The 56,434-nt window shown below is 48.3% G+C and overlaps 2 protein-coding genes across 2 annotated transcripts; both read left to right on the top strand.

The window, feature by feature from the left end:
* The first annotated feature begins 9,888 nt into the window (after positions 1-9,888).
* E2f8 (E2F transcription factor 8) lies at positions 9,889-24,813 on the top strand. Its single transcript, XM_051174276.1, has 13 exons — positions 9,889-10,054; positions 10,339-10,467; positions 12,053-12,319; positions 12,661-12,817; positions 14,971-15,285; positions 15,584-15,745; positions 17,191-17,328; positions 18,254-18,457; positions 18,587-18,674; positions 19,289-19,820; positions 23,004-23,136; positions 23,240-23,646; positions 24,036-24,813. Exons 2-13 carry the CDS (start codon positions 10,453-10,455, stop codon positions 24,216-24,218), a joined length of 2,601 nt encoding a protein of 866 aa, XP_051030233.1. The 5' UTR covers positions 9,889-10,054; positions 10,339-10,452; the 3' UTR covers positions 24,219-24,813.
* A 20,177-nt stretch (positions 24,814-44,990) lies between these two features.
* Positions 44,991-52,939, top strand: Csrp3 (cysteine and glycine rich protein 3). Its single transcript, XM_051174138.1, has 5 exons — positions 44,991-45,141; positions 49,459-49,627; positions 50,922-51,054; positions 52,166-52,259; positions 52,847-52,939. The coding sequence occupies exons 1-5, from the start codon at positions 45,030-45,032 to the stop codon at positions 52,921-52,923; spliced, it is 585 nt and encodes a 194-aa protein (XP_051030095.1). The 5' UTR covers positions 44,991-45,029; the 3' UTR covers positions 52,924-52,939.
* Positions 52,940-56,434: the final 3,495 nt, after the last annotated feature.

Here is a 56,434-nt window from a genome sequence, read left to right on the forward strand (position 1 = left end):
CTGAGGCCCCCTTGGGGAAGGAAGGCGGGAAAGCGAGTAAGTATCCATCCTCTCTGCTCTAACTGTGCTCATGTCCTGCTGCCGTGCCTACCTCAGGCTGCTCCCCCAAACTGTGAGCCAGAACAATGCCTTCCTCCCTTAAGTTAGTTTTGTATAGCCTGGCACTTTGTTGCAGTGATGAGAAAATTTAATAGAGGCGCTGTGGCAGGTCCCGGGGCTAAGCTGCGGTGGGACCCAAGGCGCTGGAGGCTTGAATCCCGAGACCATCACTAGTGGTTTGACAAGGTTGATTCCTGTTTCTGCCACTGAGACACAGGGCCACCCCCTGTCAAGGCTGTGGCAAGCAAGGCTTCCAGGAGTGATGCCTCCTACTAGGGCTAAGGAAACTGTCAGTCACCGTAAACACTCGCGGTATTGTGACTTCCCCGGGACTGTGTTTCCTCCAGTCATTACTTCAACAACTTCCACCATGATTACTGCACTATGCCAGCGATCACACACACACACACACACACACACACACACACACACACACACACACACGCGCGCGCACGCGCACACGCACTCACAGGCACATGCGCATGCAGAGACTCACAAATAGGACACACACATTCGGAGACACACACACAGCCTGGGACACGCACCTCCTGCTCACTTTGAGATGAAGTAAACTCTGGCTTACAAACAATGACACTGTAGCCAGCATGTGAGATGCGCTGCTCAAATGTCACCGAATGTGGGAGGAAGACGTCCCAGCAAGGCAGCTCCAGGAAGCTTCTCTACAGCAGTGGTTCCCAAACTTCCTAACGCTGCGACCCTATGATACAGTTCATCATGTGGTGGTGACCCCCCCCAACCACAAAATTATTTTCATTGCTACTTCAGAACCATAATTTCACTACTGTTATGAACTGTAATGTAAATATGCAGGGTATCTGATTATGCAAACCCTGTGAAAGGGTCATCCAACCCCAATAGGGTCACGCCCCACAGGTTGAGAACCCTTTTCTCTAAAGCCTGGCTGGGAGATTCTAAACAGAGAAGGGCTGTAGGGTAGGAGGGTTTGCAACACTTTAGGAAAGCAAAGATTCCAAAGTTAAAACAAATCAATGGAACAAACAAACAAAAAAAACCCAGCAAGACCCACATAGCTTTAAATTAGCACAGAGAGGGATGAGCAAGCCCGGACAAGAGCTCAGAGGGTGGGAAGGGAGACCCATGTCAAGGCTTCACCCTATGTGGCGAGCCTGGCCCATTCACCCAGGGTTACAGGGAGGTGGGCCTGGGCAGGGGGAGCAGACAGGATGGAGAGCCAGGTGATAAAGGAAGCAGACAGGCTGCTCCTGGTCCAAAAGTGTGCTAGTGAGGGTAAAGAATGAAGACAGGATACAGGGACACTAAGACAAACGGATGTGACTCAGTAACCAGATGGCTGGCTGTCCAGAGCAAGAAAGATAGCCCGAGCCAGCGTGGTGGCTCATACGAGTATTCCGGGATCCGAGGAAGGAGGCTTGCTGTGAGTTTGAGGCCTGTGTGAGCTACACAGAAATAAACCACTGGGCTATAAGAAACTCTATGGCCACTCCCTGGTGGGGGGGGGGACGCTTCAGCAAGACCCTGTGTGTGTGTGGGGGGGGGGAGAAGCAGGAGGAGGAGAAGAAAAGAGATGACTGCATGGTTTTGAACTTAGCTCTCTACTTCCTAGAGGAGGAAGCTCGCGGCCCCTCCCTAGGTTCTAACCCAGTGCTTCTGTTACCTCTGCACAAATGCACCAGCCAGCTGGGGCTGATGCAAATGGCCTGCCGCATGGGGGACAGCTCAGGGAACATGAGAAACCCTGAAAGTGTAGAATACCAAAACGTCTAACAGTAGAAGTCCCCCTGCTCTTGTCTGTTCGTGTTTTGATGAGTCATAAGTTCCCCCCCCCCCCCCGCTCCTGCCGCCCACCTGCCGCCCATCAGCACTGAAGCAGCCCCCCCTCCCCGTTTGAGCCTCATAGAAGCGCTTCCCCGGGTCACAATGAAATAAACCAGCTCACCGTGTGTGTGTGTGTGTGTGTGTGTGTGTGTGTGTGTGTGTGTGTGTGTGTGTGGACCCGCAGGCAGAGTTGGCAGAGCCCCCGTGGAAGGAAGGAAGGAATCTGCAAGCCTGGGTAGGGTCCTCCCCCCCCCCCTTCTGGCTAAGCTTCCTCCCACAGGCCTCCTGTGATTTCTTGTAACCGAGTCTGGTGACAGTCCTGAGGGCTGCTGCCCAGTCATCCGGGGTATGTGGACTTCAAAGGCCTGTTGACACAGCTGCACACCCAAGTCTGGAGCCAGAACGGCCTGAAGGGTGGCTTCTGCCACTCCCCACGCCCTGAAAGCCCACCCACAGGGACCGACCAGTGCCTTACCCCATCCCTCAAAGCGCTACGGTTTAGTCACCAGGGATCCCATGCAAGGGACCTACTCACAGGACACTGGAATGTGGATACTATTGACAAGAATCTTGACCAGATCTTTTTTTTTTTTTTTTTTTTTCTTTCTCTTTGTCACTAGGGATGTCTGCTCCCAGCTGCAGGCAATTACCCACTCGAGCCAAACAGCTGCTAGTTTAAAAAAAAAAAAATGTCATGACACCAATGGACATGGCAAACTGCATGGGGGCAATGCCCACGAGGCCTCCACCCTACTCAAAGAAGTACAGGCAGCTGAGTAAAGTTGGGAGACAGAGGGTGGCCCTCCTCAGGGAAGGGCGTAGCGATTGGTTGGTTGTCCAACAGAGGGTCAGCCGTGAAACACGCATACAAGTAATATTAGATGGGCTCCCAGGTTATTTCGGAAATGTATATACAAATACAAATATTCATGTGGTAACAATTGATAGAAAGAGAAAGCATGCATTTGATTTGAAGGAAGAGTAGGGAGCAGTTATATGGGAAGGCTTGGCAGGAAGACATCAAGTTATAATCTCAAAAACAAACAAACGAGAAATGTCATGAACGCACCGGGGAAGTCCTCTAAGGGCCAGAAACCTGCAAAGAAGGGGGTGGTGCCTGGGCATCATGCTTAAGGGAGCCTGGCACGGGCAGGGGACTGAATAGGGTCCAGGGATTTAAGTCATCTGCCCCCCCCCCCATCACAGGCAGACAACCGCAGCAATCTATGACCACAGGAACACTACCTTCTTCTGTCACACTGATGAGCTAGGAGGGAACTTGAGCAGATTGCCAAGGTTATTTCCTTACCACCAAACGGCAACTAAGACCTTTCAAGCAGTGATTTCCCACCTGTATGCCTGGCTACCACGCTGCCGATGAAGCCCCTTGCACAGAGAGAGATACTGGGGCGCCGAGTGATCGGCTCTCCTAAGGCCATTGGCCTGGCAGGGACTGCAGTAAGGGCGAGCACGGGGGGGGGGGGGAATCTCTGCGTTCTAAGCCATTTGATGAGTAGTTACCAGACTTCATCTCCGGCCAGACTTGTACCTGCAGCATGTGTCTGTGTTCTGGGAGCAAAACTCAGGAGAGGACGACACTGACCAACACACAGATGAGCCACTCACTACCTCTAGTAAGAATACATTATCTTCAAGTGTTCTTCAGGGTATCTTCCTCTGGCATCTCCAGATGTTAAGTCCTTAAGACACCCATATAAGGCCTCTGGTTGTAAGGCTTTGAGACACGGGACACCCCTCCCACTGAACTCGGGGTACTGCAGCAAACGGAACAGGGGGGTGGGAAGGGACAGAGGATGCAGAGGCAGCAGATCAGAAGAAACCATTCCCTGGCCAAAGCCCCATGGACATCATCTGTCTGGCTACCAGGAATCTCACTGTGGTGATTAGAAAGTGAAAAAATAAAAACAAATCCAGATATGCCTGTGTGTGGATTGTTTGGGACTAGATTACATATGGCAAGTACACAATAGTGTTCTTTGAGTACTTAGTATATGGTAAATACTGTACTGGTTTCCATGTATGAACTCATCTATTCTTCATGAGGCCCCTCCAGGGGTATATTTTAATCCCCTCTTCAGTGTATGTGGGGGGGGGCTCCTGAGGAAGTGTTCGCTTAAGTCTACAAAGTTGCAGTAATAATACGGGGCTTTAAAAGCAAAGTTTGTTTTATTCCAAATCCTGTTTTGTTTCTTAATTGTGTGTGTGTGTGTGTGTGTGTGTGTGTGTGTGTGTGTGTGTGTGTGTACATGCTACTGCAAATGCCCTTGGAAGCAGAAGCATTTGGTCCCTGGGAGCTGGAGTTGTTGGGAATTGCACCCAGCACTCCAGACACACATCCTAACTTCGAGCATCAGCAATCCTATCTCAGAGAGGACTGACTAGAAGATGCTTGCTTTCCAAATGTAAGTCCCTCCTAACGCAGCCATTCACAATCTGACTTGGTATAGCTAGCACAATGACAGTAAGCCAGCCCAGCGAATATCTTTATCAATAAAACTATTATTACTTTGGTGCTGGTGTCTGAACCCACATACAGCCTCATGCAGGCTAGGCAAACATCTGGTTCTGAGCTCCATCCTAGCCCAGTAATGTTGCTGCATAGACCCTGACTAACATTAAAACGGTGACAGTTTATTCCACAGACGGACTTTGTAATAAAGTGTGGCCTACTTCAAAAGCACACGGGCAAACCCAGATGCAGCTCATCCCTAACTGTGGTCATGAGACCATCAGTTTCCTGCCACCGGTTTCCACGTTGACGGACGCTTTGAGCTTTCACTGGACACCTTGGGTGTTCCGTGTACAGAAGTAAGGTAGATATATCCTGTTCTGTTTACCATGTGGCAATGAAGAGTAAAACTCTACCACAACAGGCCTGGGCATTTGGAGGCTGGTAGTCAAATCAGACCTTGAAGTTCATACCCAGAAGGGCTTGGGAATGAGCAATGTCTGCTCAGGGTTTAGGAGCGGGTTGTTATAGCTCTTGGTGACTGCTGAGAACCTCATTTGGGAAGGGCCATGATCATTAGAGCCCCATCTCCCTCTGCAGCTCCAAGGCCGGAGGGCACGTGCCCTGGTCCCACAGTCCAGTTTATGCCAATGTCAGCAAGCACTTCAGGAGGAGCAGGAGCAGAGCCACCTCCGATGACTCAGAAGCCACCGTTTCTCAAATAAGCAGCAGATTTGTACAAAGCGGGTTCACAACCCTGGAAAGGAAGAGAGAAGGAGAAAGTAAGCGGAACTGGCTTTAGTGCTGGGATCCGAGGAGAGCCAGTTCATCCTGAAGCTGATGTTGAGCACAGGCCCCGGCGGCTTCAGAGCAAGAGGCAGACATCATTCAGGTATGTTTTAGTGAATGAGTAAGAAGCGTCGAGCTGGGTGCACATTCCCCATGGAGGGATGCTCGCTTAACCTACAGGCAGGAAGGAGGGCCTAGTCCCTACTGCAAATGACTTGGCAGGTTTTGTTGACCCCTCCTGGAAGGCCTCGCCCTCCTTGTGGAGAGAGTGGGAAATGGGATGGGGGGGTGTGGGGGGCACAGGAGGGAAAGGGAACTGGGATCGATATGTAAAATAAGAAAAAAATAATAATAATAAAACTTAAAAGAAGAAGCATCAAGCTAAGGTGTGCGCTAGCACGTGTGACCTCGGTCATTATGAAAGCCACTTTTCTTATTCTATAGAGACTCGGTGTATGTTCACAATTGCACTTGGCACTGCAGGTAATGAGATGAAAAGAAGAAAAAAAAAAGGCTCCCTCCCTACTTGGTGGGAAAACATTCTAAGGTAGAACCTTAGCCAACCAACATTCACCAAGCCCCTTTCCTGGGCCTGGCTCCTGGCTAGATGCTGGGGAGACCCCGTGAGGGCAGAGTCCTCGTCCTTACTCCCTGGGAGGGGTCCACACTAGAAAGGCAAGTACAGGGTTAGGGATTTCCACTAACAGGATGTGAGGCATCTGCCTGCAGGGGATCCACACAAATGCTCCTCCCCACCAGGCTTTGAGGAAGAGCAGCGATGGCTCATCAGGGAGGCTACAGGGTTCTGCCCCGATGAGATGAGGACTTTCTGTGTCCCTGCCCCTACTCCCCACAGCCTGTGCGCATGCTTCTGCAGTGTCCTGGAACCGGGGAAACTCTGTCCTTCCAACCTCCTGCTAAGCACAAGAGGGCCTGACCTCAGCTCTGTAACAGCTTGAGAGTCTACACAGACTTGCCCAGTGACAGAATTCAGACTCCAGTTCTGTTTTATGTTGTTTCCCCGAGGTCCTTTTACAATGTAGGGACAGTTACTGCTCTATGAAGAGCAGCAATGGCAGCTGCTGTGGCTGGGCCCCTGCGTGCCCAGGCCTCAGGAGGAGCTGCCCATAGCAAGTGTAACAGGCAGGGTTTCATCCCTAGCCAGGACAAGCTCTGGCCAAGCCCTGACCCACACCCAGCCAGGACAGGACCAGCGCCAGCTCTCCCTTCTGCTAGGTTCCCTGTCCCTCCCTGTTCTTTCTCCCAAACACTTTCTGTTTGGGTCCTGACACCACCCAGTTAACCACCATGTTCAAGGGTACAGAGGAGGGCTGAAACCCGGCTGTGAACAGCTGTGGTGATTAGTTTAGTGTCCCCAACAGCTGGTTTTGGGTGGATATGCCGATACATACGGCAAAGCCTAAATCCCAGTCTCCTCACGGAGTCCGCTAGCCACAACAGCCCCTGGGAGGTGGGGGCTGTGAAAGACAGAAAAGTCTCAGAACCCATCCATAGAAAAAAGCTTTCCCTCAGCCCCCTGATCCTATCCCTGTCATGGGGAAGGGCCTGCCTCTCCCCCCCCCCACCCATCGGTGACAGATGATCGGATCTATCCGATGGGACGTGGTCTGGAAATGCCAAAGGGTTACCTTTGAATGCAGGGACCTCGGACGACACCTACCATCCCCCCCAACCTTTGATATCCTTTTTCATAATACCTTACTTATTGTCGAATATGTTATACAACCCTCCCAGCTGTGCAATCCAGAAGGGTGACTGACAGCAGAGTGAAAAAACTGGCCTAGCTCAGCGAGATATGGGCTATTATGCAACACAGATGACCAGACGCAAAAGCTTCAAGTTCTTCTCGGGTTATGTAATCAATAACCAGAAAGCATATCTGAAGGGAAAGTAAGAAGAAGAAGAAAAAAAAAATGACTTCAAGCTTGTCCTCTGGCCCTTCGTGTTCGAGCAGTCGTCAGCGTGGAGGTCTTCTGTAGCCATCTTTCCTCTGTAATCATGCCGAACTTCAAGGTGACACGCCACGCTTGTGCACATGATGCTCAAGGTGGACCCTGGGGCCTTTCTCGTGTTCAGTCGTCGTCACTCTGCCGTGAGCTAAATCCCCAGGGTCTCGATTCCTTTCCCGAGTCTCATGACTGGCAGGGTCATCAAGACTCCAAACCTCTCTTCTTCCTGCTGCATCAGTTTGACCAAGACTGACACAACAGCAGCCACCATTAAACAAAAATTACATTATCTTGCCTTTCTTCCAGCATCGAGGTTGGCCATGAATGGCTGTGACCTGGCCTACAAGTCACTGACTTCTCTGCCCCGAGAGATGTCTAAGGCAGTGCACTGGGGTAAATGAGGTGGCAAGGGGGAGACCTGAGTTTTGATTCCGTCTCTGGGTATAAACTGGGCATTACTTAACTCTTTGGGGCTCTAAGCACTGAAGGGCAGAGGTTTGAGAGGTGACCTCTCCGACAGTGGCTCGGGCGGAAACACAACGCACTGCTTCTTGGGATGTTTAAACTTTGTCTCTGCTCAGTAAGATTTATCTGCATTGTGAGCATCCTGCCCTGCCTAGCAATGGGGCTCTACTTCATCCACACCCGAGGCTACAGGTCCTGAGCATTGGGGTCCCATCCTGGTTTGGGGGTTACTTGGGTGATAGCTACTTGAATTGAACAGAGAAACAGGGATGTAACACTAACTTGGAGGCCACCCTGTGTTTACCTTGCTCAGGAAGACCACCCTGGCTTGCTACCCAGACCTTAGCCCAATGTGCATTGCCTGAGCACCTGGCTCCCACAGCGGAGTTAATTCATCCCCGCTCTTCCTAACCCAGTATTTCGCTTGGAGTCAGCAATGGATGCTTTTCACTGATGGCCGACCTCACTGATGAAACTTAAGAGTGGTCCTGAGCCCTTCTGGAGCCTGAAGAGTCAAAATAAAAAAGCAGAAAGAGCCCAAACCACAGTCTTAGATGGAAGCGGGTAAGGCAACATGCGGTCCAGGCGGCCCCAGGAGTGATCAGAAAAGGGGAAACGTTGTAAGGTAAAGGCGGGTGCAAAAAAGAAAAAAACAAAAACTCGGGCACGGAAAAAAAAAAAAAAAAAGGCTGCGCTAGGGCTTCGGTTTCCACTTCTGCAAAATGGGGATTTTGAACGAAAGGATCGTCTAACTTTGACGTTCCCAAGACCCGTACGATACACCAGGCCGACGCCGTTGGCTCGAAAAGGGAAAGCGGGAAAAGCGATGGAAGAGCGAAGAGAAGGAAAAAGAAGAGGCGCTGGGCACAGGCTTGGCGGGTTTTCGGCTACTACGCCTCGTCCCACACACACCTGTGTGTTCGGAGATCCGCCAACGCCCCGCGCCCGCCCGTCAGCTTCGGACCCCGAAGCGCCTTCCTCCTCGCACGTTCTGGAAACCGTGGGGGCAGACGCTGAGCAGTCCCGAAGAGGGTGGCAGTGGGAAGGGTCCCGCTGGGGACCGGAGGGCAGGTGAGCAGATCCCGGGGCTGCACAGCGGCCGGTGGACACGGCCCCAAGCTGAGGCTGGCCGGGAGCCCGCGTGCCCTTGCCAGCCAGGACAAGCCAAACTTCATCCCCCACACCCCCCAACGTCGATCTCGGATAAAGGGTGGCGTTTGCAAAAAAAAAAAAAAAAGAAAGAAAGAAAGAAAAAGGAAAAGAAAAAAAAAAAATAGGAAAAGTTTTTGAGGACTTTTCCCCGAGTCTGGCTGCAGGCGGGGTCGGGAGGGCGGTGCCTGCACCCTGATTCGCCGCGGCGGCGGTGCAGAGGCGCCGATTGGCGCGCGGGCCCGGGGCCGGGAGAGCGGGCGTGGGGGGGAGGGGAGGCTCCGCGCCCGCGGGAGCGGCTCGCGCCGGGAGCGGGTTAATTTCAAATCGGGGGCTGGCCTGCTCCGGGACGGCCACGCTCCCACGACCCGCCCGCCGCCTCCTCCCCAGCCCGGGCGCCCCCACCCCGCGCCGGTGCCGCCCCCGGGCACCCACCTCTGCGCGGCGGGGCTGAGCCGGGCCCCCCCCCGGGACGCGCGGGCTCCAGGGACCGGCGGGGCCGCCCCGAGCCGCCCAGCCCCGGAGGACGATTGACAGGTGAGCGGGGAGCTGCGGGGCACGGCGGGGCTGCGGGATCCCGGGCCGGGTAGGGTGAGGGCGGCCGTTTCCCGCCTCCCGCCCAGCCGGGGCCCGTGGGGAGGAGCCGAGCTCCCGCGCAGAGGGCGGGGGAGGGGCTCGTCCGCGCTCGGGCCCCGCGCACTCGGGGGCGGTGCCAGCCACGGTCCTGCTTTCCGCGCCAAATTTTTAAATCGAAGGCGGAAGGTCCGGCCCCGCCCCGGGGGCCTCTAGCCAATCGCAGGCCGGCAGTGGGCTCTCTGATTGGCCGGGAGCCGTCGCCCTGGAAACCGTGAGATGCTGTCTGGCGGCCCCCGGGGGCGGTGTACTTTTGGGGAGGAGGAGCCAGTGCTTGCGCCAGGGCGGGAAGCGGGCGACTTCTGGGGACTACCTGGCTGGGAGCGCAGCCTTCCGTGCCCCTCTGCATCGCGGTGATCCGGGCACCCAGGGAGACCCCCCCGCTCACCTGCGGTGCCGCGCTCATTGAAAGAACCCTGAAAGAGAGAGGGGTGGAGGCTCCAAATCCCAAAGCGCTCCGTAAATGCCCCATCGTGCCTCCGGAGCGCAAAGGCTGAGCTGGAGACTTGTTCTCGGGCCATCTCCCAAGTCTTTCCTTCTGAGCCCGGGCACGTGTGTGTCAGGCGGAAAAACTTCAGCATCTGCCCCGATGCAGGCTCCGGGTGTGCTCAGTCGGTACCCGGGTTCGTACGCTCCATCCGCGGCCCGGATTAGTGTACAGGTGGGTGCTTGCTACAGCTATCTTTGAACGTGAGGGCTGTCAGTGCAGATTCTGTGTTTGCTTGAAGTCTCGTGACAGGAGATGGGTTTGATGGAGGAATTTACTGCTGTCTGTTGGCGCGGTCTGCCTGGAGGCGCAGTCTTTCCTCGAGCGGGCAAATATAAACCTGGTTTGTCATTTTTCGTTTCTTTGTTTCCGGGGTCTCTTGTGTCCGTGAATGCATTTTTTTTTTTTTTTTTTTTTTTTTAGCAGATCTTAAGTCTCTCTCTCTTTTTTCCTTTAAGGATATTAAAAAACTTTAATAGGATCGACTGGACTACCTGAACCACTGGAATTTGGGGAGGAACTTCAGATTTTTCGTTTTTAAAGGCACACTAAATGTATGAGAAATTGACAAAATGGAGAACCAAAAGGTATTTTTAAAGTTCAGTCTACACTGTATCATCCTTTTCCTTTGATAGTGCCATGGGTGGTGTTCCCTTTTTGGTTGACTGTTACAGAAATCCAGAAGGAAATTTTAATTTTTGAAGGAATAGGGCTGTCCAGGGTTAAAGTAATCTTTCTGCTTCAATAGTTTAGTATAGGTTTCACATACACAGCGGGAAGTATTTTTTTAATACTTTAAAAAAATAACGTTTATATGTTGTATCACAACCTTTACTTGAACCACTGGAATGTCAAGAGGACATACTTTAATAATGGCTTTCTTAGTAAGATCATGTTCTAAATTGTCAACCTTTTGAATTGCTGGGCCTCAGAATGCTGTTTATGACAAGTATTTTGTAAAATTACTGAAGATTCTGACAGTGGGGTTGTGTGGATTGGTGTGAATCTGTATATAAATTTCCCTGAAGATTTTAGATGTTAGTTAAATCCTGTTCCTAGTAGTTTTCCCTGAAGCCCCGATCCTTGGGGTCAGCACCTCCTGAGGGCACCATACTGAACGGAGAAAATGCAGGTGTTAGCCCTGTACGACCTCTTCTGAGTAGCAACAGCAAACTCAGCAGAAATACACACTGGAAAGTGCTTGATAAGCCCTTAGTTTCATGGTCATGCAATATGGGATTCCTGAAGTTCTTGAAGTTACCAAGGGGGCAGTGGGTATCTGTGTTCCCTGAGTTGTTGCCTTCCAAGTACATTCTTTTCTAAGAATGGTGCAGTCCCCAAAGTGAAAGGCCCAGTCTTGACTAGCTCTATAAACCGCTATTAACTTAACCACAGTGTCTCCTAAGCAGGAACTAGCTCTGAGGCCTTAAGAAGCTAATTTTGTATATCTGTGCCTCAAGAGTCAATGTTGAAAGCAGATTTTTTTTTTTTTTTTTTTTTCTGGTCAAAAGTCTTGCTGGTAGGCATGAGGCCCTTCCCTGATAAGTGCAGCATGAGAGCACCCTCTGCTTCGCTGCTCGGTTCTGTCCCTGATCAGCGGTGTGTTTGTGAGCACCCACTGCATACAGCCTCTCCACCGGGTGGAGAATGGTTTTGAGGCCTGAAGGCCTTTACTTGGCATGAGTAGAGACTGCTTCTTGGAATTTAGGTCACTTAGAGAGGTCAGGTCTAGTAAGGAAAGGGCGCAAGCTCTACGCTATCTTTACAACTCTCCTAATTCAAAATAAAATGTAAAACCAAAGCCTGTAGTTAAAGTTATTTATTTAAATTCTCAGATCACAAGGTGAAGACATTTAGAGAGAGGGTCTCTGCCAAATTAAAAGTGGGAAGCTTAACTATTAAAATGGACAGTAATGCAAGGGATAGTGGTGCGTGCCTTAATCACAGCACTCTAGAGGCTGAGGATTGTAAATTCAAGGTCAGTTTATTGGTATGTAGTAAGTTCCAGACTGGTTGGGCCTAAGACCTCGTCTCAAATGAAAAAGGAAATTGCTGTCAAATGATCCCTGGAATATACTTAATTTAACCTATTTGTGTCAATTTTAAAGTCAGAAAGCTCTCTGATGGGTTCTCTTTTACAATGAACTCAGCTGTTGCTTCCTTCCAAACTAGGAAAACCTCTTTTCTGAGCCATATAAAAGGGGACTAATGAAAAGCCCCCTGCAAGAGTCCTCGAAGGCCAACATAGTATTGGCTGAGATCCAGCCTGACTTGGGCCCTTTAACCACACCAACCAAGCCCAAGGAAGTTTGCCAAGGAGAGCCATGGACACCCACAGCCAACCTGAAAATGCTTATCAGTGCGGTGAGCCCAGAGATCCGAAGTCGAGATCAGAAAAGGGGGCTGTCAGGATTACCTGAAGCTAGAGACTGTTTGCACGTAGGTTTACAGGGAGTTGGGTGTGAGCTGGGGGCTTGTTGGGGGAGGGGGGTAAATATGGGAGGGTGTCAAGCCATCAGGACCCAGTGGAAGGCTGCTGTTGACCTGCTGGGTCGACATGGAAAGAGTTTCTACAACACTGGGAACTCTGGACCTAGTGGGTGATCTTCATCCCAGGCTTTTCTTTAAGGCCATCCTTATTCCATCCCCAACCTTGCAGCGGTCCAAACTGTGTGTGGGGGGATGGAGTAAGAGGCCTTAGTCATCTAGCCCAGATGTCCCCATTTAAATCCATCAAACTTTGTTTGGGAATGACACATTAATTACCTTTTCCTCTGTAGGAACACTTATCTGGAGACGAATTTGAGAAATCCCAGCCGAGTCGAAAAGAGAAAAGCTTGGGGTTGCTGTGCCACAAATTCCTAGCACGGTACCCTAAGTACCCCAACCCTGCTGTGAATAACGACATCTGCCTGGACGAGGTGGCCGAAGAGCTCAGTAAGTATTGCCAGGATGGCTAATAATTACAGCAGCTCCCTGGACTTAACTCTTGAAACTGATCTCTCATAGTCACATTATCACAGATTCAAATAAGGACATGTGGAAATTAGAAGTCTTAGTGGTTAATTTAAGAATAAATCAGTCTTAGAAGCAAACAAATGGTGATGGAGCGTAGTTCCGGGTCCATGTCTCCGAAGCTGCACAGGGAGGAAGCAGTGTTTTATGACTTGTTTCAGTGACTCTGACCTTCACCTTGGCCCTGTCCTTGAGGAGCCAGTATGTCCATAGTGGCACCGAGGGATGGCTCTGTGACTCTGCCTCTCAGGCATTTGAGACTGAGGACAGTGGTTTGGGGTCATTTTGTCTTTGGCAATTGTGGGTGGTCTCCCTCTTTGCTGCCCTGTAGACCTGATTCTGGAGCTAAAAAGGAGTCTGGCAAATTTAGGGCATCTCTGAAGTCATTAAAATATCTTTGTGTGTGCACATGTGTGAGTGTGGGTGTACATGTGTGCTCTTGTGTGCATAGGGTCAGAGGTGAATGTCGGGTGTCTTAGGAGCAATCCACCTTGATTTCTGAGAATGGGTCTCACTGGGACCTGAGGCTCAGCACTTCAGCGGGGTTGGTTTTCGATTGGGCACTGGGGTGGGGTGGGGGGGGGGGTCAAACTCAGGCTATCACTTTCCCAATGGGGCCATCTCCTCATCCTGAAAGCATCGTAATCTAAAACTTGAAGGAATGCGTTCAGGATAGTGTTTTCATGTGTTAACTATCACCTCATAAGGAAAGGATTACCTTTCTAAGCAGGAACGTTAATTCATAATCTAAGACTATGCCGTCTGGATCCATCTGCTCTTCACATACCTTGTCTGGTGTGTGTGTGTGTGTGTGTGTGCGCGCGTGTGCGCGCACACTGACTCAGCAATAGGAGCCTGTACAGGTCCATGAACAAAAAGGACAAAATTCCCTTTCTAGCGGAACCTGTCTTTAGTGGATCAATGGTTACAGAGCAAAGGACATGGTAGGAACTGAGCGTGTGTCAGGCAATACATGCTGCAGGAAAGAAGCCGGGAGATCTAGAACTTCGTGAATGGACCGGGTGTATAGGAGCTGTGCTTTCTTACCATAAACTGAGGTTTCAGGTCAGGCCTTGCTGGGAAGCTGACATCCAGGGCTTGAGAGAAGAGAGGCAGAAGCCTGTGAGGACACCAGGGAGAAGGGCTCCTGGGAGAAGGGAACGGCCCAGAGTAGAGCCCTTTATGCTGGTTCTCACCTGACCGTCGCCAGGAACAGCAACCGGCCACTAGGGGGTGCTCTACCCAGAAAGGAGAGACCCTGTCCAGTGTTGAAGTTGAAGCCAACAGTGAAGGCAAATTTGTGAAACAGAGAGACTGCAGAACACTGAAAACCCCGTGGTATTATGAGAGCCGCAGAACTCTGTGTGTGTGAGTGTGTGTGTGAGAGTGTGTATATGTGTGTGGTGTGTGTGCGCGTGCACACGCACCTGTATCGTATGTCTGTGTGTGTATGTGTCTGTGTGGTGTGTGTGTGTGAGCGCACGCTTGCACACTTGTTCTTGGAAACCAGAAAAGAACGCTGAATCCCTTGCAGCTGGGGTTGCAGGCGGCTGTGAGCGACCCAATGTGGGCGCTGGGAACTGAACTCTGCTTCTCTGGTAGAACAGCAAGCACTCTTAACCACTGAGCTGTCTCTGGCCTCAAATCCTAGCACTTCATGCCTGCCGTAGGATTATGGCAGGCAGGTGTGGGCACCAAGAGGGGAATAAAGGCGTAGGTTCAGAATGGTGGCAGGCAGACGGTCAGAGGCTTGGCCTGGCCACTCCCTCACGATCACTCCCTCGCAATCACTGAGGCAAGTCTAAACTTCTGTGCCCTCACCAGTAAAGTGCTGGTGACAGTGGCCACACCACACCACACAGTAGGATGTAATCGTCCTGAACGAGGCACTCTACCCTCCTGTCATTTAAACAAGCTCCTTTCTCCCCGCGAGGGCGCCGTGCGAGCTGGCTGTGTGTGTTGCCTGACCGTGTTGTTCAGACGCACCTGCGGGCAAACGGGGGAAAAGCGCTGCTCCACTGCGGACACACAGGGGAGCCCGACCCTGGTGACACGCCATCATGCATTCTTTGCAGACGTTGAACGCCGACGGATTTATGACATTGTGAACGTGCTGGAGAGCTTGCACATGGTGAGCCGCCTGGCCAAAAACAGGTACACTTGGCATGGCCGACACAATCTCACCAAAACTCTCGGGACCCTGAAGAGCGTCGGGGAAGAGAACAAGTATGCCGAGCAGATCATGATGATCAAAAGGAAAGAATGCGAACAAGAGTTTGACTTCATTAAGAGCTGTGGCATAGAGGACCACGTGATCAAGTCAGCCCCTGGCCAGAATGGGCACTCAGACATGTGTTTTGTCGAACTCCCTGGAGTGGAATTCCGGGCAGGTGAGAGATGACGTCAGGAGACTGCGCCTCTGCAGCCACTCTGACTTGTTTTGGGCTCGGGTGGGGTTAGGCTTATTGAGGCGAGGTCTCCGTAGCAAGTCTGGCCTTGCATTCCTAATGCTTCTCTGGTCCCCACTTCCCTGCTGCTGAGGTTTTGGGCATGCACCACGGTGCCCGGCCACCTCTGCGGATTTAACGCTGGGAACGCCACAGCTGTCTTGGTCCGGTGGGGCTATTTTTAAGGCTCGTTGCTTCCCCTTGTTGACTGTTAATTCTCTAATCCCGTCGTTCTCTGAAGCCTCTGTAAACAGCCGCAAAGACAAGTCCTTACGAGTGATGAGCCAGAAGTTTGTGACGCTGTTCTTGGTGTCGACGCCTCAGATAGTAAGCCTAGAAATTGCTGCCAAGATTTTAATTGGGGAGGACCATGTGGAAGATGTGGATAAAAGCAAGTTTAAAAGTAAGTGTCACAACTGCCCGGGAGGCCTGGGACCCGCTCATGAGCAACAAAGTTTCACCCACCCACCGCTTGCTTGATCAGGCACCGAGCAGACCTCTGGGTCCGAGTCTATGTTCACCCTCCCCACAGTGGTGAAGCTGCCACTTAGCCTTCCTAACTGGCCCCACACTATGGCATCATCGGGTACTGTAAGTCTCTCCCCATTTTACACAGTAGACACTCCCGGGACTTAAATGAGCAATCGTTTGTAAAGTAGGTCCAGCTCCCGGGTCTCATCTCTCCACTAATACCGAGAGTCCTGGCATAAATAATCCCCGCTAAATTGTCCCCCGATGGCCCTGCGAGGCAGATGCCTTGCTACTTTGAAACAGTTTCAGCCAGATGGCTGCTGTGAATTCAGCTGGTTCCTAACCAGCTCTGTTCCCATGGTTATGCCAGACACGGTAGGGAACCTTCACAGGACAAGGTGTTGGGGGGGGGGGAAGCCGAGCAGACAAGAGTGGCCTTCCACAGGCTTACCTCCCCTGGAGGATAAACCAGATGTGGGCTACTCGGGGAACCAGCTGTGTGTAGGGCACAGCTGCCCTGAGATGCCTTATTCTGTGAAGCTGTCCTGGTGTGTATGAGTTAAGCCCAGGCATCCCTGGGTTGATAGTGCATATCTACAAGACAGCGTTAAGGAAAGAGCAAGGCAGCAATTCTGCCAGTGCCCGGGAAAAGTGCAGTTTGTGACAACACGTCCTGATACCGCCGATGGGTCGGTGCTTTTCCGAGTCACCGGTGCTTTTTCGGCTCGACCCTGCCATTGGTCAGTCACAGCCTTGGAAGCTATTCCAGGAGTTGTGGGAATGTGTCATTTGTGGAATCCTTGGGGGCTGTGAGGCAGGAGAATTGGTTTGTAACTCTATACCGTGAACACTGACATAAAGGCAGCCCTGTTACTGCAAAGCTTTTCAAGATAAGCGAGGTGTGTGGAGTGAATAGATCTGTTCTTCACATATTTTGGAAGGATGGCATATGTTTGTGGTGATACAGAACCTAGTAAGTTTGTGATACTATGTGAATCTCGTTATAAACGGTCATGGATAGGTAGAAAAGCCATGCGTTCCCCAATGCCGCCCTGTTTCTGTTTCTTCCTATTCTGAGTCACTAGAAGACACCTAGGAATGTGGCTTTTTATAAACAGCATAGCGTCACTTCCAACTATAACCTATACCACCGTCCTTTCAAAATTCAGGAACTGCAGTAACTCATGAAATATTTAAAACTCAGTTTTTTGTTTTAATTCGAGTGGTGGTGTTAGAATAACTTGAAAGGGGTTGGGAGGGAGGCCCTGCCGGATGCTGGCAGATAGCTCTTGAACACGCCTGACTTTCTTAGGCAGAATCCTTGTGATCTTTCATTATTTTATTTAACGCCAATCATTCCTTTTTTCCCCCCTCCAGCAAAAATCAGGAGGTTGTATGATATTGCTAATGTTCTGAGTAGCCTGGATCTCATCAAAAAAGTTCATGTTACAGAAGAAAGAGGCCGGAAGCCAGCTTTTAAATGGACGGGCCCAGACATCAGCCCAAATACTGATGGTGTGTATGCAGGGTTTTCTGTCTGTTTGTTTGTTTGGTGGTTGGTTCGATTTTTTTTTTTTCCCCTTTCGTTTGTTATTTCTCTTTTTAATGGAGAGGGATACACTCCCCTCCTTCCTACTTAGCCCCGCCCATGGGAAGACCATGGTTCTCTCATGAAGGAACTTGGCTGCTCTGACTTTGGCAACTCTCAGGGAGAGGTCTTTTGGTGCAGGAATTTGCAGTGGAGGCTCTGGAGTCATAGCGACAGCTGCATAACCCAGGCCCACAATATTTATGAGTATATCCTTAGCCAGCGTCTTCTGTGACACCGTCCTCAAATCTATCATGGGTTGCATTTCTCGAGAGAAACTACCCCAGTGGAGCATTTCCAGGGGTCACCACCTTCCACTAGCCCTAACACTGTCCTGATGAGAAAATAGACAGGATTTTATACGTCCCCAAAAGAGGGAACCCCATAGTGAACGCACACTGGCATTTCTCTGGTTATGATACACAGCCCACTCTCCGCACCCATGGGTTTCATATTGAGGGGGTCCAATGGTTTTTTTTTTTTTTTCTTTTTTGTTGTTGTTGTTGTTGTGTATCAGACATGTACAGATGTTTTCTGGTCACTGTCCCCTAAATAACATCATGTGACAGCCTTTGTAAACCATGAGCGTTATATTAGGTATTTCAGGGAACCCAGGAGATGATTTAGCATAGATGTGTTTTGCTTCTGCGCATGTATGTGCCGTGATGTCAGCTACTGCCTGTAAGGGGGATTCTGGGACGAGTCCTGCCCCGATGTGGAGGGCCCAGCTGTGCGCTGAATGCGCTTCCAGATGTGGTGCCCTGGCTGTGCTGTTACCCTTCACAGAGCTGCGGTGTGGAAGGGAGCTGCGTCCCCTGGGCTTTAACACGCTGCTGACCTTTTCCGTTTCAGGCTCCAGCCCAGCCGTGCCTCTTGCTACCCCCTTCTCAGAGGTGGAGCCGTCTGCGAGAGGGAACTGTGCCAAAACCCTGTTTTCTACACGGGGGAAACCCAACTTCACTCGACACCCATCCCTTATCAAATTGGTAAAAAGCATAGAAAGTGACCGGAGGAAGATCAGTTCTGCTCCCAGCAGCCCCATTAAGAGCAGCAAAGGTACGTTTTCCTGGTGAGGCAGGCCTGATGGATGGATGCTCTCTGTTCTTTTGGCTCATGCTTTCTTCCATTCGAATACTCAGAGGCTATGGCTCTGACCATCTTCCCTCTGCTTTCTATTTTTGCCAGCTGAGAGTTCTCAGAGTTCGCCACCCTTCCCAAACAAGATGGCTCAGCTCGCTGCTATTTGCAAGATGCAATTGGAAGAGCAGTCAAGGTAGGCTGGCCAGCATTGCAGATAGAAACAGGACGGATTGCTGTCATTAGAGCTGACTGCTTCGTGCAAGGAAACTGGAGAGATAGGCTTTAAAAATATCCGTCCTCGGTATTTAAAACACAAAACAAAAGTGCCGCTATTTTCAACAAAGTGTGTCTTTAACCCAGTACCAAAAGTGGTCGACCGCGGGGGTTGGGAGATGGTTTGGTGACAGGTGCCTACTGCTCAAACGTGAGGGACCTGAGTTTAGGTCCCGAATACCCACATAAAAGGCCAGGTACGGCAGCACCCATTTTTAATCCCAAGTAAAGGTGTGACTGCTGGAGGCTCCTCCTGGGGGCTCAATGGCCGCCTCAGCTAAATTGATAGTGGTACCCATCTTCAATCCCTGTTTTGGCCACTGAATGACCCCTAGAGCGCATCAGCCGGCCCGCCCGGCTAAATTGATGAACTCCAGGCTCCCTGAAAAGGTGAAAATCACCGAGGAAGAAGACATCTCATGTCAGTCTCCGGCCTCCACATGTATGCTGCTGCGTGTTTACACACGTGCAGACAGAATGCTTAGGAGCCATGCTCTGTTCTTTCTGTGACTTTCCCTAACTCTTTTCTTCCAGTGAACCCAGGAAGAGAGTGAAAGTAAAGCTAGCGAGATCTGGGCATTACAAACCACTGGCCCCTCTGGACCCTGCAGGGAACACTGAGCTGGAGCCGCCTGCACCCTCCCTCATCCAGCCCCTGGGGGTGGTACCCCTCATCCCTAGCCCATTGTCATCCGCTGTGCCTGTGATCCTACCTCAGGCCCCCTCGGGCCAACCCTATGCCATCTACCTGCAACCCGCCCACGCCCAAATGCTGACACCATCCCGTGGCCTGAGCCCGACAGCCTGCCCCACCCACTCCTCTAATGCCCCTGGGTCCAAAGACCCTACAGATGCCCCCTCTGAGAGGACCGCCACGGATGCTGCAAAGTCCAGGGCCTCCTGCAGACCTGGAAGCCTGCGGCCAGCGCCAGAAAGGCAAGGTGCAAAGAACGGGAGCAAGGAGACCACCGGAGAGCGAGGTACAAAGAGGACAGGCGCCTCGGAGGACAGCGACTCTGTAAAGAGGCCTAAGGAGGACCTCAAAGGGCTTGAGAATGTCCCCGCGGTGAGTACCGCCCCGCATGGCGCTCTCTCTCTCTCTCTCTCTCTCTCTCCCTACCCCCCCCCCCCCGCGGTGAGTACCGTGTGTGTGTGTGTGTGTGTGTGTGTGTGTGTGTGTGTGTGTGTGTGTGTGTGTCTCTCTCTCGCTCGCTCTCGCGTGCGCGGCTTAGCAATCCCACGGCTGACCCCACAAGGATTGGTGGCTTGTGACGTTTGCCAAAGCAAAGAGCCGCCGTCTCTCAGAAGACAGGAACGGTCCCTTATCGTCCCACACCCAAATGAGGCCCCAGTCAGTCAGTCCGTCCTCACACAGGGATGAGAACAGGGACATTTTTAAACCTACAGAGGAGGGGCTGACTTGGTCACAGGTGCCCGTCCCATACTGGAGCACAAACACCTGTCATGAGAGTCACAAATAGTTTATAAGCAGTTGTCACTGGAAGGATACTCTGAGTCATCGCTTGATGTCATGTACCTGGCATCTGTTGCCTAGAAGAGAATTTGCCGACCCCCACCTCACCCCCCCCCCACTCTGTCTCAGACCTACCACAGTCTTTTGTGTAACTGGAAAAGTCAAGTTGATCTTGTCAGCGTGGAAGTACAGTGCACACGTTGGCTTGTAAAGATGTTGGCTTCTCTAGCGCCCCCTCCCCCTCCCCCTCAGGTAAGATCAGATCAGGAAAGAATGAATGTTTATTGGACACCTGCCCCCCCCCCCCACACACACACATCAGGTATCATGGACTCAGGGTCTTAGCCACGAAAGTCTCCTTCATTTGTGGGACAGTGGTGCATGAAACGTAGTATCATCAACAGATACAACTAAAGGCAGAAGCAGAAGTTAATCTCTCCATTGCCCCTGCTGTTAAGTTACTCTGTCCCTCCGTATCTTTATCTGCCGTTAATTTATTCCTCCGTACCCACCCCACGCCAGCCCACCCCCATCCTCCACCTACCAGGTTAGAAAAAAAATTTGACCAACATCCAATCTAACCCAACACCCACCTTTGACGGCAATGGCTTCTGTGTGTTCGTCCCATGGCCATATTACAGTTTTTGTGAGTTTACATGAGGATGTACAGAAAGGGCTTTGTGACCCCTTTGCCACACCGTATCTGCAGATACCGCCGCTGCCTGGGGCTGCGCTTTTTAAGGCAGCTTGAATCTGTGGAATCAGGGTTTCCTGAGGATGGCCTCATGGAACCATTCGTACCATTCATTGTCCCGTTTGGTATTCTTCTGCACTTAATGTGCATGCTGGGAGGAAATCGCAAGGCCCATCATGACTCAGGCCATGTCTCTGGGCCAGTGCATGTTAATTTGCAATGGTTTGCTGGCATTCCTTGGTTACCCCAGATTAGAGGTTTTAGGGTTCCCGTGTCCCCTAGTCCTCATCTCTGTTGAGTTCATTTTGACTCTTTTTTGGCTTGGACTGAACAGTATAAAGATAATGATTCATGTGCTAAATTCATTCAGTTAGTGTGTTCTGAGAACCCAGTCATGTGGGGGTGGAGGGAAGGCGTTGTTCAAATAGTTACTGGTCACAAGGGCAGAGGAAACAGGATAAATGATCAGAAGGCAGGGGGCTAGGAGAGGTTACATTCAAGGAGAGACGTCAAATCCATTCACTTTGCTAACTTCAAAAAGTGGAATTGTAGGCTAAAAGAATTGTAGTAAATGTAGTTTGTTGACATTGAGGTTTAATTGTTTCAGGGGTTATACAGGCTTTACTAAAGACTTGAATGAGTCAAGCCAGTAATCACTGTATCCTGTTCTGCCAGAGAGGATGGCTATCCACATTAGCAGGCCTGTGCAAAACATCCAAACCCAGCAGTTAAGAGTTCTCTATCCACGCAGCTTTCCGGGCACCGACTCCCAACAGCTTTGAACAGTACCAGGCACCTGAGAAACCATTTAGATCTTTTGGCCCTGTGGGTCCTGAGTTCTCTGGTTCCCCAGGAAAGGACCCATCAAGAGCTAGGGATCAAAGTGTGGGCTGTTGTTTTGACAACGGAGAGAAGAAACATCTGAAGGAGGATGAAAGGAGACTGTGCTTCTAAGAGCTGCTTTTAGACCTCCCCCCCCCCAGCCCCAACATGCGGAGGGGAAAGCAGACTTCGGGGAGCACCCCAGCCACCCACATACTCTTTGTGACCCAATAGGGTGGGAGCTACGTCAGCCCCACCGCAGCAGACGCTTGTGCCCTTGGCGTCTGGGTCTCTTCTTTTGGCGATTGATGTTCTTTTCTTCCTGTGAGTTTGGGCTCTGGTGCAATCTGCCTCTGCATGTGAGCAGACTGCTGGGTCTGGTCAGAACAAAAAGTACAAGGAAACGGTGTTTGTGCAGTTCCTTAGGCCAGCTAGCAAACGTGTGTGGTTCCCTGGGCCGTAAGTTCTCTGTTGCACCCACTCAACTCTGTCCCTGTCGAGGTACAAAAGGTCCCCTATACAAGGGCGGGACACATTCCAGTGAAACCTTTGCAAAAGAAAGAGCAAAAGAAGAAGGTTGGGCATGGTCTAGGGCCGAAGTTCAACCACTCCCTTTACTAATAAATCAGCAGTGCTTGAAACTTTTTCTTTGCGTATTAGTCCTCCTTAATGGCCCACTAAAATCGTGGTTGCCAAATGGACTGGAAAGGCTCCATGACATGCAGTGTCCCCGTCGGGCTACTAACAGGATCCATCATTTAACTTTCATTTTGTGTAAATTTTTCCAAAGCCTATTTGGCTGTGACTCAAATAGTGCCTGTTCACATCCCCAGGAGTCAGGGTCCCTCAGAATACTCTTGGGGGAGTAACAGCCTTCGGAACTAAAGAGCAATCCAGTAACGGCCCAGCAGGCTCATGTGCGGTGTTTATCATGTTAGGCTTTGTTCCGGTCGGTGGCTCTCTGTCCTGTCAGGAAATCTGATTGCAGGAGTTGGGGTATCAGTGTGAAGACGACCTGCTGGCTGAGCCTCAAGAAGTGTGTTCTGAGTTGAAAAGGATGGTACACACTCAGGTCCTCTCAGCACTAGCAGGAAGGCTCAGAGTTGAAAGCCGGCCTGGGCCAGCTGGGTGGCTGGACTGCCTATGGCCGAAACAGCTGTAGAAAAATAACCCAGAGGTGGTACCTGATCTGGCTCTTCTTTCAGTGTGTGTGTAAAATAAATGTGGTTTCTCCCCCCCCCCCCCCCCTTATTTTGTAGACTCTGTTCCCATCAGGGTACCTAATCCCTCTCACCCAGTGCTCATCCCTGGGGGCAGAATCCATGCTGTCTAGCACAGAAAACTCAGGTACACTCTCCCCAAACCACAGGATCTACGGCTCCCCAATTGCAGGTGAGTACACAGCAGGCGCCACTCAGGACGTGATCTGGCCTGTGATCTGGCCCACGGCTCACTTGTCAGCTTCCAAGGCTTAGCCCCGCCCCCTTTCTTCCAGGCGTTATCCCCGTGGCGCCATCTGAACTCGCGGCGGTGAATTTCCCCTCTTTTCACGTGACACCTTTGAAACTTATGGTCTCCCCAACATCTGTGGCCGCCGCCGCCGTACCCGTTGGGAACAGCCCGGCTCTCAGCTCAAGCCACCCGGTCCCTGCCCAGAACCCAAGCTCGGCCATTGTAAACTTTACCCTACAGCACTTGGGACTCATCTCCCCCAGTGTGCAGATGTCCGCCAGCCCCGGGCATGGAGCCGGCGCGGTCTCAGTGTCCCCACGTGTTGAAGCAGCTGGTGGCACACCAGATAACTTAAGCTCGAGGCAAGGGAGGGCCACCAGCCATGACTCACCAGTCCTGGGCCAGAGCCAGCTAAATGGACAATCAGTTGCTGGGACAGGACCACAGCAGGTAAGAATATTTGAATTTATAACGGGCCTAAATCTTGAAGATGACCTTGACATTTTGACCCTCCTGCCTGCCTCCCAAGAGCTGGCATTGACATTTAATTTAATTAGCCGATCAACTATCATAGGAGGCTCCTGTTTCCTTCTTGGGAGAGGGGAGTGAATGGCTGAGGGCAACCCTTCCTTCCAGGCTCAAGAAGAACTCCTGAGGGATCCATATTACTGGGCTGTCATGAGGTTTTGTCTCCTTAGCAACCATAATCGAGAGTTCAAAGGAACTTGAGGTTCACCTTGCCGGTCCCAGGATATAATTAGTCCCCAGCATGTCGGTCATGAGGAGCATGGGTCACCGTTGGCCTAACCTTCTCTCCTTTGCTCCCTCCCTCCAATCAGCCTGTCCCCGTGACACCCAAAGGCTCCCAGTTGGTGGCTGAAAGTTTCTTCCGTACCCCGGGTGGACCAACCAAGCCTGGCAGCTCACCCTACATGGATTTCGATGGTGCTCACAAAACCTCCTTTGGAACCCTCTTTGTTCCACAGCGTAAACTGGAAGTTTCGACTGAGGATGTCCACTGATTAGCCGAAGATGGTGGTTTAATTTAATTTCCTAAAGAGCTATTTAATGAGATGATGCATACATACAGATTGAGAGAACACCACCTTTGAAAATACTGTAAATACTTTGGGGTTTTACTCAATATCACAGCAGATATTTTGTCGTGCACACACACACAACACACACACACACACACACACACACGTTTGTACAAGGCTAAATTCAGCCTTCAGTACTATAAATTAAAATGTTGAACTAAGGTACATTAACTTCTAGGGGGGAGATTCGTTTTTTTTTTCACCTGTACCGTATTATTATGCAAAGTAACTTTATTAAAGTTTACTTCCCTTTCAGTAAATGTTTGACTTACCTAACACAGCACCTGCTCCAACTTTTTTTGCACAAAGGAAATGCTGTGTGATGTATAATGTATTTTTACATAGGGAGGCGATAGCTCTTTTTTTTTTTTTTTTTGTAATTTCTTTACTACTTTGCCGTTGCAGTCTGTCTTTTTGTAGAGTTTACAACCCTCCTCAATCAAGTCTATGGAAAAAAAATTATTTATAAAATGTATTTTTAATCATAAGTTGTTGAAATTAAAACTCTTCTCAAATGCAGTTAACATTTTCATTGGGCCGCTTAGGGTGTCGCTGTCGGTTGGGAATGACAATTTACCTAATCTCAGGGGCAGTTTCTTGGGAAGGGCTTTCTTGGATACTTGGGCTCATAGGAAGTTTCCTCATCTGCCAGCTCTTTGCCTACCTTGGTCCTAAGCATTGCTAGAACAGTGAACTACATGATAACGAGAGGTTGAGAAAACAGATGGAAGGCAGGAGGAGCTGGGCAACCCTGGCTCTGTCCAGCACCCATCCCAGGCCTGCTCTGCAGAGAGGAGCAGCAGCCGTTATCTTACACCTTCTCAATGGTCCAGCTCTGGGGAAGGAACTAGTCCGGGAACTATCACACACTACATCCCCAGTGAGCTCCAGGAGAAACTATAAGATGTGGTATGTTCAGTGTGCGTCTTCTTGAGCCACTAGGGGACAAGCTGCATGTTGAGAAGTTTAAGAGCCTCCTGTGGCTGGGGTCTTTCAAGAACATCATATCTCCTTCATATGTGCTGATGTCAGGAACCACAGAACACTTGCATTGCATGCTAGGAGCCGGGACCACAAGGCCACAGACAGAATGTACGACATCAAGTCTGCAGCCACTGCTAGGACTCAACCTTCCCATCCAACAATGGGTGAGACCGGCCAGCTGTGGGAGGTTCTGAACTCTTCTGAGCATTCATACGATCACCCTCTATAAGAATGCATTCTGTTTGTGTGGCTTAGCACAGGCAAGATGTCAGGTTTTCCAGTTGACCTAGAGAGCCTTCTTCCTTAGCACTAGAGAACCAGTGTAAAGAATTCCCTCCGAAAAACTCCACCTTTGTTTTTCTATCTGCAGAGCTTACACATGGTCCTGCAAAAACCAACCAAAACAAAACAAACAAACAAACCAACGGCCCCTGCTTTACAGCACTTGAGAGCATACCTGAGAAAGATATAAATCCATAAAGCATTTCCATGCACTAGACTTCCTGCTGACAGATAGAGAGGGAATAATTGACCAGAAGCCACTAGACTTAGCTGCATGTGCAGCACAGGTAACAACCCAGACAGGCACAAGCTCTTAGGAGGTGGGGCTCCTTAAATTGCCTTTGGCAGCCCATGTGCACAGGGTAGAAAGCAATGCTCTGTTCTGTACTTGGTATCAGTCCTCCATGTGAAGAACCGCCCTGTGAAAATCATGCCCGGAAAGGAAAAAAAGGTATGTCAGATGTTGTCAATTCAGCTCTGGGAACTGAAGATCTCAGTTATGTTCTAGAATTATAGAGCTACCCCCTCGGTCACCACCTCCTGGTATTTATACCCTTTTCCTTGAGTATGAGTAGGCCCTGAGCCTTGCTTCCAATTGATCAGACACTGTAACAGAACGGGCTATGTGTAATCTTGTGCATGTTTATAAGATTATATCAGACTCGTTCACATCTAGAATCTCTTCCGCTTGCTGATTCTGAGGACTTAAACTACAAGAGTCCAACATTGCAAGGAAGTACTGGCAGCCTCTTGGAGCTAAAGGTAGTCAGTCGGCAGCTATCACGCCAGAAAGAAACAACTCTAGTTCTACCTGTGAACCACAAAGAACTGAATTCTGCCAACAACCTGACCGGGGGTCAGAGTATGAAGGGTCCCCAAAGGCTCTTGTGTCCAATGAAGGTTTGGCCCCCGCTGCAGCAGGGTTCAGAGGCAGGGACCTCTCACAAGCAGGCTAGAGCGTGAATGATGGACCAGTTCAAAATTTGAAATGCGAGGGACCTCAGGAAGTGGGGCCTAGTTAGAGAAGGTAGTTCACAGGGGAGGAAGGCCGTCCTTCAAAGGCACGTCTGGCCCTGGCCCCTTGACAATCCTTGCTTCAGGGCTGCTATTGCAGTGGGCAGCTTTGCATTAGACAGCCCACAAAACAGTCAAACAGCCATGTATGGAGCCCCTGAAGCTGCTGGACACAATGGCTTCCGATTTTTTTTTTTTTTCTGAGATATTTTGCCATAGCAATAGAAAGCTGGCGAGCTTATTCCATGTTGGGGGCCTCAAATGGATCACAGCCCCGGGTATCACCTTGAACGCCAAGCAGAGGATCCTGGGCCATGTCAGGTGCCTGCGCCTGGTACACTGAAGTAGACAGCACGTGGGTGCTGTTTTAAGATGCTAAATTTGTGATTATTCTGTTGAACAGCAGTAGGTACATGCAGCTACATAGCCCAGCAGTGTTCATAAATATTCTCTTCTTGCCTCTCATATTATGGTCCATCGTTTGATGGCATTTACAGAAGAGAATGTAACTCACAGAGTTTTCTAGAACAAACTTCATTTCCTCAGCTGGGAACCACTTTGAAGATGCTAGGCACTACAGCAGTGAACACTTAACTGGACAACTATTTCTCTTCCCAGACTGCCCTCCAATCTATCTCCCGACCTATTCCCCTTCTTTGAGACAGGGTTTAATGTAGCCTATGCCAGCTTCACATTCACTATGTAGAGGAAGATGACCTTGAACTTCGATCCTCCTATTTCCAGCTCCCGAGTGTTGCGATTACAGACCTGTGTCTGCACTCCTGGTTTATGTACTGCTGGGGATGAAACCATTGCCTCGTGGCTGCTAAACCAGCAGTCTACCCACTGAACTATGTCCTCAGCTCATTTCTTCTTAGGCATTTTATTCCAGTAGGAATGGAGCTCAGTGGGCCATAACTGGAAGCCACATCCTGCCTACCAAGAGCGGATCAGACATCCAGCCTTACCTGAACTCCTGGAGTAGGATGCTGTACCCCATTCTGCCAGTCACCCGGCCATTCTGACTCCTTTCTGCAGCTTAGCTCTCATTTCTCAGCCTCTGAGTAGGCACCCACTTGTGTGCAAATCTGAGCCGCAGCCATCTGCTGACTCCCTGAGCTTTTGTTATTTCCCCAGTAAATTTCTCGTGCTCAGAGCAGCCAGTCGTTCCCGTGGCTGGGAAACCAAAAGTCACCAGATCACAGAGAGAAACCACAGCCAAGACCTGCAGAATGTCTGTCTTACCAGAAAATGTAAGCAGCTCACTCGGGTACAAAAGCCAATTCAGAGACGTGAACAGGACAGTTGAAATATGAGACATGAGATAGAGGACACCAGAGCAATGCATTTTCTGCAAGAAAACAAACAATACCAACAACAGAAAACACCCACTTACAGCCAGCCATGAAGACAATTTTTTCCAATGATTGGCATTCCCAAGATGAAGGAGAGAGAGACTTAGAACTTACAGCAAAGCTTACATGTTAACCGCATGACAGTGTGTGCTGACTGTAGATGCTCGTGCTTCACCACGTATGGACATGTAGTTCTCAAAGGAAACACCTTAGGTTAAAAATGCATCAATCCTTAATCCACTTATAGAGGCAGTTTTACAACTCCATGTTCTACTTTGGTAAGCTACAATGAATCGTTGACAGGACCAGGCACTGAATGAGGTCTCATCACCATGGTTAACTAGTAGACAAGCAGATAGGAAATACTATCATCACCTTCCAGCCAAGCCCTCTGCAACATGCTTAGTACAGCAGACAGCCCCTGGTTTATGTGTCGCTTTACAACTATGGGGCAGTATCATCATAATAAAGTGATATGCATTCATCAGAAACGTGGCTTTGGACTTGAATTTTGATCACGTCCTGGGCTAGTGATAGGCATTGCAAGAGTCTCGCTGCACCTCTCAGGCTCATGGGATTGCGAGGGAAACCAGATGTTTTTCCCATAGAGCATTGCACAGCTGATCTATGATGCTGTTGGGAGATTAAGCACATTGTTTCTTTTCATCTTCGGATAGGATGATCCAGCAGGATGTAACCTCATCCCAAGCAGAGGCATATGTGTGTGCTTAATGTATGCATTCAACTTTACACGTAGACAATTTGGTTTGTTGCACAAAACGTTGTCTTTTGTCCTGTGTTTCATACAATATTCTCTGTGTGAAGATCTCAAATTTTATCCTGAATGAAAATGTTTTTAGGGCTGGAGATGTACCTAAGTAGTATGCTTACCTGGTATGCACAACGTTCTGGGTTCGAGTCTCAGTCCTGCTTTGAAAACAACCTGGTGGTACCTGCCTGTAACCCTAACACTTGAGAAGTAGAGGCAGGAGGACCAGAAGTTCAAGGCTACACGGTGACCTGAGACCACTGTCAGCTAGTGGGAAAGAAAAGAAAACACATTTGTTTTGTTTTAGATACACTACATTAGGACCTTCCTAAAATGATAGTGTGGTTCCTGGGCTCCTAAACAGGACTCTACCACAGTTTAAGCTCCTCTTCATGGCTACCAGGATTACATTGTCATTAGAATAACTAACTCTTAGGAACCAAACAAACTGCCCTACCAAGGGCTGGTAGGTGTGCCCACAGCTGGATCACTCTCCACTTACACAGTGCTGGTGGGGATGTCCACAGCTGGATCACTGTCCACTCACACAGTGCTGGTGGAGATGACCACAGCTGGATCACTGTCCACTCACACAGTGCTGGTGGGGATGCCCACAGCTGGATCACTCTCCACTCACACAGTGCTGGTGGGGATGCCCACAGCTGGATCACTCACACAGTACTAATAAAGCCACTGGAAAGTATCTTGGCTGTTTCTTGTGAAGCTCAGCACTGGTTTACCCAAATACTCAGAATATCTACTCGGACATTACCTTTAAACACAAAGCATTTGAAAAAGACATTTCATAAGACCCTGTAGTCATAGTACATTTATTCACAACTGTCTCCAACAAAAAAAACAAATCACAATAAGGTTGTGAAAATATTTTGCTTTCATTATTTGTTTTTTTTATTTATTTTTATTTATTTAATTTATTTTATATAACAAAGTCCATTTAAATGAAAACAAACATTTATAGACAATATTTGGGAATTTGGGTGTTGTTCTTTCCAAACTACTTCCTGCTGGTAAGGGGCACTGTCATGGGGGATTCGAAGAAGATGCAGAAATCCTGGCTGTAGTCTATAAGGCTGCTTTGTCCAGCTGTTTTGAATGTAGGATCACCTGGTACTCTGTTTCAGGTGGTCTGGCTTGATCAAACCACATTAGTCTGGAAGGTGATTCCTTCCTTATATATGATGGTTTATCAAATATTTGAAGATTTCCTGTAAGCCTCATATCCCCATCATCTCAAGGTCTTCTCTAAGTATATGTCTGGTTCTTTGGGCTTTTTCTCACATGACAAGTATCTAAGATTATAATTCCCCAGAGTATGACCTTCATTTTTAATATTTCTTCTCAATCACAATAATAGAATATGATACTTAATTTCCAATTAGCTTAGATTCTACAAAGGTAGGTTTTGTTATTGGAATGGTCCCCGAAGTTTCTGATTTCGCAATCAAGCAAAGAATGCATAATGCAATCTTTCCTCGCAGACGGTCAACATCGCCATTGTCCTTTGTGGTTAGCTTGCTCTGGATCCATAGCCTCTGGGAGCTCTTGAACTGCTTGGAAAGTCTAGGATTTGGAGACAACACACAATCCAAAGAAATTCATAGACCCAAAGCATTGCCAAGCAAATCAACGAAAGCTATCACCCGACTCCTATCACTGTATCTCAGCAGCTATAAAAGAATCCACACCACGCTCAGCCTCTTCCCAGTACTGCTGATCCTATGATCTCCAGGACCACTTCCTCTCAAGGACTCTCAAATGAGAGGCAACGTCCTCTCATCTTCCAGGAATCAGGATGTCCTCATGTCTCAGCTAATCTCAGAACAGTATTCCTCACTCACATAGCTTCTCACTGTCTTGGAATTAACACTGCAACTGATAGACACTATAGAGTCTCACTAAGAAATTCATTTTTCCTTGTTGGTTTATGGATCATCATCTGAAATCCTTTGGTCTGTGACATCATATACAGCAAAACATTTCAGAAACAGGTTTGAAGTCTGACATCCTCAAAATATCTGATCCTCATCAAACTTCTGAGACATTATAAATCATGATTAAATTTGATCAAAAGGGACTTATTTTATGTCTTCTAATCCTTAAGTCAAGGAAATACAAATAAAACACAGCCATTTTTTACCAGGAGTGGTGGTTCACATCAGTAATCCCAGCATCCAGCATCCAGGAGGCCAAAGTAGGAGGATTACAATCGAGTCATGACCTCCCTGTTTGAAGCAAGCCTGAGCTACAGAGAAACACTCTGTCTCTAAAATAAAGCAAAACAAGAGCTAGAGACATGGTTCAGTTGGAAGAGTACTTAAACTAGCATGCATGAAGTCTTGGGTTTGATCCCTTGCATAAAACCAGGAATGGCAGCATGCTTGTTATCCCAGGATTTTTATATTGGCCACTCAAGGTCATCCTCAGTAATATAGCAAGTTCCAGGATAGCCTGGGTTACATGAGAACATGTCTCCAAAGCAAAACCAACAAAACAAAAGAAAAGAAGACCTATTTCTATAGGCTATGAAGACATTTCCTTGTGAGATTTCTGCTAGCGTGATACAAAAGCTGAGAGTGGATAGCTTTGTTTGTAGTGCTCTTTAAAAGACACTCAAGAGAATGAGAAGATGACCAAAGTCTAAGAGAAAATAATTTTAAAGCATACCTGTGATAAATCCAAAATGCCCTCCCAAAGCTCAGCAGGAAGAAAATGGGCAGCCCAGATAAGGGAGAGCAAACGACAGGCCCGAACAGGCTCTTCACCAGAGACATGAGATCTCAGCAGATGAAGAGAGGCCCAGCACCTCAGGTCCTGAGGGAAGTTCAAAGGGAACAACCTGAGATTAACTGCACAGCTGTTAGAATGGGAGAGGGCTAACATGATGGCAACACCAAGGATATGGGCAGCATTTTTTATTGATGGTGGTAATGCTCTGGCACTACACGAAACTCCTGTTTGTTGGGAGCTCTTGCTTTTTACTTCCTTCTGTGTCAAGAAACGTCCACTCTGTAAGCTATCCTGAGCCTTTCCTAATATCACATCTTATTAACAGGACCGTCAAAGACAAACAATCCAAACAAAAACTTCTGAACACACGCTAGGGATCAAAACCAAGAACTCACAGACTACCAAGACTCTCCTAGCCCCTAACAAGCTCAAGAGCTAATGAGTTAAAAGCTCCCCCCTAATGAAAATTGTAGACTATTCTGGGGCCCCAGGACCCAGAGAGGCTCAAGAATGGCATCCTGCCTGGAAAGGGGAGGTGTGAAGGCTCCAGCGGAGAGGCATCATATGTGCTGCTTTCTGAGGGATGAGGATGATTCCACCGCGGAGGACGTGAAGGTGGAGGACATTCCAGGCAGAGCACAGGACATGAGCAATCAGAGAGGCATGAAAGCCCTGGCTATTTTTGGAGAACGGTGATTAGACTGGAGAGGCTGAAAGATAGGATAAAGGAAGGACTGAGGAGAAGTTGGAAAGTGGGTTTGGAGTAAGATGAGGAAACTCAAATGCCATGTTAAATTTTTGGACATGATCTCATGGCAGTGGGACACTAGCAGAGGCCTTCCAGTTCAAGGCTGCCATGGTCAGACCTGCTTCAAATGACTCTGGCGGATGTGCTCGATGGGAGAGGGGTGGGGAAGAAGCTTGGTGAGGGCTTCTAGAAAAGTCTAGCAAGATGTTTGAGTGAGGACAAGAGGAGGAACAACAGGAGGAGAAATAAGGGGTGGCTTCAAGAGACATTGGACATCTTGTCGACCTGGGTGAGAGTAAGCATCACATTGGACATCTTGTCGACCCGGGTGAGAGTAAGCATCTATTCAGTCCCCTGAGATAGCTCCTAGGACATTCTCACAGACTGAATAGTACTTACTTGACTTGTCTGGTCAGTTTGCTGGCCTGTGGTAGCCACTTCAGGGGCAGCAATACTCGAGGTCACTGTTAGGGGCTTCAATATAAGAGCAGCCTCTCCTGACTCCAATGAACTAATTATATAAAGCCTTGCTAACCTCTCAGTGTAAGATGAAGTTGAGTTTGTACTTTCTCTGTATGGATATCAGACCTAGAGTTCTTTCTGACATCTGTATAATACCACTGTAGTGAGAATTTCCACTACGCCACAGCCTTTGGTGCACAGGACCATTTACTAGCAGTATGATTGAACTTCCCCGGCTGGCTTTGTCATCTACCCAGGGGGTGAATGCACCTATGTTTTCCTTCTACTTCAGACAGAAAAACAGAAAAGGAAAAAAAAAAAAAAAAAAAAAAAAAGACAAAGCAGAAATGAACCCAAGAGAATAAGATGCAGCAGAGGGGCTTGAGGAGAAGTATTACCTAAGAACACTGTTGTCATGGAAGTGACCAATTAAAACTGCCCAGATAATGTGAACTATTGAGCTATTTGCTTTTTTCCAGTCTCTGCTCCATTCAGAAAACAATGAGAATATCATTGTCCAGCTTAGGTAAGAAACCACCATTGTGACACACTCAGGTGTCCATCTGTCCATTTCTGTACTTTTATCAGACAGGGCACAGACAGGCTCAACCTTGATTCTCAGGTTAGAGTTAATTCTCTTTTTGAAATAAGAACGAAAGACAAATGTCAGACCACTGGTGTGTAGAAATAGCATAAAAGCCATAGTTACTTCAAGAATGTGGCTGACATTGAATGCATCGGGGTCCAATTATGTTTCTTTTCAGATGAGTTTGGATGAGCAGATGGAAGCAGAGATTCCTAGGCTGCAGCTTCCTTTTTTAAAAATATTCCTTCTTTTGTGTGACACAGTGCAGAGCTGTGCTTTCTAAAGTCAGGAATGGTGGGCAGCAGCCAGGGGAGCATGTGAGATAATGGGGTAAGAGAAAAAGACTAAGAATTTTATTACATTTTTTCCTTTTCAGTGAGTAGTTTTAATGTGCTTCAAAATATACATTACACAAGAATGCGATAGTAAGTTAGACATACATAAATATGCATATAAATGTGAGAGTACACACACACACACACACACACACACACACACACACACACACACACGGTATATTGCTCAAAAATGTTTGCTGAATGGACCACGATCTGCATTTGAATGCCTTGTTCCTTTGTGCCCTATGTGTCCCAGTGACTTGCTACAGTTCCTACAGGAATGGTGAGGAGGAGGGGGTATGTGGGTTCTCAGCCTAAGCCTGTGTGTGTTGGAGAACCGGCTGTTTTAAGGAGTTGTATCTGTCTCAAAAAACAAAACAAACAAACGAAGGAGAAGGAGGAGGAGGAGAAGAAGAAACCTAGAGAGATTTCCAGAGGCCTAGTAACTTTGAGAGGGGCTGGAAATTCCTACCCCAGCCCAAGACAACACAGCAGAGCATACTCCATCCTTGGTCTGCAATTGAAGGGAAATTCCTTCGACTGCGAATGCTATCTGCCAGGAGGTGAACAAACAGAAATTCTCAGAATTATAAACAGACAACCAAGAATCCTGGATACATTATAAAAGCTAGCGCTGTGAGGAACCCTAAAGTCAAAAGAACCAATAACCAAGAAAATAGAGTAGAGAAAACAGACTTGTCAATTAGTGTTGTCAGTAACATCTGCAGAGGTTCAGGTTGACATACCAACCAGAAAGCAAAAATGGACTGGGCAGAAAAAATTAGATGTGCTAAAAATTATACACAGTCAAGTGTGGTGGCACACACTTGCAATCCTAGAAGTCAGGAGGTTACGACAGGAAAATCTTGAGTTCAAGACCAGGCTGGTCTATACAGTGAGACAAAAATTTGGGGGAGAAATGGAATTATTTTTTAAAGTAGTGAATGAGTAAGTGGCTGAATGTACTTGGATGTAATGCAAATTCATACTAGGTCAGTGGTTCTCAACCTTCCTAATGCTGTACCCTCTAATACAGTTTCTCAAGTGTGGTGATGCCCAATAATAAAATTATTTTCATTGTTACTTCATAGCTGTAATTTTGCTAATGTTATGAATCTCTCTGTGAGAAAGTCATTCAACCCCCTCCCAAAAGGGTCACGACTCACAGGTTGAGAACCACTGTTCTAGGTCAATGTTGAGCTAAGGAATTTTTGAATAAAAGAAGAACAATGTTCTAGTTTTTAGTGGGCATTAGAAGGGAGAATTAATTAAAAAATTAAAAATTTCCAAAGCTAAAACAAAACAAATAAGCAAACAAAACAAAAGATAAACACGGGTTTTCTGGATGAAATGACCCATTAAATTAACTACAAGTGATATAAACTTTAAAAGACAAAAAGAAGTCATGAAATTTAAGATACCTAAACGTTTCTAGAGGAAACAAATCAAATTACTAAAGGAATAAGGATAAGCTGATACTGTCACCCACTACCACCCTACTGGGCAATTATAAACAGCCCCGTCTAAATTCTGACTAAAGAATATAGTCAACTAAATAAAGAATAAAGAAATCAGTCTATAATCATCTTGATTATAGATTCTCGGATGTAAGCACGATAATCACCCACAGGGAATGCAAAATGAAGATCAAATTGGATCCCTCTAAAAGGCACAACTGTGTCCTAATGAGTCCCAGCATCTCAGAGTGTGGTGCTGTATTTGGAGATAGGGATTTCAAAGAAGAAACTAATCCTACATATCTGGTATCCTTACAGGAAAAATATGGGCTCTCAGGAAGACATAACAAGACTCGCCTACGTGCTGCCCATGAGTGCAGCTTCAGAAAAACCAGTCCTATGGAGTCATCGTGTGCGACAGACACTTTGTCACAGCACAGGCCCTCTCAGTCATGTGACAATTGAATAAAGTTATCGCAGACTCTCTCTCGGGACTACACTCTCATGCCTGACGTTGAAGTGCCACATTAAAAAATATACAAGAAGCTGTGTGGAGCTCCGGCTTTACTAGCTTTATGTGCTGATGACCCATTTAACATTAACTACATGAAAAAAATATTGGTGTCAAAGCATACAAGAGAAATGTTGGTATACGAGGGAGGGAGAGGGAACTGGGATCGACTTGTAAAATAATAAATTAAATTAAAAAAAATGCTTTGACTCCAAAATTTAAGTTGAAGGACAAGTTACTGGGGAAAAGGATTTCTATTTTTGTTTCCACAGAAAATGAAAAGATGTGGATTCCTTCCAGATTAATGTGGTTTGATCAAGCCAGACCACCTGAAACAGAGTACCAGGTGATCCTACATTCAAAACAGCTGGACAAAGCAGCCTTACAGACTATAGCCAGGATTTCTGCATCTTCTTCGAATCCCCCATGACAGCGCCCCTTACCAGCAGGAAGTAGTTTGGAAAGAACAATGCCCAAATTCCCAAATATTGTGTATAAATGTTTGTTTTCATTTAAATGGACTTTGTTATATAAAATAAATTAAAAAAAAGAAATGTTGGTATACTTGCTTTGTTTGTTTGTTTGTTTGAGACAGAGTCTCACGCAGTCCAGACTTGCTTTGAACTTGTTACACGGATGAGAATGGCCACTTATGATACTGTAGCTTCCACCTCCCAGATGCTGGAATTACAGGAATGCACCAATACCTCTGAGGACTGAACACTCTCTCTCTCTCTCTCTCTCTCTCTCTCTCTCACACACACACACACACACACACACACACACACACACACACACACACACAGCTTTAAAAGCTGCTGTCCTGTCCTATAAGAATCCTTAAGATCCTTTGTAACTTACAGGCAGTCATCTTTGTCTTATTTCTCTGTTTTCCATGTTAGCACAGACCAAGCATATGTCATTTAAAGCCACGCTATGCCCACCCTTGTGAAATTACCACAAGCCCTGGCCGAAACCGTGAAATAGTCCATGTATCAAGACTTGAGACTCAAAGCTTCAGAGAAACCTTTTCTTCCTTGGACGAACAGGCCTCTGATGGTTAGCTGGTGTCAACCCCACCTGCCCTGCAAGCCTCCTTGAGGAGATTAGCTAAGCGTGTGCCGGACCCCCATCACTCTTATTTTTAGCTCTGAGTTCTCCTCACAAGTACGGTGACCTGGGTCTCGGGATTCCAGAGGGCTCTCAGGCAGGGAGTCATGATTCATTTGCAGGTGCTCCGCCCTGATCTGAACAACAGGCAAGGGTGTGGGGGAGGGGCTGCAGAGACAATTTTAAACATAAAACCCTTTAGGCTTCTGCTACGTTTTTCGTCAGAAACTGTACACTTCACAGGTGCATCCCTTGCTGCCTCGGGCAAATGGCAATTAAAATAGAACCCAACTAATATTGTTCTCCAGGAGGCTCCCGGCTGCCGTGGGGGGGGGGGGGCTGGGGAACACAACTAAGGGCTTTGGTCACGGGCTATTTTTGGCAGTTGTGCTACTCAAGTCTTATTCACCCCCTCCCCTCAGCCTCCCCTCTGCCCTTCGCTCAGCAAGCCAAGGCTGGTGACAGCCGCAATGTATTTAAAGAGGGCAGGAGTCCCCTTACTCAGTTGAGCTGACAGAGACCTCACACACAGGTAAGTGGGTTAAACCGGCTTTTGGGCCAGGGTGACGGACTGACTGGGTAGCCGATGGGAACTATACGGAGTTCTGTAGAGTGGAGGTGTATTTTATAACCCACTCTGCCTACACATGAGGAGGGTCAAGTTATACACTTGGTCCACATGAAGATATAGCGGTTACTTTGAAGTTCCTAAACGCATGATTAATATTGGGGGGTTTAGGGAGTGTGTGTATGAAGGTCTGGGTTCGATTCCCTGGCATCCTAAAAACAAAAATAAGTTGTGGGCTCAAGGGAACATCTCAGGCAGAGCAGTGGGCTTGGGATTAATCTGCGTCTAAAGCCACTGTCACTCAGGGGTGGCCTGGTCCCCTGGATCAGAAGTCAGGAAAGCAGAGGAAAGAGGGTTTCAACGGACCTGAATGAACGAACCCAAGCCTCCAAACTGCCACTACGAAGCAGATGAGTGAGTGGCTCTGAGGGAGTCCCTCCCCTGGGGCCTTGGTCTCTTATCCTCCAAGGGTTTGATACAGATACAGTGACTTTTTTGTAAACTCTAAAGAACTACACAGTTACAAAGCAGGCATCATAGATCCAATAGCACAGAAGGGAGAGAGGACCCTTCCCAGCTCAGATCATGAAACTTCCCTACTCACAAGGCGTGGGTGGATGATACACAGCAAAGATGTTCAGTGACAGGCACGCTTTTGGCCTTTTAAAATGAATCAAAATTGGTCTTTAAAAAAAAAGAAAGACACTGTGATGCGGAAAATCCATTAAAAGCTCTTACTTAATGGGAAGATTAATTCTCAAGCCAGTGGCAAGGATGTTTCCCCAGTGTTTCCTATAGGCTTCAGTGAAGGATTTGTCTTTACTATCCAGTAAATGAGGAGGAGAAGCAGTTTTAAGCAATAACCTGAGTGGAAATGCTGTGCAGATCAATGCTACCTCTTCTAATTTCTGCTCTGGCCTGAGTAACGAACTCTCCATAGAAGGGCCGGTTGGCCATCGGAGGGGCTTGTCTAACCGCGGGCAGTGTGGTGCAATGCCAGTTAACAGGTCGTATGAACTGTCTCCTGTCTCAGAACTGGGGCAGGTGGAGGCGTAAGCCACAAAAAGGGGTCATCTGTGTCCTTGGTTTACTTTGGGGCCTGGGTCTCAAGGGAAACGATGTCAGATGAAACACTATGCTGTTTTCTAAAAAGAAAGACCAGGGGTATCTCACGTGAACCAACGCTATGGCCATCTGCATGAAATTACCACACCTCTCTCAACTACAGCATGCTCCGCCACTCAGCCAGTTCATGTCAATGCAATGTGTGTGGAACTGTTTTACGTCCCGGCACACATGCAGATTTTCCCGGTTTGGCTTTGGTTCGTTTCTGAACAACCCTTTCATTTGTGCTCAGTGTCGGCAGCACCACTGTTAGAACCGCTCAGCTGCAGCTAAGCCAGGGCTTGGTGCCTGCTACCAGGCCGGGCCGACGGGTGCCCTGTAGCCTGGACATAAGAGGCAAGAGAGCATTTGAGAGAGGCTGGACGGGGTGAGAGGCAGCATGGGGGACAGGGTAAGGGGGGCAAGCAGCAGGCGACCACAGGAGCCTCACGCGGAAAGCGGAGACCCTTAAGCCTTGGAAACAATGAAGAAAAGCAAACATGACCCAGCCCCGAAGGTTCGGATTGTAGCTCTGCGTGTCCCTTGGCTTCCCAGGGTTCACTTTTGCAACAGTAAAGGGTAAGGGTTACCACCTACCTCTAGGGGATGGATGTGGACCCCGAATAAGATACAGGAAAGTATTTCACAAACTTAACAGGACTGTGTGAATGAACAGAAGCCTTTGGAAGGGCTCAGGGCCTTCTCTGGGTTAGGGAAGATGTCCTGTGAATATGAGTTGATGACAAAAGTCAGCAGTCAGAGTGGCTAACAAGCTAGCCAGAAGTGAAAAAAAAAAAAAAAAAAAAAAAAAAAAAAAAAAAAAACGTGGTTGACATGTTTGTCAAGAGGAAGGATACAGGCCTAGGAGTATCCTTCACAGGAAATACAACTCCAGGCAGGCAGCCCTCCAAGCACCAGCATGCTGCCCAGATGTCTGGGAATACCTGCAGTGTAGAGGGCTGGAAGTCACGGCCAAAGAGAAACATGTCACTGCCTAGGTGAAAACTGGGTGTGCCTCCCAGGGAAGGAGGCAGCGGGGGATGCAGGGATTGTCTAGGGGCTGTGGGGTACACAGCCTACGCGGAGCTCCACTTGAGGACATTGTTGGGTACGGGGATCGGCATCTGATGCTGCTTACCTGCTCTCTTTCCATCTCAGAAGAAGTGTGGGCTTCTTTAGGGTCACAGAAAGTCCCGGAAAAGTCATTCTTTAGGGGAAGAAACTAAAGTTTGAGGGACTGCAGCAACCACACAGCTGCACACAGCCAGGGTGTGATCGGGGAACCGTGTGGTCTTCAGAGCACAAAGGTCGCAGCAGAACCGGGGACTGCTTCCAACAGTAGAAGTGAGCCACGCTGCAGGGATAATTTCCGAGCAGGGTCGCTGTGACTGTGCGTTAGCCTGCCTAATCGCATGTCCACCGTGCCTGAGAGCCAGCGTCCATGGTTATGTCTGAGCTTCCGAGGTTTTGTGGCAGGTGGAGAGACTTCATGTACACACCTACTCTGTAACATCAAGAGGAAGCTACCCTTTGATCTCGACTCCTACTGTAGGAGTGGAAAGGGTGTTCCTCCGCTTGACCACAGGGACTCTGTGCGGGCATGCATCCATCGAAAGCCCCAGTGATTGGCATGGGAAACTCAGGGCGAGCTCTGGAGAGGCAGGCGGGCCTGAGGCCTCGGTCAATGGTACAGGCATCCTGAGATGGAAACAGATTCCCTCACCGCTGTGCTGACCACACACGGGTGGCAAACTCTGAGACTCTGAAGACTGAGAAACGCGGTGGTTTGTGGTCTGAAGTGAAGATCTATGGAGAGCAAAGACAGGCAGCTTTGTTTGTTTAGCAAAACGTGATTTAAAAACTATAGAACAAGTCACACCAATCAGCCATCATGATAATAGAAGGGCAGCAAAAATAATTGGATCTCTGTGTGCGCCAAGCATGAACGTGGAGTGCACCAGTATTGCCTTCAGTCTTCCGGGACAAACCTGCTCTGTTTGACATGCGCAGGGTCTATGCTCGGGAATCCGAGCCTTGTGCCCAGATCAGACTGTTAGTGTTCTCAGTGTGCTGTGGCTCTTTCCAAAGCCTGTGCCATTTCACACTCCGCTGTTCCTTGCTGAAGTATGAGAGGAGAGGCTCTTGAGAGGAGGCATTAAGTGTCTCTGCAGAGAGACGCTTCGATCGCTCGCAGTTCAGGTCCTTAAGTTGGTCAGGGCTTGAAGGATTCTAGAAGTTTCTCTGCTGCGCTGCAGCCATTTGTATGTCCATCCCCACAGGAGATGACGATCAACAGTGAGACAGACCTCTAACTCTAGGGGAGCCCTTTCCATGTGTGAACACCAAAGATTCCCGGGAAGTCCCTTACTGTTACCAAGCAGAAGTCCCTGGGACTCCTCTAGTGATACTTCCTATGCTCTGTGAAGAGATGATGGCTCTGTAAGACCTCATTTCTCACCAAATGAGCTGCTTGGTCCTGGAACATATGTCGCAGCAGAAGCTTGTATATGGGTCAACTTATTAGCCTTTGAGATGCAGCTCTACCATTTACTGGCTGTGTGATCTTGGTCAATCTATCTAGCTCTATATATAGTTTTCTCACCCCCCCCCCACCAACTGGGAAACAACACAATTTACTGTGTTGAACTAGTGTAAGTACCAAAGATAATATGTGAAATGTATTGATGTAAACATAAACAGTGGACTCTGGAGTCAGAGATCGGAGCTCCAGTCTAATGATACGATATAGGACAGGGACATAAATTCCCTGAGAGCACATTTTCCTATCTGAAAAGACAGTTTCAACGGCGTCTGCCTGTTGAAACTGATCATGAATTACTGCAGGGCCTGGTCCAAGGGCTGTGTTCTAGAACCTCTGACTTCACCGCAATGTCTGAGATAGCTCTAGCCCTAACCATCACCGAGTCCAGACAGTGTTCCTGTGAGGGTTCTGTCTCAGCCAGTAGAGACAGTTCATCTCACGGTGTGGAGGAGTAGCCAACAGTAAGCCGGACCTACCTGCTGAGGTCTCTGTCCAAGTCTAGGCTTAAGCATCTCTGGGCCTCTTAGAAGAAACACAGCCACTAGGTGGCTTGTCTTTGCTTGCTCCAACTTTGCCGTGAAACATCATCTTTCAGTCTTATGTTACAGGGGGAGCGTAGAAAGAGAAGAAAGAGGAAGAGAAAGGAGGAAGAGGGAGGGGAGAGAGGGAGGAACACCGGAGGACTGTCCAGCGAACGGTTTGGCTTTATTCTAGAAAAGTCAGATTGCACAGGACAGTTTATCGCGGTGGCAGACTCGGTTAAAACTTCCATTCTATAACTGGGCGCCACTCAGTTTACAGAGCGCGTGACAGCGTCGGAACCGAGAACTCTCTGAGCAGTTCTCACTTTGGAAAGGACACTAAAGGTCAGAGAGGTTAGTGATCTCCCCGGACCACACAGCTTTGAAGAGGTCAGAAAGGACTAGACTGTAGGCCCCGATCTGATCCCATTGACTCACTAGAGAGAAACCCCATCTCTCTCTCATAGCACCGTTACTGAAGAAGCCCGCTCAAGGGCCCCCTCTCTGTGGGACTGGAGTAACTGAGGTGGTCCAGTCTGTCCCCAGCAGGGACAGTCGACCTTACTTTCTACCTCATCTCTATCACTTGTCCCCCTTTCCGACCGTGACCTGCGACTTGTCTATGACAACAGAAGCCTCAAGAATAGTTCCCGAGAGCAGTGCCAGGTAGTGTGGCAGTGACCCAGGTGATAAACGGTGCCGGCTGACAGGCAAGCCTATATTTGGTGTCCTACCTTCAATGACCCTCGCCGGTTCCAAGCAACACCGATAAACAAATGGTCCATCTCTTGGCCCCGTGCCAAGGTAAATGCGCCTCTGGATCCCAGCTCTGGGTGTTGAAAGGCAGCTATTCCAAAGCAACGCAGAAGCCAAAAGGGCCATCTGTAAGCCGGGGCCTAAATGTACTTTCAAACCATTGGTGGCGTTTGCTCAGGACCGCTTTAAATTTCCCCACGTATTCATGACCTTCACGATGATCTTGTGCACAAGAAGACACTAACATTTACTTCCCTCAAGTCCAAGTGATGAATGACAGTCGGAGCCCATGTTTTCTGACCCAGGACATGTTGTGGTACCTTGTGTAGCTCCCGTTACCCTACTCACTTCTTCCGGAATGGAACATACATCTATTCAGTGAATCCTTATGTGTTTCTATTTTGGGTTTTGAGTCCTGATGTATGTAAGGCATACATTATATATAATACCGCCTCACTTACAAACAAGGTTGTTGAGATGGATTAGTTGGTGAGGAGGTATTATATATAATTTTACCCTCATTTTGAACATTTTGCTGAGGATAATGCATATATATATATGTGTGTGTGTATTTATGTGTGTGTGTGTATATGTATGTATGTATGTATGTATGTATGTATGTATCCATCCATCCATCCCCAGAAGGCATATCAGTCTCGCATCAAACTTGTTGGGCATGCCAATGAAATCACTGGCAATATGAAATGAGAAACCTGACCTGATCTGACGTTGTTTCCACTGGAAGTTTCCATGTCATTTATTCCACAAAGGTCACTGTCATGTTCTCAGATGAAACATATTATACTCCTCCTGTTTGTATGATGTTGAAACCCGGAATCAAAATGAACATGAACACACTTATGTGATTCTGCTCTTTTCTAGAAATTGTGTTATCTTCCATACGTTAAGGATACATCCAGGAAAAAGACGTTAGCTAAAAAATAACCCTAGGTGCTTGCTTTCTATGTAGCCACCTTGGCTGAAAAAGGGTATGTCAGACAATTTTCAAAGTTCATTCCAGCTCAAGAGTCTGCAGTTTCGATGTACTCCAGCAGAACTACTTAGGCTTTTTTCTTTTTCTTTGAGATATGAAGTTATTATCACCTTTTGGTAGTCCCTAAGTCTGCCTGAAATGCTCTACCCTTTTTTCCTGTATCTGCTGGACCCCTGGTCCCTCTTAGAACCTCTCTGAATGTGGTCTCTTCTGTGCCTTACAATGCAATCATCGCTGTCCTCTCGTCCGAGTTATCACAGCACTCCAGTCCAAGGTGTTCTGGCTCCGGTCTCTTTTCTCAGTATGGGCTTCTCAACACAGGGACACGACCCACTCACCCTTCAATGTCCCCTCCTTGACCTGCCACCAAAGGCATAGTATACCAGCCAGGCATGTAGCAAGCACTGGGTGAGTGAGTGAGTGAGTGAATGAATGAATGCAGGCTTGATCGCAGTCGTCCATCTCTTTTTCCCCTCCACTGAATAAACCAAATGGCAGAATAGAAACGTCTATGGGATGTTTCCTGTTTTGAAGTTGTTTCCTAAAACTTGTGCTTAAGATGGCTTCTAAAGGGAACGGCATCTCAGAGACACTCAGATTGGGACATTGCCTTCAGCCCAGTGTCAGGTTCAGTGGTCTGTTTTCTGTTTACTTTCTGTTTCTTAGCAAAACTGTCCGTGTTGTAAGACTGTGAGACTCAACCCAGAGAGCTAACCCAGGAGGGCTTAGTGCTAATCCCAACTATTATAAGAAGGAACTGTCTTCCCAGAAGTGACCGGCAAGGCCAGAGCTGCCTCTTAGAGTGTCCCGATGGCACTTAGTGCCCATGGTATCACGATGCACCAACCTTCTAATAAGCCAAAGGTTCCCGGGGAGAATCCAGTCCCCTGGGAAGATGGGTAGGGCTTCAGAAGTCTACTGGGTATCAACAGCTTAGTTCAGCTTTGCTCTAAGGAGACGGAAAATTTGGGTTCACACTTACAGGCCTATGAAAATTATGGCTCGCCACTGCCTTTGTGAATGAACATCACTTAAACACCATCCTCCAGTGAAAAGCTGAGAGACGAGAGGTCTGGCTGTAGCATCTCCCACTGAGCCCCAGGAGCTCTTAAATCCCTTCCCACACGCTGAATCTTCTGGTCCCCTAAACAACAATATGACACCCCAGAGAATTGTGTTGGGTGGTGAGGAGGAGAAAGCTCTGCAACCTCTGGGACACACAGAGCGTGGCGAGGGCAGCTGCGAACACAGTCTACATTCCCAGATGGTTGCTATAGCGCCGACCCGTATGCCTGGCAATGGTGTTCTTCAACAGGCGCTAGAAGCAACTCTCCACAAGAGAATTTACATATTCTGTATGTTTTGCCAGCTAGGCAGGAGGCTAAAACTGTAAGCCACTATTCCTAGCATCAATACAGCCTGCTCTGAGTGACACTAAACCAGAACCTCAACTCATGTCACATTCAGAAGCCAATCCCACTTCTGATGAGATGACTTCCAAACTTCAGATGACCAAAGAATATAACTTTATGTACATAAGACTAGCCTTCTATTCCTTCCGGGAACCCTGTGAGATGCATAGGGACAGGTGTTGCCGAAATTTAACAGAAGAAAGAACTGAGTTGACTCAATAAACAGATGCCTCAAAGCCTCCAGGCTCCAGGGGCTGAGCTACTTGTAGAAAGTAGCCATTTGCTGAGTGAGTGAGTGACTGAGTGAGTGAGTGAGTGAGTGAGTGAGTGAGTGAGTGAGCGAGCAAGTGAAACATGCTATCCCCTAGTCCTCAGATCACTGTATTTCTAGATCAGTTTGCCCTTGATGCCATCTAAACCTAGGGCATTTGCTTTATACCCTCTCAGATCGACCTTGGCCAGAGTCTTCACCATGCCAAACTGGGGCGGAGGTGCAAAATGCGGAGCCTGTGAAAAGACGGTTTACCACGCAGAGGAAATCCAGTGCAATGGGAGGAGCTTCCACAAGGCCTGTTTCCACTGCAGTGAGTTGGGCAGACCCCAGGGGGCTTTCGAGTTCTCTGATACCACCAGTGATTCTCACCGTGGGGCAGGCAGCATGCAGGAGCATGACCAGGAGCTGAGAGAAACACCGCTCGCCCATGGGCTCCACTCTAGGAGGCAGGGCGTTTCCTCTCCAGCACTTTCTCTAGCCGGGCACCAGCACAGAGGCGGTTTCCCCGGGCTCAAAGTTGGGAAGAGCAAGTGGGCCTGGCTCTGCTCTCTGTGACATTTGCAAAGTATGACTTGGCAGAGAAGGAGACTAGCAGTGTGCAGTGTGCAGCCAAACTAAATCTGGCTTTTTGTGTGGCCCTGGTCAGCTGTCACTGAAGCCAGCGGTGACTAGTCTTCCCGAAGAAAGGACTTGGGTCAGGCAGGGGACGGCATGCGTCAATCAGGCTTAGGCATCAGAACTCCATGAAGGAACTCTTTAGCATCAGCTGCCAGACAGATTCAGAAGTGCCCAGACTGAGGGAGCTCTGAGCGTGTGTGACCTACCTGAGGGTCTGTCACTTTGGTCAAGTCATTTCTTATCTCTGGGTCCGGGCGGCATGCACCTGTAGCAGAGTGAGGGCTAGCCCTGCACATTCAGACTCCTCTCCCAGTGCCCCTTGGCACCTCAGGCCTTTCTTGGAGAAATGGGCCGTGGCTCTGAGCTGGCCGCCTACCTTCTCTGTTTCTAAGCCTAAAGCAACGGCTCACAGGTTAGCTTTGCTCAATATCTGTGAGAATTTGTCAGCTGGCTCAGTTCTCACCCTTAAGCTCCACTCAAGTGGCTGCAAATGAACTCCAATGCCCAAGCTGTAAAGGTCCGGGCGGAGAGATACATACTCCAACTGCATCTGCCCGGAATAGAGCATGCTATGCTCTCGGCTGCAGTTCCATGGTCCCTCCCCGCCTCGGCAAACCTATTCTAGAGGAAAGAGTGATTAAGTCGACAGACTTACTGATGCTTTGGGTTTTAATGATGGGCAATTGTCTTTTAAGTCAGTTCGTGCATCCGTCATATCCACCCATGTTCCCTTACAACGATCCAGGACTTATTATCCATTCCAAAGGCTCTGGCATGTCTCTAAAAATAGCCAGTGTTTTCTAAAGTGAACGGAATTGGAGAGGATATTGGAGCTAAAGAAGAAGTAAGCTTCAAGTGTAGGCTTTTCCATTCACTAGCTATGTTTTACCATAGTGGAGCCTCATCTCTACCTGTACAATAAAGATGGATTTGTTATGGGTGAAAACTGGGGTCCTACACCCGGAAATCCAGCCCTCTAGGCTTTAATCCCGCTTTTATTGACTTTGATGCCTTGTAGAAAGTAGAGAGGAGGCAAGCTTCCCACTGGGGGTTGCCTTGACTTCCCAGTGGACGCTGATGGCTGTGCTCAGTGGAGCCATAAGAGAAAGGCCCCATTTGACTCAGCCCATGGGCGGATGAGCGCTTAGTAGTGTGGGCAGGGACCTCTGGGGAGGAGCACCCTTTTCTATACTATCTCTAAGAGACTTACCAGACTCCAGCCAAGCCTCTGCTGGCAGGAAGCAGGTTCAGAGAGGCAGCTCTACCTCACTTAATCCTATCAGTGTTATCTTGGCTTCTAGATAAGCTCCAGGACTGACTGAACCTTCTACTTCAGTCCACCCAGAAGAAATACCCATGTATGTTTAAGCATCCACAGCAGCCATCATTTCACGAGTATACCAATGAAGCTAGGTAAAATCCATTGAAATATCTCATTCAACACAATATATATGAAATATAAGCTAAATACGTCTCATTACTCATGAAATATTTTATATTCTTTGGGTGTATGCACTACTACTTGAAGTTGAACACAATTTTGTGAGCCTATCAGCACATCACATCTGGATGGTTGCCATGGTACTGGACAGCACCGTTCTCTACTGCTGTGTACAAAAGCTCTTCAGGGGCCAGCAGGATGGGTAAAGATGTTTGTTGCCAAACCTGATGACCTGAGTTCAATCCCTGGGACCCATATGATAGAGGGAGAGAAACAGTTCCTGTAGATTATCTTCTGACTTCCACTAGCATGCAATCACACACAGACACACACACACAAAAACACACACACACACACAGACACACACACACACAGAGAGAGAGGGAGAGAGAGAGAGAGAGAGAGAGAGAGAGAGAGAGAGAGAGAGAGAATAAAATATATTTTTTTGGTTGTGAGCCTAGCCATCTCTCCATCCCTAAAATGTGTTTTTTTAAAAAAGCTCTTTGGAGGCCAGACTTAGCCAGCCCTTGTGAGACACTCTTCACAAGCTGTCATGGAGCGCTGATAGTGAGAACTCGGTTATTCAGGGGAACGGAGGTCAGCGACAGCTCTGTAACTCATGGCTGTAGGATGGGAAGTCACTGATCTCTAATGACAAGGAAACTCAGTCACTCACCCATTATTTGCAGACCCGGGCCCTCTGTCGTGGTCTGGGGACATTAAGGTACAACAGCCCCTGGACTCTGTGAGCTGCTGTAGAGAGTGGTAACTCGTGGCAACAGGGCAGACTCAAATATCTCAAGTATCTGCCTTTAATGCCCCAGTATAAGGCATTTCCCCTAAGTTATTATTCAAAAAAAAACTTTGGTCTTTATTCAAAGCTTTTAAAGTCTCTCATGCTATTGGACATTCTCTCAATGACTTAAGGCTTTTTGTTTTGTATTTCTTTGGGTTTTTTTATTTTGAGCAAAGATACTCGAATAAGCTCTGTATTCCAAGCTCAACAACTATCAGCCTCTGGCCCATTCTACTTCATTCATAATCTTCTTTTATGCCTGTTTTAATGACTCTATTTTTAGCAACAAAATGACATTTCAGAAAGGCTTATTAGCCTGCAATGATCATGTTGCTTATAAAGATCACTGGGTGGAACTGTTTTGTTTTGCTTTTTAAAGAAACAAATAAATTGAATGTACTCATTTTATTATTTCTGAGAGTATGATCTCACTTGGAGATTATTCCTCCAAACACTTAACACTCATTATTGCAAAGCCCTATAGTGTTTTGTTAAGTTGTGGAAATTCTTTATACCTTACAGCTGCCTTATGCTGTGGTAGGTAATCTCTGTGTTGAGACAGTTTTCATGCTCCAGCCATTTGGTCAGGGGGCAAGCAATGGCTGCCTGTCCAGGGCTCAGACACAGATCTAAGTGGATGTGAGCTGCTTAGGGGTAGCTATCTACAGTCAGCTGTCCCAAAAGTGAGTGATAGGGTTGAGGATGCCCAGAAAGAATGGAATCCCCGAGTTTGTGTGAGATTAGAGAAAACAGCATTTCCAATATACTCTTCATGTGTTTTAGTAAGTAATAAAAGATGATTTGACATTTGCATTTACATCTTTAAAAGTTCCACCCTCAGGATTACCTGCGTAACTCAGCGGTAGAGAGCTTTGTCAGAATGCCTGGGGCCCTGGGTTAAATTCCTAACAGCACACACAGACACAGACACAGACACAGACACACACACACACACACACACACACACACACACACACACACACACACGCAGACACACACGCGCATGCACACACACACATACACACACACAGACACACATGCCCACGCGCGCCCACACACACAGACACAGACACACACACAAAGCCTTTTTGAGTTTTAAAAACACCTTTTCTGTAATTGTTGTCTTTGGATTTAGTTACCTTACATTTGGAGACAAATGACATAAGGTAAATACATAGTGGCAAGGCGGTTTGAGCCAATGGGAGACCAACAGGACCAGTGAGCTGCTTGTGTCCCTACTGCACTACCCCCACTCCAGAAGTGGATACAATATCACACTGCTCTTCCAAAGGTCTTGACGGAGGTCGGCAGCGGTGGCACATGCCTTTAATCCCAGCACTCTGTAGCCAAGGCTACATGAAGAAACCCTGTCTCAAAAAACTAAATTAAATAAATAAAACCTTGGATGGGTACAGAAATTGCTCCTATAAGGCTAAGGAGTAAGTAAGCTGCTTCCTGACATCACTCAGCAGGATTCCTTAGCTGATCAGGAACACTGTTGCTAGCAGGCCCGAGACCACACACTTGGTTGCAGGGCTGACTTCTACTCCTTTTCCAGCTGGGTATACCAAACATACACTCCTCTTCTCTGAGCCTCTTTCCTTATCTGTAAGGCCAGCTCTCCCTCGAGAGTGACTCAGAGCAGAGGCTCTGGATGTGCCGGGAATCACAGATGTGGCCTAGGCCTGGGGCTCTGAACATATAGCATCGGGAGCAGAAGAGAGAGATGGGGAGGTCAACGCTAACTCCCTGACTCTTCCTCTTCTCTGCAGTGGCCTGCAGGAAGGCTCTGGACAGCACCACAGTGGCAGCTCATGAGTCAGAGATCTACTGTAAGGTCTGCTATGGGCGCAGGTATGGCCCCAAGGGGATCGGGTTTGGACAAGGAGCTGGCTGCCTTAGTACGGACACAGGCGAGCACCTCGGCCTGCAGTTCCAACAGTAAGTTACTGCCATGCTTCTTCATGCTAGTCTCCAATTAGCAAGACAGTTCGTTCTGTTCCCATAGCAACATTTTCTGGAAGAGGGAGAATGGACTCTATTGTTGACTTGCCAACAATAGGAATACTCACTCCGACCAAGCCCTAACAATGTGTTGTCTCTCTCTTCAAATTATCTGCTTTTCTAAAGGGCAATTACTTTTGCATGATGGTTCTCAGTTTGCATGTCAAGAGAAAACCCAGAATTTACAGATGTTCCATTGTTTGACCTTTGCAAACTGCACGGAGTCTCCTTTCATCTCCTTTGAGAGCGTCTGTGTAAATCACATAAATACAGCAGGAAAACCAGGGTCATTCTCTGTGCGCTAGTCAGTAAAGATTTCTGCCTTAGATTGTAAGATGAGTAATGTCCGCAATGCAAGAGGAAGGGTCTGGAGTAGACCCTCGGGAGGAAACATCAATCTTGGTTTTGTGGCTTCCTTCGCTTCCTGCTGCCATACCTACATCGCACCGACGTCCCCCAACACAATCCTAAGGCTGTGGGCATCACAGTGGCCACTGCCAACTCAACCTCCCCCAGCTTCACTGTTGGGCACCCCTGACCACTAGCCAGAGTTGAAAACCGTCCTGATGGCCAGCTGATATCTGTCTGGACTTAGTCCTGTCGTGATTGGCCAGAAGGAGCTGAACTGAGCACCTCAGGGAGCAGTTTGTCATTTGGCCCATTGTTAAGAAGAGGGTTATCCCCACAGAGCCTGGAAATATGGAGGTGCTTTTTCTCATCGCTCTCCATCCCAGTTAGTGACCTTTTGCTAATGACAAAGTGATGACAACCGCCTGTTATCTTACATTATCTAAAGCCTGCTTTCTGACACTGGGAAACCAGTGAAGACCCAGGTGCCTTCCTAGCTCCACCAGCCAGGACTAAGGGCTAAAAATGCAAGGAGCTGAGTCTTTGCCTCTATTGTGGATACTGCTCTCAGGGGGACAGGTGACTTTGGGAAAAGTATGCAAGATGATAGTACAAAAAAAAAAAAAAATGAAAAGAAAAAAAGTAAACCAATGACAGCACAGACACACGAGGAGCGCCCTCTAAAGCGTGAGAGGGAAGACATACAACCATTGGTGAGGACGCCTATTAGCCCGTGCACACCCGCGACAGGCGCTGTCCTCAGAGATTTATCACAACCATCACATTTAACCTTCTCAACAACTGAGACCGGTCCCATGCTTATGGCCGCCACGGGAGACACAACTGCCTAGGGCAGTCTTCACTCTACTTATGTTCCCACCAGATCCCCAAAGCCAGCACGCGCAGCCACCACGAGCAACCCTTCCAAGTTCTCCACGAAGTTTGGAGAATCGGAGAAGTGTCCACGGTGCGGGAAGTCGGTATACGCTGCCGAGAAGGTCATGGGTGGTGGCAAGGTGAGGGTGTCCGGGTGAGCCGAGCGGCAGCTTCTCATCTCCACGGGACCCACGGGGGAAACGACATCCCTGGGGACTCTGGGTGGGGGACAGACTCCTTGGTTCCCACAACCCGTTCAGAAGGCACGCATGTCCCCCACTTCCCAATTTTGTGACTGTTACACAGTGCCACCCTTTGAGAACTACAGCTACTGAGTTTGTCCCAGTAAGAATGTCCCGGGGAGAAGAAACGCAGCTAAGCACGTTCGTGGGTCCCAAGGTGCCCAAGTCCCTCTCCCTCCTCCCAGATGTCTGTGTCCCGCCCATTCCTCTAGAGGCCTCAGCCCTAGAAACCCATCACCCCTGTGTAACTCAGCCCGATTCTGCTGTCACACACTTGCACATATTCTGGCTCAGGGAAAAGTCATCAAACGTACACAGAAACACGCACTGCCCTGAGAATTGGTTTCAAGCCCAAAGCCAGGGTGTTCACCAAGGGAGCTGGACCTGTGGAAAGAAAAGCCGAGTTCATTCTGTATAAGGAGATGGGGAGACAGGAAGGGCTTGAAGCTTAGGGGTGTCCCCACACAAAGACCGGCCATTTGTAGACATACAAGAGCTCCCAGGCCATGCCTGACAGACAGTGACATGCAGCAGAGAGGTGGCCTACAGGAAGCCAAGCCATATAGCTCCCTGCCATCATAGTTACAGAGAACAAAAATGAGCGGCTTGCCTGAATAATTGCCCAGCTCCTCCCCCTTTACTTCCTTGGACTTTACATGTAATATAAACATTACCATTGCCTCATGGGCAAGTCTTTCTTGACTGACTTGTCCCCTGGGTCTTGTCTCTGGGAAGACCTTTCCTGCTGAGTTCATTCTGAAGAAACACACACGCAAACTGTCATTATAAATCCATTAGCAGGGTTCTAAGAATTGCGGGCCAAAGCCATTGCATCTTTTTTTTTTTTTTTCTTGGAACCCCTGGCATTATTAGTTGAGGGCTCTGTTTCATAAGAGGAAGACCAGGGAGGTCTCACGGCTTTGTGCACTGCTGGTCAGTACCCTTGAAGCGGAACTACAATGTGATGCTTGCCTCCCTGATAAATAAATAACCCTCTCTCGACTCCCAGCCTTGGCACAAGACTTGCTTCCGCTGCGCCATCTGTGGGAAGAGTCTGGAGTCCACAAATGTCACGGACAAGGATGGGGAGCTTTACTGCAAAGGTAAGTGGCCTCAGAGGCTTTCTTGAAAGTTGGTTTGCCAAGGGCCTGAGAGGAAGGGAAGCTGTGCCACGCTCAGAGGCCTGACTACGTTTGCCAGGACTACGTTTGGCAGTGTGGGCTCTTGGAAGGTAGCAAAACTGCCCAATGGATAGGGTGCAGCCACTGCCCCCAGCTCAGGGACTCAGGACCACAGGTACCTAGAAGGGTGATAAGGAGGAAGAGTGAACTCAAGCATCTCTTTCCATGTGGGGGTTGACAGAGTGAGTGAAAGCATTTCCGAGTGATGGTGGACATTCCCTGTCAGGAAAGGAGAGAGCGAGCCAGCCCTGGGCAGCTGCAGGGGGAAGGCTGGGCGGGCGGGCAATTCGAATCGGCTTTTGTGGACGATCACAGGAAAAGTGTCAGTGACACTGTGAGGTGCAAAGATGTAGAAACAAAGGTTACTAGCGAGTCTAAGCACAGCTTCGTTTCTTTAAAAGTTAAATTTACCAGAAGGCTGCTACCGGCAAGTAAGAAGGATGATGTTTAGGCAGGACCTAAAATACCAACGGTAGTCAATATATTCTCTCTCATCTTCTGGTTCACAGTTTGCTACGCCAAAAACTTTGGCCCCACCGGCATTGGGTTTGGTGGCCTTACACAGCAAGTGGAAAAGAAGGAGTGAACGAGTGTGCATTCTCACAACCCTGCCAGGCAACAGTGGTACCACACAATCCCACAGATGCAGAGTTTGCCCCAAGCAGCCCCCTTTGTAGCTGGACAGTGTTTCTCTTCAGGAGCAGTCACAGGCTGCACCCAAGCAACAAGAGGTCTTTGGAAGAAAACACCAGAAGTGTAATCTGCAGCAGATGCTTCATCATTTACTATTCTTGGGGCGGGAGAGGCAATAAATGTTTTAGTGGCACTGTGTCTGTCTTCTTTGCAGAGAGGGGAAGGCTTTAAAGAGCAGAGGACCAGCTTTTAAAAAACTAGCTGCACAGGATGAATTTCTGTATCAGCCATGAAGAGAGACAGGAAAAAGAGGTAAGGGAAGACAGAGTCCCAGCGTCTCTACTCATCACCGAGAGCAGAGAAGACAACAGGAGGTCCGAGGGGCTAGAGAACACAAAGCGAATTCTAAGAGGAAAATCAAAACTAGTAAAATGAGTGGAAAGTTCCATCCTTTTGTCCCATCATGGGCTTCGCAAAAACTATGGAATCTGGGAAGTAACGACAAAGCTTGGCATGTGGTTCAGGGTTACAAATGACAGAGGAGGATTTTCTCTTATTCTACAATCCCTTGGGGTTTAGCGATTTTCTTAAAAACTCTCATATCAAATTGCTGGCCTCACAGCCAATTAGACATGTCCTTCTCTGCGTCTTCGGTGGCTTGAATATATACATACCTTCTTTAAGCAACTATACCGTTTTCCCCCAACTCTGCAATTCCTTAATTACGTGGAATACAAATATAAATTTCTTGATAAAAGCTATGAAAACCAGGTGAGGCCATTGGTTTCTCTACTCTCCGCGTCCCAAGAAAGGCTGTCTTTAAAACAAGCGGTCGCTTAGCACTGCTCACATGCTGTCTTGGACAAGAGCCTGTGTGGATTTTAAGAACAACACACTATTGTGCCCTGTAATAGACTCCGGGCTTGCCCAGCAGTCAAAGACACATGTGTGCCACCATGGCGGGACAATGCAGCTCCTTCCTCCTCTGCTGCATTTCAGAGAGCAGCCCCACCAAGTAAACACCCAGGAGACAGAAGCTAGAATGGTCACCATCAGCTTTGCCCTGTCCCTCATCCCCCTGCTCCACAATTTATGCCTCTTTGCTTCTGACTCCAGGGTCCTTCTAGAACACATCCCTCCATTCCAATTTGGTCTATGCATTAGTTTACTAGGGTTGCTGTAATAAAGTGCCACAGACTGGTAGCTCAACCAATAGAAACGCTCTCCCGTGCTGGAGGCTGAAAGTCTGTGATGGAGGGCTCAACATGATTGGCTCCTTTTAAGTCTCATTCCTTGGCCTATCCAGGCTGCTACCTACTGTCCTCACATGGTCTTCCCACTGAGTGTGCCTGTCAATGTCCAAACACTGGCTTTTAATGAGGACACTGGAGTGAATCAAGGCATATCCACATGATCTGCTCCAACCCTAATTTCTCTAAAGGCTTTATCTCCAAGCATAGTCATTTTCTGAGGGACTGCATGTGAGGACTTAACTTGTGAATTCTGGGGAGGATATTCCACGCAGCGAAAGCCTAGGCCCTTCAACTTACCCTCCACACAAGTTCAAGCTATGTTCAGATTTAAATCTGTCCAAACATGCCCGGTACGCTCTGCCCAACATGTCTTTGCTGATACTCTTCTTTTTGCTTTAGAACCCTGGAAAGTGGAGACACGCCCTGTCTTTACTCCTTAACCAAGTCAGATACTTTTTTGAAGTACCTGAACCCATCTTTTCACTCCCGCAGCCGGGGGACAATCTCCTTGTGGCGAATTTTGAATTTCCTTGCGTCCCTGTTAGAAAGATGCTCTTTCATTTGTAACATTCAACAAATCAAAGGTACTTTACAAATACTTGTTGACTGCAGTGGGAGAGAACAGAAACCAGACACAACACAAAATGTGTTAGAATTGGAGACACACAGTGAAGAAACTTAAAAAGAAAGACAATCAAAGAATCTCACGGAGGACACTGGAGTTCTCTGCTTCTTAGGCAGAGTTCACTTTATTTCCTAGACTCCTGTTACTGTCTGGGACTGATGATGGGGCTGGCCAATGGAGACCTGTCTGCCAAAATTTCTTGGAAGAGACTCTATGCCCTCTCCACACCTCTAGACACAGAATGTGGTTTAGACGTGGAAGCATTCAGTAACGCGGGGGCTCTGAAGGAAGGACACCTGCTGACAGCTAGATGGTGACAAGAAGGAAGCCGTATGCCGTGATTAGACATCAGTGCTGAGGATATTTAAAGCCGCCGAGGAGATAGTTATTATCGTATTAATTCCCCTGACTAATGCACACTTGGCGTATCAATTCACTACAATGAAGTTTTGCACCTTTCTGCTGTTTTGGGGGCCACCCTGTCCTGTGTAAACACGACCATTCACACACACACTTCCCTGATAGTATCCACTGAGTCTTTCCTTAGCCTCTGAATTCTTATGTCTTACTCTGAATGTCTTTTAACGTTTGCTACCTTATATTACAATTTCATTTATATCAGCTTTCCCTCTGTCTCACAAAGCTCCATGATTATCACAGCTCAATAAATCACCGTGAAATGCACTTTCCATCTGTAAAGACCTGGAATATGGAGGTTCCGAAGGTCTCAGGAAGAGAATTTGAATGAGTCCTGGCTTCTTACCTAGTCACCATCATTCTGATCTAAATGTTCTGTGGACAACCTGGGAAAACTTACTCGGTATGTGTGGTTTGTATGAAAACAGGTCCACAGGGAACAGCACTTTTGGTTACGGCCTTGTTAGAGCAGGTGTGGCTTTGTTGGAGGAAGTGTGTCACTGGGGTGGGTACTGAGGTCTCAGAAGCTCAAGCCAGGCCCAGTGACTCATTCTCTCTTCCTGCTGCCTGCTGATGCAGAACTCTGTTACCTCTCATGTCTGCCTGATTGCCACCATACTTCCCGCCGCGACAATAATGGGCTAACCCTCTGAACTGAAAGCTATCCCCAGTGACATGTTTGCCTTTATAACAGTTGCCATGGCCATGTGTGTCTTCACAGTAACAGAACACTACGGTAGTAGGGCTGGTGAGAGAGGGAGAGAAAACAGCTTGGGAAAGCCATCTGTGACTCTGATTACATGACTTACTTAAAACCTCTTATTTCATTCAACACATTCATTCCCATACTTATTCTATGAACACTGTAGGAGGCGATATTCTAGGTGATCGGCACACTACAGGGTAATCATACTAAATTCCCGTGTGACTGACCTTGGAGAAGACACTCATTCATTTTGCACTTAGGTCTTTTGCATTTAGCAGGAAGGAACAGGGATCCTGCCCAGAATGACACTGGTATAATAAAACAGCATCATTCAGGGGTGCCACAGGCCATGACAAGAAATTTAGCTTTCACCCTAAGACAAGAACCTAAGGAAGGATTCGGTAAGACAGTGACTGGTAGAGTTGTACAAACTATACTAAGAGTTAGGCAGAATCAGCATCTC

Source organism: Phodopus roborovskii, unplaced genomic scaffold (genome assembly GCF_943737965.1).
Source record: "Phodopus roborovskii unplaced genomic scaffold, PHOROB, whole genome shotgun sequence".
NCBI classification, from domain to species: domain Eukaryota; kingdom Metazoa; phylum Chordata; class Mammalia; order Rodentia; family Cricetidae; genus Phodopus; species Phodopus roborovskii.

Bases quoted from the DNA above. Each gene is read 5' to 3' on its own strand.
- E2f8 (XM_051174276.1), top strand. The intron at 15,286-15,583 runs GTGAGAGATGAC...CGTTCTCTGAAG, and splicing joins TGGAGTGGAATTCCGGGCAG to CCTCTGTAAACAGCCGCAAA. The intron at 23,647-24,035 runs GTAAGAATATTT...CCCTCCAATCAG, and splicing joins CTGGGACAGGACCACAGCAG to CCTGTCCCCGTGACACCCAA.
- Csrp3 (XM_051174138.1), top strand. From the start codon at position 45,030: ATGCCAAACTGGGGCGGAGGTGCAAAATGCGGAGCCTGTGAAAAGACG. The intron at 49,628-50,921 runs GTAAGTTACTGC...TGTTCCCACCAG, and splicing joins CTCGGCCTGCAGTTCCAACA to ATCCCCAAAGCCAGCACGCG. The intron at 51,055-52,165 runs GTGAGGGTGTCC...CTCGACTCCCAG, and splicing joins AGGTCATGGGTGGTGGCAAG to CCTTGGCACAAGACTTGCTT.